Raw genomic sequence first — 72089 nt, 5'->3', positions numbered from 1 at the left:
ATTATAGTAGTTATATTCTTATATATAGGAGGCAGTATTATAGTAGTTATATTATTGTATATAGGGGCAGTATTATAGTAGTTATATTCTTGTATATAGGAGGCAGTATTATAGTAGTTATATTCTTGTACATAGGAGCAGTATTATAATATTTATATTCTTGTATATAGGGGGCAGTATTATAGTAGTTATATTCTTGTACATAGGACAAGTATTATAGTAGTTATATTCTTTCATATAGGGGGCAGTATTATAGTAGTTATATTCTTGTATATAGAAGCAGTATTATGGTAGATATATTCTTGTATATAGGAGCAGTATTATAGTAGTTATATTCTTGTATATAGGGTCAGTATTATAGTAGTTATATTCTTGTATCTAGGGCCAGTATTATAGTAGTTATATACTTGTATATAGGGGGCAGTATTATAGTAGTTATATTCTTGTATATAGGAGGCAGTATTATAGTAGCTATATTCTTGTATATAGGGGGAAGTATTATAGTAGTTATATTCTTGCATATAGGGGGAAGTATTATAGTGGTTATATTCTTGTATATAGGGGGAAGTATTATAGTGGTTATATTCTTGTACATAGGGGCAATGTTATAGTAGTTATATTCTTGTACACAGGGAGAAGTATTATAGTAGTTATATTCTTGTATTTAGGGGCAGTATTATAGTAGTTATATTCTTGTATATAGGGGGCAGTATAATAGTAGCTATATTCTTGTATATAAGAGCAGTATTATAGTAGTTATATTCTTGTATATAGGGGCAGTATTATAGTAGTTATATTCTTGTATATAGGAGGCAGTATTATAGTAGTTATATTCTTGTATATAGGAGGCAGTATTATAGTAGTTATATTCTTGTACATAGGGGGCAGTATTATAGTAGTTATATTCTTGTATATAGGAGGCAGTATTATAGTAGTTATATTCTTGTACATAGGAGCAGTATTATAGTAGTTATATTATTGTATATAGGGTATAGTATTATAGTAGTTATATACTTGTATATAGGGGGCAGTATTATAGTAGTTATATTCTTGTATATAGGAGGCAATATTATAGTAGTTATATTCTTGTACATAGGGGCAGTATTATAGTAGTTATATTCTTGTATATAGGAGGCAGTATTATAGTAGTTATATTCATGTATATAGGAGGCAATATTATAGTAGTTATATTCTTGTACATAGGGGCAGTATTATAGTAGTTATATTCTTGTATATAGGAGGCAGTATTATAGTAGTTATATTCTTGTATATAGGAGGCAGTATTATACTAGTTATATTCTTGTATATAGGAGGCAGTATTATAGTAGTTATATTATTGTATATAGGAGCAGTATTAAAGTAGTTATATTCTTGTACATGGGGACAGTATTATAGTAGTTATATTCTTGTATATAGGGGGCAGTATTATAGTAGTTATAATCTTGTATATATGGGCAGTATTATAGTAGTTAAATTCTTGTACATAGGAGCAGTATTATATTAGTTATATTCTTGTATATAGGGGAAGTATTATAGTAGTTATATTCTTGTTTATAGGGAGCAGTATTATAGTAGTTATATTCTTGTATATAGGAGGCAGTATTATAGCAGTTATATTCTTGTATATAGGAGCAGTATTATAGTAGTTATATTCTTGTATATAGGGGGCAGTATTATAGTAGTTATATTCTTGTATATAGGGGCAGTATTATAGTAGTTATATTCTTGTATATAGGGGGCAGTATTATAGTAGTTATATTCTTGTACATAGGGGGCAGTATTATAGTAGTTATATTCTTGTACATAGGGAGCAGTATTATAGTAGTTATATTCTTGTACATAGGGGGCAGTATTATAGTAGTTATAGTCTTGTATATAGGTGCAGTATTATAGTAGTTATATTCTTGTATATAGGAGCAGTATTATAGTAGTTATATTCTTGTATATAGGGAGCAGTATTATAGTAGTTATATTCTTGTATACAGGGGGCAGTATTATAGTAGTTATATTCTTGTATATAGGGGCAGTATTATAGTAGTTATATTCTTGTACATAGGAGCAGTATTATAGTAGTTATATTCTTGTATATAGGGGGCAGTATTATAGTAGTTATATTCTTGTATATAGGGGCAGTATTATAGTAGTTTTATTCTTGTACATAGGGGGCAGTATTATAGTAGTTGTGTTCTTGTATATATGGGCAGTATTATAGTAGTTATATTATTGTAGGGTACATAGGGTCAGTATTATATTAGTTATATTTTTGAACATAGGGGGCAGTATTAATATGTGGAGAAACAATATGTAATCTGGGCTGCAATTTGAGAGATTTTAATGGCATATACTTTATAAAATGTCTGTATGGTGTCACTTAGGTTTCAGGGTCGGACTGGCCCACCAGGGTACTAGATTATACTCAGGTGGGCCCTGAATTAGAAAAAATAATTTGCAGCCAATCCATTGTCACCGGGGTATGTTTTTTATCGGATGATTTAATAATAACCTATTAGACCTTATTGATGACATATCCTGTAAGTGAAATTAGAGCAACAAAGCTTACCATGCACTTAAAAGTGGACATGTACATTTTCTGTATAGATGGAGAGGGACGAACAGGATCATTTCCTCTTCTGGTCCCGAGGATCCCCAGCCGACACTGTCAGGATTGATTATTGCACCAGTAATGTAAATATCATGAGTAATCGGAGTTGCCCTTATATAAAGATTGTAGTCTTGCATTCTCTTGCCTATAGAGATATATTACCTGTCTCCTCGCATCACATTTACCGCACACTCAGATACATAATGCGATCTGTGAAAATCCTATTGTATAAAATGAAGAACACAAATTCGTGAATATCCGAGCCTGGGGGTTTCGCTTTCCATGGTGCGGAGTTTCCCCCGGGCTGAGTCCCAGTTTGGAGTCCGTTTAAGTTCTCATAAAGTGATATCACTCACCATCAATTACTGGTTTACTGAACCTGGGGGGGGGGGGTCTGTGAAGTGCCGACTATTTACTCACATTTACTGAAGGAGCCGGTGGGGACGGCTGCGTCCCAGCAGCAATTTATAACAGCAATATCCAGCTGGCGCGGTCTGCGCTCCCCGAACGCTCTTTCTATTCAGGAAAAAAATGTTGTTTCCATAATGCAATAAATCTCCTGCCGTCAAAAGAAAGAACAAAAGTTACCAGCCGTCGGTGATCGCATCCCACCCAGAGACAAACGACTCAGCATCGTCCTTTATGTACTGGAGATTGAGCGCGGCACGGTGACTTCAGTACAAGGGACGATGGTAAATGACTTCTTCGCCCGTCCTTTTCTCACCGTTGGAAGGTTCCCTGTGTGTAGGGGCATTCTACATTAATATATCTGCAGATCCTGAAATACAGCACAGCAAATCATAGACAGACATTCAAATTCTGAGAGCTAACCGGCAAGCAGCAGAATTCTGATTGCAGCTCTGAAGGTGACTGGAGTATGAGGCATGATGAAACTTAAAACCAGTACAAGATAATATTGCATTGCATTGTGGGAGATTTTGTTTTTTAGAAAAGGCTATTGCACAGTGCTTGGTGTAACCTCTGCATCTGCCCCTGTTAGAACATACTCTGTACAGACACTGAACCAGCAGCGAGCCGCAGGTCCTGCGATTATGAACAGTACTTTGAATGTGACTGGAGCAGAAAACGTGTAAAGAATTATATATTATTGCATTGCATTGTGGATGATGCCGTTTTTGTACACTGCACTAACTGTGTCTGGAAACTTCCACAGCAAATCTTGTTTTATGCAGACACTGAATCAGCAAGGGATGACAGTGACATGGAACAACCACAGGGAAAGCAGGAAACAAGCAGAATTGAGAACGTAAGTTTGGCAGTGACTGGATTGAAAACTTGTGATGTTACTCAAGATCATTACAAGATAATGTTCAGATGAAGTGCATTGTGGGAGAGGATTTTTCCAAACAGTGCTTAATTTAAATACTTCATGTCCCACAATGCACTGCAGCAGAGCATACTCTGTATAGACACTGAACCAGCAAGGGGCAGCAGGGAGAAGAAAGCAGAAAAATTGTGAATGCAGCCTTGTATGTGATTGGAGTATAAGACATATGATCAGTACACGATATTACATTTTATAGCTCCTGTTGTTACTCCCACAATGCAGTACATCAGAGCGTGCTCTGTGAAGACACTAAACCAGTAGAGCTGCAGTGCGCTATGAGAAGAAACCAGCAAAATTGTGAATGCAGCCTTGCATGTGATTGGAGTATTAGACTCATGATCAATACAAGATATTACATTTCATAGCTCTTGGTGTATCACCCACAACAAAATACAGCTGAGCATGCTCGGTGCAGAAATTAAACCAGCAGAGGGCAGCAGTGAGATATGAGGAGAAACCAGCAAAATTGTGAATACAGCCCTGGATGCGATTGGAGTATAAGGGCATGGCCAGACGTGGCGGAATTGCTCTGGAATTTCGCTGCGGACATTCCGCAGCGAAAATCCGCAACGCACCCGTTTCTCCATTGCCTTCCACAGCTTTTTAGTTGGGTTCGTTTACACGTTGCGGGCAATTCCGCTGCGGAGCATAGGCTGCGGTGCACAATTTGGTGTCCGCAGCATACAATGGTTGTTGCGGACGTGTGGCGGACTGGTTGCGGACTCATTGCGGAATTTCTCCATTGACTTCAATGGATATTCTAAGTTCCGCAATGAAGTCCGCAGATGTTATGTAGATGATATGTGTGCTGCGGATGCGTATTGGTTTTACTACCATGACATTTCTTCATTCTGGCTGGACCTATGTATTTCTAGGTCTACAGCCAGACTGAGGAAGTCAATGGGGCTCCCGTAATTACGGGTGACTACGTGTGTGCACCTATAATTACGGGAGCGTTGCTAGGAGACGTCTGTAAATAGTCACTGTCCAGGGTGCTGAAAGAGTTAAGTGATCGGCAGTAACTGTTTCAGCACCCTGGACAGTGACTTCCGATCACAATATACATCAACCTGTAAAAAAAAAGTTCATACTTACCGAGAACTCCCTGCTTCTTTCTCCAGTCCGGCCTCCCAGGATGACGTTTCAGGGTATGTGCACACACACTAATTACGTCCGTAATTGACGGACGTATTTCGGCCGCAAGTCCCGAACCGAACACAGTGCAGGGAGCCGGGCTCCTAGCATCATAGTTATGTACGATGCTAGGAGTCCCTGCCTCGCTGCAGGACAACTGTCCCGTACTGTAATCATGTTTTCATTACGGGACAGTTGTCCTGCAGCGAGGCAGGGACTCCTAGCATCGTACATAAGTATGATGCTAGGAGCCCGGCTCCCTGCACTGTGTTCGGTCCACTACTTGCGGCCGAAATACGTCCGTCAATTACGAACGTAATTAGTGTGTGTGCACATACCCTCAGTCTAAGTGACAACTGCAGCCAATCACAGGCCAATCACAGGCTGCAGTGGTCACATGGACTGCCGCGTCATCCAGGGAGGTCGGGCTGGATATCAAGAGAGGGACGCGTCACCAAGACAACGGCAGGTAAGTGTGAATTTCTTTTACTTTTACTAGGGAAAGGGCTGTCCCTTCTCTCTATCCTGCACTGATAGAGAGAAGGGAAGCACTTTCACCTCAATACGCAACGGCCAGTCCGCATCAATTTACTCCACATTTTGGGCAGATCCGCATTGATGCGGACAGTTGCGGAAGAAATACGCCACGTCTGGGCATGCCCTAAGACTCACGATCAATACAAGGTGATATTACATTGCATTACACAACTCCTGTTGCATCTCTTACGATGCAATACAGTAGAGAATACTCTGTGCTGACACTGAACCAGCAGGAGGCAGCAGGGAGCTGTGAGGTCCTGCATCCTGAGAGTTAATAGAAAAAAAGCATATATATTTGGGACTCCCATTCACACGTTCCTTTTGTGGCGGTCATATGATTGAGAATCCGTTTAGACGCTTTTACATATATAACGTGTTTTTTCGCTACAGTGTACGGTATCATCATCCTGGACCATTATATGGTAATAACTGTCTTCAGTATAAATCCTCTTTATCGTATTAATCATTCTCCCTCCAGTGCGGAGCACGTGACAATGTGTCATGTAATGACCTTAATAAAACTCATCCCCATGATGACAGGCGGTTGGACGGCGCTCGCTGTAGTCTCTCTGAACAGATGCCGCGCAGCATTAGCTTGTTATAATAAAATGGTTGTACATAGACGCGCGCTCTTCTTATCGTCAGACATCGCTGCCATCTGCTAAGACTTCACTTTACACTAATGCCGCTCCCATTACCCAGTCATCCGACCTTAATAAGACAGGAGAACACGCAAAATGGCGAATAGTCGGGAGTGTGCGCTGATCTAATGTCGCTGCAATTACGTCCAGAGAACGATGAAGGTGACAAAAAACTTAAATGTGGTTCATTGCAAAAAAATAAAAAATCCTGCAACTTTCTAATAAACTTTGCGTTTCAATTCATTGGACTTTTCAAGATCTCTGCTTGCTGTCCGTGAATAAAACCATATCCTGTCCTAATAGTACTCATTTTTTAGGGATTGTTACAATGTTTCATTAGAGACAATCTTCTGTGAGCTAGACACATCAGCAGAACAAATCTCTTTTATGTCCTTTGTTACAATGTATCAGTGCAGGTAAAAAGACCCTCCCCCTTCTTGGACAGCTGGGTAATCAAAGCAATATCGTATTAATTCCTGCAGAAACCGTGAAATCAGGTCATATATTTTCTCTCTTCCCTGGAATGTTTCTAAATCTGGAGAAATCCAACCCTACTCACACCAGGAAATGTCAGTTTTAGGAGTTCATCTTGGGCTCGGTGAATAGGATTCTCAGCTTGACGCCAGAAACGATAGCTTCTCCGACTTCACAAGTTCAAAGTCTATTGGAACACAGTTCCATCTCGATCCATCAAGCTATGCGGGTCCTCAGCCTCATGTCTGCAGCCATAGATATGGTCCCAAGGGCAAGATGGCATCTTAGAACTCTCCAGCTAGAAGTCCTCAGTAGATGAAATAGATAGAGAGAGAGACTCGCTGGACCAGAGGTGGATATTGTCTCAACAGACCGGAGACTCCAAACACTGGTGGATACACTTTACAGGAGCTCGATCTCTCCTCAATGAGTACTCTCTGACTACCGACTCATCCAATACAGGATGTGGCGCTCATGTCCTAGGTACGACGATCCAAGGTCGTTGGACTCCAGAGGAGAGTATCTGGTCCGTCACCGCCAGGGAACTTCTGGCAATATCCAAGGTTCTCCTCCATTTTCACCAGCTGATGTTAATCAGAGCTATGGGAGTCTAGTCGGACAATGCCACTACTGTGATCTACATCTTTTGGAAAGGTAGAACAGGGTACTCGGCCATTCTAAGACAAGTGGCGAGGGTTCTTACCTGGGTGAAGGAATGTGCAGAAGAAATATGGGGGAGAACTAAATGTAATGGAAGACCATATCAGTTTCAAAAGATTCCAGACGAATAGTTTCTTCATCAGGAGATGTTTGCTCACATAGTAGATTAATCTTACAGGTGATCGACCTAATGGCGAACGAAACCCAACACCAAAGTCAAGAGGTTCTGTCCTCTGTACTGTCACGACAGACTGTATGCTCTAGAATTCTTGCCTTTCCTCATGTTTCGTTAGTTTCCAGGGTTCTAACAAGGTCAGACGACACAAAGCCTCTCTCATAGCCGCCAATCCATTCCGGCTGAGAAGAGAGTGGTTTCCCCTAGTCCTGAGGATGAGTAAGGGAACCTATTGAAATCTTCCGCTCAGGCCAGATCTGGTGTCTCAGAACAGCCTGTTGTCCAAGAGCCTGAGAATTTCGACCTGACGGCATGGAGATCACGTGTCCTTATCGATATCTATGGGTCTATCAACGTGATCAGTGGCAGATCCCCATAGGTCCGTTAAGGCCTTCTTTTATGCAGGCTGCATGATGACGTCGGTGCGATGTTGTCATCGTACCGATTGTGTCGTTCCCAAGCCTGCATCGTCGGAGAAGAGGACGGTGCTGGAATGGGGACAGGTAAGTGTGGCACTAAATACAGGGGTACAAATATAATGATGGTTTCTCTTGGCATGCCCCAGAGGAAGCCGGAAGGGTGAAACCCAGGGTCGGGCGAGAGTGTTTGGCGTACCGCCTAGAAATTTTAAAGATTTTTACTTACCTTAATGCTTTTATTTCTTGTTACTTCTGTGAGTATGGATTAAACTTGGTGTGGAGCAATCTTTTTTCAGAGGTTGTTGCACTATGTGTCTTCCTTTTTCCATCTATTAGAGACATAAGATCATTTTCATACCAGGAGTTCTTTGAATGTGGAGAGAGACGATAAGGAGCTTGGTGGAACTACAAGGATAAGAATTTCCATCCACACCCTCATTGGATTGTGGATTGTCCACTGCATTTTTCTGGGAGAGAGTGTCCATACTGAATGATATTGGACTGTTACCAGTGCCGTCTGAGCGGTAAACTTAACTGTACTTTATAACTACAGGGGGGCTGTGTGGCGATTTCTACAGGGGGCTGTGTGGAAATTGCTGCAGGGGGGCTGTGTGGCGCTTTCTACAAATGGGGTGGTGCTATCTGCAGGGGTGGGATGTTTGGGGCTATATACAAGGGCGTGTATGTCGCACTATCTACCTAGGGGCTGTGTGGCGCTATCAATAGTGGGGGATGTGGCGCTATCTACGGGGTGGTGTGTGGTGCTTTCTATAGGGGGGTGTGGCACTATGTCCAGGCGTTACCTAGAGGGGGCTGCATGTGATGCTATCTACAGGGGGTGATTGGGGCACAATCTACAGAGGGCTGTGTAGCACTATATACAGGGGGTCTGTGTGGCGCTATCTATAGGGTGGCTATATGGCATTATCTATAGGGGCTGTGTGTGTTGCTGTCTACAGCGCTGTGTGTGTGGCACTTTCGACAGGGGGGTGTGTGGCTCTATAAACAGGGGTGGGGGTGTGATGCTATCTACAGGGGGCTGCATGGCACTGTCTATAGGGGGGCTACGTGTGTTGCTATCTACAAGGGGGTGTGTGGCGCTATTTACAGGCGGTTGTGTGCAGTGAAATCTACAGGGGGTGTAACGCTATCTATAGGGGGGTGTGATGCTATCTACAGGGGCTGTGTCTGGCGCTATCTACAGGGGGCACTGTGTATGTGGTGCTTTACTTTACAGTGTTTGTGTAACGAATCGGGGTAGGGAGACGGACAGGTGAGCCCTAATCTACCCGCAACTCAGTCCCTGCCTACTTGCACGGCCCGTCCTAAGTGACGGTGTACAACTGGGCGACGGTCCCTACGCTCAATAAGTGAAAGACAGACAACAGAAGACAAGGGCACACAGAAGCAAAGGGGGAAGTAGGGGCAGTTACTCATGGAACACCGTGAGCAACAGGAGTGGTGAACGAACCGAGTCAAACCAGGAGAGTACGTAGTAACAAAATCAGAGCAGGAGAAGAGTCAGTCAAGCCAGGGTCAAAAAGTAACAGCGGTCAATATGTAAATAGCAGGAATCGCATAGCCAGGAAACAAGACAATAACAGGCAAGGAACAACTGCAAGTGAGGGTATAAATAGACCAAGGGCGGGAGCAGAACCGTCAAGCCAGGCTGTGATAGGTTCTCCCTCTCCTCAGCATGCGAGCCTGAGTGGTAACAGATCGCGTCACTCTAGCAGACCTTGGAGCTGATGAAGTCTGATTAACCCCGGGCGTCGACACAGAACCTGTGTCTGGCAAATCCATTACAGTTTGACACAATTATATTCAGGGACACAGTGCATGGTGCTATTATATTTAGAGACACAGTGTATGGTTCTATTATATTTAGGGGCACAGTGTGTGGCACCATGAGAATTTTATCTTCGTTTATAGGTGTGGAAATGTTGGAAAAGTGAGGAGCCGAAGACATCTTAATGGCAAATTCGTCAGAAATGGGTCATGGCCAGGAATAGTCTTCATGAGGTCTGGACCGGATGGAGAAGAAAAAAGGAGAAAACGTTTCCTGTGAGTCACTGGATTTAAAGAGAATCTGTCACCTCTCCTGACATGTTTATTATAGGAAATTCTTGTATTTCGCAAAAAGTCTTTGTGCAGTCCAGGACAGATAGACAAATGGGTGTTACCTTTCCCCTTGTCAGGAGGATGTGTCCCTGCACAGTGCGATACTGTCAGCCATGGTTGGAGACTATCAGTACGTAGGGACACAGCCGTTTGACAGGGGGAATCGTAACAGCCATTTTTAATGCTTGCTCAAAAAGTTAGTGTTAAAAATAGTTATGACGTGGCAGGGCACGGCGGAGAAGGGCGGGCCAAGTTTGGGTAACAGCCCAGGGCCTATGGTCTACTTAATCCACCACTGAGCGTGATAGCCAACTTTGACATGGTGTGTTCCCAGGGGAACAAATTCAAGGGAACCATCTCTGTAGGACATACTCCCATTCATGACAGATAGATTTAAGGGGAGGAGCTTACAGACACCAGACGTGGGACGCTGTCTCAGGATGTATCTCGCATGAATAGTGGAGTTATGTTAGACAGACTAAATAGATTCCATAGCAAGATGGGTTAGAGAAACAGAAGGACGATCAATCTCCTTGTGGTGGGGGAAGAACTAAGGGCCTATTTCTAAGAGCCTATTTAATTTATTTAACCCTCCATGTCACCCGCCCAAGCACGTAAAATCCTGATATTTTTGCGCTGCTAATTGGACTAAAGAAAAGAGAACTTACTAAACTAAATTTAAACTTTCACTGACAAGCAAAGGCGAAAATGGTGGAAATTTGAAACACAAAGTTTAAGGACTTTTTATTCTACATTATTTAAAGGCATACATACTAGATAAGTCACTGTATGTCAGTATTGAAGCATTATATGGTGGTATTTATTAAGAGTTGCGTGAAACTGCTACTTAGGCACTGAACAATATAATGTATTTGCAGTGTATGCTGGTGGTGGCATCGTAATTGAAGCTATATGGAAGTGTTATTTGGCCGATGTATAGCGCTGTTATTATTACGCACTGTATACTATAGTTATTTGTAGACCGGATGAGAGTACACCATATAAACGGTGTTCCAACAAAAGCTACCACACAGGGAATGGATCCAGCGTCACTGTGACCTGCAGAGACCACAGTGGAGAATAAAAAAAGAATGTTTACAGAATAAATATTACAGGTTCTGGTGGTGGATTAAAACTTCCTAAAGCCATTAACCCTTATCTTGTACAGATCCTGAGTTATATCCTATATTATACTCCAGAGCTGCACTCACTATTCTGTTGGTGGAGTCACTGTGTACATACATTACATTACTTATCCTGTACTGATCCTGAGTTACAGCCTGTGTTATGCTCCAGAGCTGCACTCACTATTCTGCTTGTGGAGTCACTGTGTACATACATTACATTACTTATCCTGTACTGATCCTGAGTTACAGCCTGTATTATGCTCCGGAGCTGCACTCATTATTCTGCTGGTGGAGTCACTGTGTACATACATGACATTACTTATCCTGTACTGATCCTGAGTTACATCCTGTATTATACTCCAGAGCTGCACTCACTATTCTGCTGGTGGTGTCACTGTGTACATACATTACATTACTTATCCTGTACTGATCCTGAGTTACATCCTGTATCTCTTTATTTTATAGAAAAGTACAAAACATAAACTGAAAACAAATACATAACTAATTCCATATAACCAAAAAGTCACAACCAAATTCTTATAAACAAATTTTCTTATATACATCTCTGTATATGAGAAGAGAAAACTATACCAGACCCGGCCACATACACCCCACTCTTATATACTTACATCTACACTTCATCCGAAACGAAACAATAACTAGAATATATACAAACATCATATGAACGTAATCAAAAGTACTAACAGAAAATCCCCCGACCCGCGTCAACCAAGGGCCTAAAGAAACAACATAATAATGATGATAATAATCAAACAACATAATAATAGCAAATAAAAGAATAATAATAAACAAAACAATCCAATCCAAAATATAATAATACTAATCCACACATTTTTTTATTTTTTTTTCTATATAATAATAATAATACAAATCCAAATATTTTATTTTTTAATTTTTTTTAAATCACACTATACACATCCTGACTTTCCTTAACCTTACCCTTCTTACCTAATCTCCATCACCCCAGCCAGCATCTCGCCTCATGTCCTCTCACGTCCGCATAGTCCAGATGCTGGCCCCCACCACCACACCCAACACCCCAGCCCAGCCCCCCGCCCCATGTCCGCATAGTCCAAGGCTGGGTCAGGCACACCCCCCCCCCCGACCCCCCTCCCAACCTATCTATTAACCCCCTTAAGTCTATCCCTATTCTAACAACATTTTTACAATATAATACAATACACATCACCAACTTGTCCAAATACCAAACCATATACAAAATACACCGTACCCGAAAGCACCAAGTTCGGTCGCTTGTAAACCTTTTTCCTGCCATTTCAATCCTAAACAAAACAAAAATCTTCCTGTGCTTACCTAGCCCATCACCAGATAGAGAGAAGGGAAAGCCCCCCCCCAGAGGCCAAGGTACCACGTCCACCGCTGCACCCTCCCTATCGCTTGCCCTATCTCCTTACCCTATTACTTGCCCTTTTCTTGACCCTATTGAAAGCTGACCCTATGCTGACCCTCACCTTTCCCTTATTCCGAGCCCTATCGCTATATTTTTTTATTGGTGCCTCAGCGGAACGCAGACCCCCACCTCCAGTTGAGCACCGGTGACTACCCCCCCTCCCTCATGAAAGCAGACACATTAAGGCACCCAAAAGGAAAAGCCCCTCCAAAGACGAGAGGCTTTGGATGCTCCCAATCTGCCGACCTCCAAAGAATGCACCTTCACCAGGTCACCCATGATATTGCTAACGACTTCATCCACTAGGAGGATTTTCTTCTGGGTAGAAACTAGAGATCGTGCATTCCACATAAAGTGCCTGACCACTATACTGACTAGAAACAAGGTGCAATGGTCCCTACCACCGAGGTCTCCGAACACTCCATAGGCCCACCCAGCATAGGAGAGGCTGGATAGGCCTGGCCAACCAATGGAGGCTCCCACCCTTTTGTATACCTCTGTATTGAAAGGGCAATGAAGCAGGAAATGCTCCATGCTTTCCAGCACTCCGCCGCACTCCTCCCGGGGGCAATCCCGATCATCAGAGCTTCTGCACTTTAGATTGCCCCTCACATACAGTCTCCCATGGAAGCAACGCCAAGCCAGATCCCAAAACTTCTGGGGAATCCTCGCTGAATTTAAAAGTTTTAATCCCACCCCGAGGTCACTACTTGGGCAGTCTTTGAGCGCCAGGGGCTTCTGGAAGTGGGTCATCAGGACCCTCCTGTCAAGAAATTTTCTCGACATGGTCCTGATCTCCCACACCTCCAGACCCCACCGGCGAACAATCTTCAGCGCCAGGGTGGCATAAGCCGGGAGATGTCCGTGAGGTGTACGCAGGTCTTTCACTTGCCCTCCTCTCTCCCATTCCTGGAAGAAAGGCCGAAACCACCCCCTGCAGGAGGATATCCACCAAGGAGCCCTCTCTTGCCAGAGGTTTGCCAGGTTGATCTTAACAAAGGTGTTCACTAGGAACACCACCGGGTTAACCATACCTAACCCGCCTAGTGTCCTTGGTAGGTAAGTAACCTCCCTCTTGATTAGGTTAAGCCTGTTCCCCCATAACAGCTGGAAGAACAGGCTATAGACCCGGGTCCAGAGAGGTTCTGGCAAGATGCACACACTGCCCAGGTAAAGCAACATGGGCACCAGGTAGGCCTTGGCCAAGTGAACCCTTTCCCTCAGGGTTAAGGACCAACCCTTCCATTGGTCGACCTTCTGGGCAACTAAATTCAGCCTATCCTCCCAGTTCTTCTTGGGGTAATCACCCGGGCCAAATTCGACTCCTAAAATCTTAGCAGACCCCTGAGGCTCTGGAAGGGTGTCCGGGAGATCAAAACCAGGATCTCCTCCTCCCAGCCAGAGACTTTTGCACTTATCCCTGTTGATCTTGGACCCAGATGCCAATGAGTAACGCTCCACTTCCGACATCACCCACTCTGCCTCCCCTCTCGAGGAGACAAAAATGGAGACGTCGTCTGCGTACGCAACCACCCTCTGAGTGGCCTCCGGCCCCTCCAGGCCGGCCCCGACTCCCGCCAATGGCCCACGATCGATCCTTTTAAGAAAAGGATCAATTGCGAATGCATATAGCAAAGGGTTCAAGGGACAACCCTGGCGGACACCAGACCCAACCTCAAAGGGGGTTCCAACCCAACCGTTCACCAGCGCAAAAGTCTCAGCCCCAGTGTATAAGGTCTGTAGCCAATTGACAAACCCCCCCGGTAGGCCGTACCTCAGAAGGACCGACCAGAGGTACTCGTGGTCCACCCGGTCAAAAGCCTTGGCCTGGTCCAAGGACAGGATGTACCCCTCCCACCGACCAGAATTTCCCTGCTCCACTGCCTCTCTGACAGCACTAAATGTGCTGCGGCCTGGAACAGAGCAATGCTGGACCGGCGAAAGGAGCCGGGATGCAAACTTCACCAGCCGATTAAACAGCACCTTTGCGAGAACCTTTCTGTCCGTATTGAGCAGCGCTATGGGACGCCAATTCTCAATACGGGTCGAGTCTTTACCCTTCGATAAAACGATCAAGGCCGACCTCCTCATTGACATTGGCAAAGTACCCGAGGAAAGGCACTCATTAAACACCTCAGTCAAGAGGGGAACTAGGGTTCCTTTAAAAGTCTTATAAAACTCGGATGTTAAGCCATCCGGCCCTGGCGATTTTTTTGAGGGCAAGCCCATCAATCGCCAATCCCACTTCCTCTTCCTTGATCGAGTCTATCAAAACACCGAGAGAGGGGTCTACCCCTGGCTCAGGGATGGTTTCAGCCAGGAAAGCCGACATCTCGTCTCGGTTTGGATCTTGCTTCCCCAAGAGGTGCGAGTAGAAGGATCTGACGACCTCCAAGATCCCTGATTTGGATCTCTTCAGAGATCCTGAACTATCAATCAGTCCTGTCACAACCTTACGACTCACTGACATCTTACAGTTCCTGAAGGGGTCGGGCGAGCGGTACCTCCCGAAATCCCTCTCAAGAACTAAAGATGCGTGCCTATCATACTGACACCTCCTGAGCAAAGCTTTCACCACGGAGATCTCCTCCCCACTACCCCCGGTTGAGACCAGATGTTCGAGATTCCTCCTCAGTTCCTGATATAGGTGGTACCTACTCATGGACCTGAGGCTCGAGAGCCTGCGGAAAAATCCTGCCACCCGGCCTTTAAACAACTCCCACCACTCAGACTTGGTACCACTGAGATCCAACAAAGGTACCTGGCTCTGAAGAAAATCCTCAAAGGCCTGTCTTATCTCCGCTTCTTCCAAGAGAGTAGAATTCAGCCTCCATATACCTCTTCCCATCTGGAGGGACTCTGCAATGTTCAAAGAGAAAATAATCATACAGTGATCGGAGAACTCCACCTCAACAACGGACACTGGTGAAGAGATGGCTTCCTCCTTCAAAAAAAACCTGTCTATCCTAGACCTACAACTACCTCTACGATAGGTGAAACCCAAGTGGTCTGAGGTATGCCTGATGTAGATATCCACCAGGCGAGCATCGCTAACTATATTTTTTAATGCTACACTATCATAGGTCAATTTTTTATCTCCGGAACCTCCTCTATCTCGGGGCCTCACGACAGTATTGAAGTCCCCTCCAAAGATAACTTGTCGACCTGAAAAAAGGAAAGGCTTAATCCTCATGAAGAGACTTTTACGGTCCCATTTGCTCTGGGGTCCGTATATATTGATTAATCTTAATTCCTGTCCCCTCATGAGGACATCTAAGATCAAGCACCTCCCCATATCTAACTCAATCATCCGTTGGCATGTTACCGGTGCGGTGAAAAGGACCGCCACTCCGCTATAGGGCTCAGCCGCAAGAGACCAGTAGGAGGGCCCGCGTCGCCACTCCCTCCTAGATTTAACGACGTCTGCCAAAAGTGACAGCCTGGTCTCCTGCACAAACAAAATGTCGGATTCAACTCGGCCAAGAAAATCAAAGGCTGCAAATCTCGCCCTATCTGACTTAATGCTGGCAACGTTAATTGATGCCAGCGTCAACGGAGTGGGTGCCGCCATCATGGATGTTTGAGTTAGACGGCTTTCTTCTTCCCACCCCCCCTCTATCTGATGAGGACCCCCCCTTCTTTGCTTCGCTTCTTGCAAACTGAGGAGTCCATACTCACCACCCTATTCCAATCTTCATCCCCAAGTTCCGGGTCAACCTCCCCCTCTGGGGGCAACGGCCACTGCAGCAGGGGAGGCTCAACGACTCTAGGGTGCCCTACCATGCCCTCCCTCTTAGTATGAGAGGCTGCAATGTCCACGAGAGCATGGTATCGATCAGTAGAGTGCACCAGGGGGTACAGCATTTACCTTCCTGGGCCAGGGCGGGGCCAGATGTATTTGGCCCTTGGGTTTTGCCCGGTGTCCCTTTTGCTGTAGGCTGAGTCCTCTCTTCCTCTCCCACACTTTCATAGTGGGAGGACTGAGAGTCCTCAGCCCTCTGCTCCCTTTGGATCCTCCTCATCTCCTCATTCAATTCGGCCTTCCCAGGGGCATCAGCTTCAGGGGGGGCATCCAGATCCGAATTAGAGGTCGTCCCACTTTCCTGGAGCGCCCTCCGAATCCTCTCCTTCCTTCGCTTCTCCGCCCTTCTCTGGTGAGAAGGGGGACCCTTCTTTGCATTCTTCCCTTGCCCCTGTGCCCCATCGTCCCTGCCCGCACCCTCACACACGGAGGCCTCCCTCCTCTCATCCTCTGCAGGTTTGGAACAAGCATTGACAACAGAGCGAGGACACTGACTGAACGGGTGACCTAAGTCACCACACAGGTTGCAGCGAATACGGTCACACGATGCGGCTAGATGACCAATCCCCCCACAATGAGCACACTTCTGCACCTTGCACTCAAATGTGAGGGGTCGCCACACCGGTGACACAACTTCGGCTGCCCCTGGTAGAAGACAAGGATCTGATCTCTTCCCAGGAAAGCAGACGATGGTATGTGGGACACCGTCTGTCCCAGACGCTTTAATTTAACCATCAACGTCCAGGCCCCTGACCAGATGCCAAACTCATCCATGTTCTTCCGTGGCATCTCTACTACCTCTCCGTACCTTCCCAACCAGGTCATGATATCAATACAAGAGAGTGACTCGTTACGGGTAAGAACGGTCACTCTCTTGGGACCACTTTGGCGAGAAGTTGCTTGTGCAGCAAAGTCTCGCCAGCCAGGCTCGTCCTTCACCAGCTCGTAGTTCCCCCAGAAGACCTCAAGGCCCCCTAGGTGAAAAAAGCTGATGTCAAACTCCACCGAGCCATGAGGATGTATCAAGGCAAAGATGTCACTCGCCTTGAAGCCCATCCCCAGCAGCAGCTCCACCACCCTCTTTCTAGGAGGGCACGCATCATTGCCACGCCACCGGAGACGGACCACATTCCTCCTGGCTACAGCCTGCCCGGCTGTTGGGAGCGACCACTGATCTCCTCGTTGCTCTCGGAAGGCATTTAGACCATATCTGTCTATCCAGAAAGACAGGTCCTTCTGCACTCCCCCCTATGGTTAGGGTTTGCTTTCCCTCTCTTAAAGCGTTCAAGAGACGTTGTTGCAAGTTACCGTCCCCGGACCTTGAGGATGAAGATGGGTGGGCCCGCTGTCCCCCCGCTGCCACACCAGCATAAGACCTGCCGGATGTCACAGCAAGAGGAGCGCCAGGCCCATTGCCCCTGGTTGATACCCCATCCCCACCACCCACCACCTCACCACCTACAGACACAGCACTCAACACCCCATTACCAGCAGACACTCCAGCAACTTTATTTACAGGCACCTGCATACCCCCAGCAGTTTCCACATCCACAGCCGCAACTTTTTCATTTAACCCACCAGGTCCCCCTGCAGTCATCCTTCTGGCCAGGCCTGGTTCTATGTTATGTATTTTTTCTGTACTTTTTGTGTGGGTAGACACTGCTTCAGTCTCCGCATCATCAGGCACCTTTGCAGGGACGCCACCAGATGTTATAAGCGATGTCCCCGCTGTGCCCTCCGCCTCATTAACCTCCATCTATTCTATGCGCGGAACATTTTTGGGAAAGGGGCCCCTTCTCGCCTACACCACTTTTCAGCGATGCGGACGAATGAGCCACTGACGTCACTGGAGCCGCCTCCGGCGCCGGACCACTCCCCCCTCCCACAGAGGAGTGGCAACAGAGCCGGAGCCCCCTCTGTGACCGCCCTTGTCCGGAACGTCTGACGGCTTTACTGCGACACCGACAGACTTCCGGTTTTCAGACACCACATCAGGTTTCTGGTTTACCCGTTCTCCCGACCCCTGACTCGCATCAAAGACCACTTTCCCGGGCTCGCCATTCACCGGACATGGGGACACACCCCCTGGCGTCACCAGGCCACCAGTACCGCCCCCTTTGCAGGGGTTGGCGTCCGGCGCCATTTTGACCACCACGTGTTCTAATGCCGGACCCGTAACACTCTCCCCGCATTCCCGCTCCAGCCCCACTGCAGAGGCTTGAGCTGGGGGTCTTGCGGGACCTGTGCCCTGATCCTGACTTGCATCTGGCTCAGAGCACAGGAAGGATCTTGCTGTATACACCATTTTAAATGAACCTTTAGCAGATTTTTTTTCCTTTTCCTTTTTTTTCTTCTTACATTTTTTTTTCTTTTCCTTTTCCTCCTCTGCGGGTAACTCTGCACCGAAACAAATCCCTGGAAGGATACCGGCGACTCCACATTACGGATCTGTGTAAGTATACCTGGAGGCCGCTCACTGTCAGTTTCAAAACACTCCTGATTATTCCCACCCTCCTCCTCCTCACTGCTCCTGGGTGCCTCAGAATCTGAGCCTTCTCTGGACTTTACATTCTCATGCTCCATTTTCTCCCCCACATTTTCCTTTGCTGTGTCTTCCTCCATGCTTTCTATTTTTATAGGTGCTGCCATCTCGGCAAACCTCTCTTCGTTTTTTAACTTTTCTCCAAACACCCCTCCGCCTGCCACAATCTCATCACGTCTTTCTTCCACTTCTTTTATTTCCTCCAACAAGGATTTCACATTTAAATGGTATCGGGACCTCTTACCTCCTGTGGCTTTTGCAGCCCTTCCTCTGGCGACCGCCAAGTCCGCACGGAGCCGTTGCAGCGACTTCCTGAGGTCCCGATACTCCTCCAACCGCATAGCCAGACGGGAGCTGAAGTTCTCCACCGTCTCTCCGGTCCTCAGCTGTCCCCATTCCTCCACACGACCGTCATCCAAATGTCCGGACAGTGCTGGTCCTTCTCCAGACGACAACACCTCTATCACCATGCCGGACCGCGTCTCCATACCCTTATCCAGGGTTCCAGCCACGGGGTGAGCCAGGACAGCCTTGCCCCGAGATGATCTCCTCACCCCCGCGACCGTTTGCATATTCCCAGCCAGCTGGGATGACCCTCTACCCCCCGCTGGCATGCTCCGGGAGGTAGAGGTCTGAGGCTCCATCCTAGGATGGAACCCCCCTCAGGGTACTTTCCAAGCCCAGGCAGATGGTATGAGGCCTGGGCAGATAGGATAAGGAAAGTCCCTGGATCCAAGGCCTGCACGGAAGTCTCAGCAGCTCTCTCCACACGTCCTACTCCACCCACTCCAGAGCTGCACTGACTATTCTGCTGGTGGAGTCACTGTGTACATACATTACATTACTTATCCTGTACTGATCCTGAGTTATATCCTGTATTATACTCCAGATCTGCACTCACTATTCTGCTGGTGCAGTCACTGTGTACATACATTACATTACTTATCCTGTACTGATCCTGAGTTACATCCTGTATTATACTCCAGAGCTGCACTCACTATTCTGCTGGTGGAGTCACTGTGTACATACATACATTACATTACTTATCCTGTACTGATCCTGAGTGACATCCTATAATATACGTAAAAGCCATTAGTGATTGTCGCCTGTGTAGGAACAATGTAGAAGGTAGTTTTCTGATTCTATTATGAAGTCCGATTTAAAGGAAAATTCCTATATAAGACATTTGTGGCATCTTCACAGGAGGACCCCTCATGCCCATGCTCCTAGTTGAGGCGATTTGCAGCAGCTGTGCACAGCTAATGGCTGAATGAAGATGTGCGCGCCTCTCTTTATTGATGTCCACAGAAAGAGCCGAGCCCCTCTCTGTTCAATCTGCGCCTGCCTGGTGGGACCCCCATCTATCAGATACTCATGGTGTCTCCTGTGAATCTCTGAGTCGGGAGCACCCCTGCCTTCACTTGTGTTTCTTCAGGACCATGGACAGAGACGACGCAAAGCTGCAATCACAAAAGTCTTTATGTAGTTATTAGCTAAATCCCAGGAAATAGGAGCGAGTTGCCTTTAACAACCGGAATCTTGTTGGTTGCTATTAGTAACAACATTGGTAATTGTCATAAATATAATACAAGTAAAATGACCAGAAAATCTGTATATCACATGTAAATATCTTATCTGTGTCCCTATGAAAACACTTCTTGTCCCTGTGCTCTTGCCGCCCTGTGTTATCATGGGGACACAATTTTGTTTGCAGCAGTGGAGCAGTTTTTTCAATGCTACGTGTGATATTTACTGAGCGGTGCTTTCTTAATTAAATCGGATTTCCGTATTTGCTTAGACAAGGTTCTATTCTTAATTACATTGTATCAGTTTTATGATTCTGCTCCAAGAACACAGAATCTTCTCCATAAAACTGAGAAATAACAAGGTTATTGTCAATATATCCGGCGATTCCGGTGCCGGCGCCTGTTTTTTATTGTGCTCGTACAGAACACGGCAACTCTTCAGCCATTTAATTAAAAGCGGAGGGATTGGGGAAAAAAAAATGTGAACTTAAAAAGAGCGAGATTCACCGCTGAAGGAATGCGCTCGACTCCATCAGCCGCCGTGTATCAGAAGGCAGTGACAAAGTCATTACAAGGCGGCGGCGGAGGAGGGGGAAACACAATACATCTTACAGGGGACGGAATAAGAACAGCAAAATCCACATCAACATCATATAATAAAGAGTAAAATCTCCTCACCTGGTGCGGCCGATCGTCCTGCCATAATATCGGAGAACGGGGCGAAACAAGGGGCATAAGCAGATTTATATTCCTCAAGAGGCGAAAATCTCAGACTGTCAGCCAGATTTATTAACCATTACACCATGGCTCAGCAGTCGCTATATTGTTATGGGAGTACTATGGCTGGTGAGGGTACAATATGGCTGTCATTGTTATGGGGACACTGTGGCTTTCATAGTTATGGGTACAATATGACTGTCATTGTTATGGGGACACTGTGGCTTTCATAGTTATGGGTACAATATGACTGTCATTGTTATTGGGAAACTGTGGCTGTCATGGTTACTGGAGCAGTATTGCTCTCACTGTTATGGGGAAGTGTGGCTTTCACTGTTATTGGGATACAATATGGCTATCATTACTATGGGGACACTGTGGTTGTCACTCTTTTTGGGATACTGTGTCTGTCACTGTTATGGGGAAAATGTGTGTGGCATTGTTATGGGATAAAATAAGGCTGTCACTATTTTGGGGCACTGTGGATGTCAATGTTATGGTGGCACTGGATATCACGTATGGAGGTACTGTAGCTGTCCCTATTGGGAGGGTACTGTGGCAATTCCCATTATGGGGACTGTCACTGTTATGGAAGCGCCACGGATGTCACTCTTATGGGGCACTGTGGCTGTCACTTTTATAGGGGCTTCTACTGTGAATGTCATTGTTATGAAAGCAATGTGGCTGTCACTATTAGGGTATGTGCACACACACTAATTACGTCCGTAATTGACGGACGTATTTCGGCCGCAAGTACCGGACCGAACACAGTGCAGGGAGCCGGGCTCCTAGCATCATACTTATGTACGATGCTAGGAGTCCCTGCCTCGCTGCAGGACAACTGTCCCGTAATGAAAACATGATTACAGTACGGGACAGTTGTCCTGCAGCGAGGCAGACTCCTAGCATCGTACATAACTATGATGCTAGGAGCCCGGCTCCCTGCACTGTGTTCGGTCCGGTACTTGCGGCCGAAATACGTCCGTCAATTACGGACGTAATTAGTGTGTGTGCACATACCCTTAGAAGGGCACTGTGTCTGTTACTGTTATAGAGGCACTGTGGTTGTCACTATTGGGAGGGCACTCTGTTACTGTGTGGGCCACTGTGGCTGTTCCTGTTATAGATCACTGTAGCTAACACTGTTATGGGTGCACTGTGGCTTTCACTGTTATGGAGGTATTGTGGCTGTCAGTGTTATGGAAGCAAGTTCACAGTCACTGATATAAAGACACTGTAGCTCTCACTATTCGGAGGATACAGTAGCTGAGGTAGTGTGGCTGTTACTATTATGGGGGCACTTTAGCCTGAACAATAAAATGATCACAACTTCATGGTGGACGCTGTAAAAAATCTAACTAAAGAACTTGCCAAACTTGCTGTTTTTGTTTATTCCGCTTCACCATAAACCCAATGAAAACATTTGCATGTACCTCAAAATTATATTAATGAGAACGTCAAGATGTCCTGGCAAAAAAACAACAAACCCTCACACAGCTCAGTTAAAGGGGTTCTCCCACAAACACATGTATCCCCTATCCACAGGATAGGGGATTAATGTGATCGCTGACGGTCCGACCACTGCTCCGAAATAATGCCCTATCAGCGCTCCAAAAAAAAAAAAAGTTAATAAAAGTTATACAATACATTATATGTATCCCAAAGTGGCACCATTAAAAAATACAACTCGTCTCACAAAAAACAAGCCCTGATATAGCCATGTCGACGGAAAAATAAAAGTTAGGATTCTAAGACTGCAATAGTGGAAAGATTAAAAAAATTGACGCATCCCGAAAGACGAAATAGGCCGCATTTTTAAGGGGTTAATTACGGAGATATTTACTTCAACTATCCTTCCTGTTCCTGTTATCAGCACTTTTAACCCTCAGGCTGTGATTCTGTGGATTTTGGGTTTGTGTTCTTCGTCTCCAGGTCGGTGACATCAGAGGTACGAGGCGCTTTGTTTTTCCTCCAACGTCTCGGTGAAATGTTCTCCTCTGAAGAAAGTGGCCAATTACATGGATCTATCCCGAAGTCTGGAGACAAGAGATGAGGAGCCACCGAGACGTCAGGAGGACTTGGAGATATTCCCCGGAGACATTCTCAGCTCTGCTCAATCCTCTCATCTGTGACCCGATCCCTCCAATTATCCACTGTCTTATTAATGTGAACATTGTGCAAGAGCAAATGGATCAAGAACCTGAGATGTTATCATTAACTTCAAGGAGCTGAGAATCTGTTCTGCCGTTCATGGTATTGTCCTACCAGGAGGTCACATCTAGTAAAGTCTTGAGAAAAAGTAAGTGCACCCCATATAAAGTTTTTATTTCTTACAATTTGTGGACATATTAATATCTGATCTTCAGTCACACAGACTATAGGAGACAACAAAAACAAGAACAAATTGGCACAGAATTATTGGATCTGCCATTTCCTTCTGAGGAAAAAGTAAGTACATTTGTTTTTTGCATCATTTGACCGCAATGTGTGAATACACCCCGATGCACAGAGCAGCCTCTCAAAGCTTTGGTGACTGGGAGAGGGGTAGTGTTCCTTTTTATTATGATGCCCCTGAACCCCAGTGTAGCCAATCTGTAAAATGTGTACAGACTCTAGATCATACTATCCCCTATAAAGACCCCAGACCAGACTATTCCCTATACGGACCCTAGACCAGACTATCCCATATATAGACCATAGATCAGATTATCCCTTTATACAGAGCCCAGACCAGAATTTTCCCTATACAGGCGAAGGCTATCCCTTATATTCAGGACCTAGACAAGACTGTCCCCAATACAGACCCCAGACCAGACTATACTCTATACATACCCCAGACCAGACTTTCCTCTTTATAGACCCCAAACCAAACTATCCCCTTATTTAGATCACAGACCAGACTATCCCTTATACAGACCCCACACACCAGACTATCCTCTATACAGAGTCCAGATCAGACTACTATCCCTTATGCAAACCCCATATTACCTTCATACAGACCCCATACCTGACAAACCCCTAGACAGAACCCAGACCTGACTTTCTCCTATAGAGACCCCACACTAGCCTATATAAGACTATCGCTATACAGACACCAAACTAGACTATCCACTATACAGACCCCAGGCTACCTCTTTATACAGACCCCAGACCAAACTATCCCCTATACAGACCCCAGACCAGACTATGCCCTACACATGCCCCAGACCAGACTATCCCCTACAAAGACCCCAGACCAGACTATCCCCTATACAGACCCCAGACCAGACTATCCCCTATAGCGACCCCAGACCAGACTATCCCCTATACGACCCCAGACCAGACTATCCCCTATACAGATCCCAGACCAGACGATCCCCTATACAGACCCCAGAGTAGTCTATCCCTATACAAACCCCAGACTACTTCTTTATACAGATCCCAGACCAGACTATCCCCTATACAGATCCCTGATATGACTATCCCCTATACAGACCCCAAACTAGACTATCCCCTATACAGACCCCAGACTACACCTTTATACAGATCCCAGACTATCCCCTATACAGATCCCTGATATTACTATCCCATATACAGACCCCAGACAAAACTATCCCCCTAAACAGACCCCAGACTATACTATCCACTATACAGACCCCTGACTAGACTATCCACTATCCAGACACCAGACTACCTCCTTATACAGATCCCAGACCAGACTATCCCCTATACAGAAGCCAGACCAGACTATCCCCTGTACAGACCCCAGACCAGACTATCCCCTGTACAGACCCCAGACTAGACTTTCCACTATAAAGACACCAGACTACCTCTTTACACAGATCCCAGACCAGAATATCCCCTATACAGATCCCTGATATGACTATCCACTATACAGACCCCAGACTAGGCTATCCCCTAAACAGACCCCAGACTAGACTATCCATTATAGAGACACCAGACTACCTCTATATACAGATCCCAGACCAGACTATCCCCTATACAGAAGCCAGACAAGACTATCTACTATACAGACCCCAGACTAGACTATCTACTATACAGACCCCAGACTAGACTATTCACTATACAGACACCAGACTACTGCTTTATACAGATGACAAAACAAGAGAACACAAGGAGTCATAGACTATCGGTAATATGAAAATAGAAAAACTCAATCTTTATTAGTACACAAAAGTACACAATACAAAATTACACACTTAAAAATTTTAGAGGATCCAACATGATATTGGACTGTATAGGAGCAACCACGGACTAGTGTGGTTAATAGGGTATTACGAGACTAGTGCATACAGAATTGGTGCATACAGTAAGTATCTTTATACAGATCCCTGACATGACTATCTCTTGTACAGACCCCAGACAAGACTATCCCCTATACGGGCCCCCGACAAGACTATCCCCTATATAGACCCCGGACCAGACTATTCCCTATACAGAAACACCGAAAAAGGCCATACTTACAAATGGACACTTCCCTCAAGACTAGTGGGAGTGGCTATTATTATTTAAAGCACCTGCTCGCCCTTTCATCAGCATTTCTGACCTGGCTGTGTCCATTTGTAAGTATGGCCTTTTTCGGTGTTTTTGTATATGTCCCTGTGTTTTTATCGGTTCTGTATTCCCTATACAGACCCTAGACCAGACCAGACTATCCCATATACAGACCCTAGATCAGACTATCCCCTTATACAGAGCCCAGACCAGAATTTCCCCTATACAGACCCAGACTATCCCTTTATTCAGAACCTAGACCAGACTATCATTTTATACAGACCCCAGATGGAACTATCCCCTATACAGACCCCAGACCAAACTATCTTCTAAACATACCCCAGACCAAACTATCCTCTTTACAGAGCCCAAACCAAACTATCCCCTTATTCAGATCACAGACCAGACTATCCCCTATACACACACACACTAGACTATCCCCTATACAGAGCCACACAGACTATCCCCTATACAGAGCCCAGACCAGACTATCCCCTTTACAGACCCCAGACTACCTCTTTATACAGATCCCAGACCAGACTATCCCCTAAACAGACCCCAGACAAGACTATTCCCTATACAGAACCCAGACCCGACTATCTCCTATACAGACCCCACATTGGACTATCCTCTATAGAGAGTTCAGACCAGACTACTATCCCCTATACAGACCCCAGACTATCTCCTTATACAGTCCCCAGACTAGACTATCCCCTATACAGGCCCGCCAACAAGACTATCCCCTATACAGGCCCCCATCCAGACTATCCCCTATACAGGCCCCGACTAGATTATCCACTATACAGACCCCAGACCAGACTATCCCCTATACAGGCCCCCAACAAGACTATCCCTTATACAGACCCCAGACCAGACAATGCCCTATACAGACCCCAAACCAGACTATCCCCTATGCAGATCCCATACTACCTCTTTATACAGACCACCAGACCTGACTATCCCATGGACTGACCCACACAGACTATCCCCTATACAGAGCCCAGACCAGACTATACCCTATACAGAGCCTGCACTAGACTATATACTCCTCTATACAGTCCAGATCAGACTACTATACCCTATGCAAACCCCATACTACTTCTTTATACAGACCCCAGACCTGACTATCCCCTAGACAGAACCCAGACCTGACTTTCTCTTATACAGACCCTACACCAGACTATCCACTATACAGACCCACAAAGATATCCCCTATTCAGAGTCCAGTACAGACTATCCTCAATACAGAGTCCAGATCAGACTACTATCCCCTATGCAGACCCCACACCAGACTATCCCCTATACAGACCCACACAGATTGTCCCCTATACGGAGCCCAGAACAGACTATCCCCTTAACAGACCCCAGATTAGACTGTCTCCTATACAGACCCCAAACTACATCTTTATACAGACCCCAGACCAGACTAGCTCCTATACAGACCCCACTCTGGACTATCCTCTATACAGAGTTCAGACCAGACTACTATCCCCTATACAGACCCCAGACTATCTCCTTATACTGACCACAGATCAGACTATCCCCTATACAGACCCCAGACCAGACTATCCTCTATACAGACCCCAAACTACCTCTTTATACAGACCCCAGACTAAACTATCCACTATACAGGCCCCAGACTAGACTTTCCACTATACAGACACCAGATTAGACTTTCCACTATACAGACACCAGACTAGACTTTCCACTATACAGACCCCAGACCCCAAATGAGGAGACTATTATCCCCATACAGACTGAAGACTATTCCCTTATTCATATCCTAGACCAGACAATTTTCTATACAGTTTATACATATACAGATACTCACCTATCTATGTTCCTGCACTTTTTTGCACTCCCGAGGGCCACCGCAGACAACACTGACACTATAGTCAAGACAACGTGGTGGCGCCTGGGAGAGCAGATGAGTTCAGTAACGGGGAGAGGTGAGTATTTGTGGCACCTGGGAGATTTGCCTTCTCTTCCAGGAGACCTACCCCTCTTTCCGGGAGTCTCTCAGACATTTCGGGAGAGTTGGCATGTCTGCTCTCACTCCTCTTGACACTCCTGGACTAGCCACTGTTTTTTACACTAAGCTCCATTCCCAGCATGATGCCGACGCACGCTTGTGCGTCCACCATCACTTTGTTACAGAGTGACTAAACACAGCCATAAAATGGCATCCAGTCCGTATATTCTGGTGCCCTCCATCTAGATAGCCAGCAAGTCAAGCCCCGCTCCTTACCTGATATTAATAAATTAGACAACGTAACAAGAAAAGTCAATACGATGTCTTTGTTGGCCGGCTCAACCAACCATTCCCTCTCTGGAAGCATATCTCTTCCTTTAGTTGTCATTCAGAGGCCGGATCTTACCACCTGGTGGCGGAAAAAAAAACAGCAGACAACAGCGACCATAGCATTGCTTAAAGGGGCTTCCCATAATCAATATGTATCACCTATCCACGGGATAGGCTATAAGTATCTTATCTTTGGGAGTAGACCGAGAAATGTCTTTCCTGGCTATTCCTTAATGGACTGGCAGCCCCATGGAAAGTGAATGGAGTTGTTGCCAAGCATGCGCAGTACCGTTCCATTCATATGAGGTGCACAGGGACGGCCAGCGTAACAAATTTTTGGGATCGGTGGCTATCCCGGTGATCGGATCCCCACCAATCAGATATTTATCACCTATGCTGTGGATAGGTGACAAATATTGATTATGGAAAAACCCTTTTATAGACTCAGGCCACACATTACTGTAAGATATGTACAATGCAACACAGGGTCAAAGATACAATAGTGCATGTAAAGTAGATATTTTTCCCTTTAAATTGGGGATGAATTCCCCACACTTTACACATACTCACGATCAGTGGTGCAGCCAGCCTTCCAGCCTATCCTCGGGATCAGTGATGGACCAGCCAATCCTCGGTATCAGTTCTAGACTAGTCCATCCTCAAGATCAGTGGTGGACCAGCCAATCCTCGGGGTCAGTGGGGGACCAGCCAATCCTCGGGGTCAGTGGTGGACCAGCCAATCCTCGGGGTCAGTGGTGGACCAGCCAATCCTCGGGATCAGTGGTGGTGCCAGCCCACACTTGGGATAAGTGGTGGATCAGCCCATCCTCAGGATAAGTGGTGGACCAGCCCATCCTCGGGATAAGTGGTGGACCAGCCCATCCTCGGGATAAGTGGTGGACCAGCCCATCCTCGGGATAAGTGGTGGACCAGCCCATCCTCGGGATAAGTGGTAGACCAGCCCATCCTCGGGATAAGTGGTGGACCAGCCCATCCTCGGGATAAGTGGTGGACCAGCCCATCCTCGGGATAAGTGGTGGACCAGCCCATCCTCGGGATAAGTGGTGGACCAGCCCATCCTCGGGATAAGTGGTGGACCAGCCCATCCTAGGGATAAGTGGTGAACCAGCCCAACCTCGGGATAAGTGGTGGACCAGCCCATCCTCAAAATAAGTGATGGACCAGCCCATCCTCGAGATCAGTGGTGGACCAGCCCATCCTCGGGATCAGTGGTGGATCAGACCATCCTCGGCATCAGTGGTGGATCAGCCCATCCTCGGGATTAGTGGTGGAGCCAGTCCATCCTCGGGATCAGTGGTGGAGTCAGTCCATCCTCAGGATCAGTGGTGAAGCCAGCCCATCCCCAGGATCAGTGGTGGAGCCTGCCCATCCTCGGGATCAGTTGTGGACCAGCCCATCCTCAGGATCAGTGGTCGATCAGTCCACCCTCGGGATCAGTGGTGAACTAGTAGTCACACCTTATTGACTAATGTCCTATTGATGTATCATAAAGCACTATTTTAGGAACCTCGTTAAAAGTTATGGTCCCAGATGTTCAGCATGCTCTGCCTGTGTTCAGGCTGCATCGTCTATGAGGTAAGGGGGTTCAATTACCCAGCGGTCAGTAATAGAGGTCTTCTGCCCAACAAGAAGCTTAAGCTAAGGTGCCTCCTGCATGTATGTTTTCTGCAGCTTCTTATGGTTAAACCTCAAATCTGCAGATTTTATAGATGAACTCCAACATAAACACTGACACTTGTGGCCAAGATCCCGAAAATCCCTGCGAAAATTGTCTAAAACTTTTATCTTTCCACACGTTGACAACTGGCATCCAATGTGGCAATTAGAGCTTCCACATAGCTTTTAAAGCTTTACTGGCAAAAAAAAAGTCTGACTCATCCTGGACAGCACCCAAGGACATGAAAAAGGGAAAATCAGCGGGTTTTCCTGAGCATGAGGTCAACGTGTCAGGTGTGGGGGAGAGAAGAAAAAAAGCAGTGCGAGCAGGGGCGTAGCTGTAGGCGGCACAGAAGTAGTAGTTACACCCGGGCCTTGGTGTCTGAGGGGGCCCAACAGCCCCTCTGCCACATACCAAGACATCAGTATTATAAATAGAACATGGTAAGTGAGGGCCAGTTCAGAGGCGTAACATGAAGCTCCCGGGTCCCAATACAAAATCTATAACCGGGGCACCACGTATCATGTGCCATTTATTATACTGGTGTCTTGTAATGTGGTAGAAATGCCTTTGGACCCCCTTAGGCACCAGGACCCATTGTGACTGCTACCTTTACACTCTCTATAGCTACATCCCTGGCCCTGTTGTAGATTTAGAATTTTTGCCCAGGAGTTTCAAGTCCTCTAAATGCGAGGAGCCGTACAGCCGATCAATTTACAATGTATTCCAGAAGTGGACCCTCATTACCTTTACCTGATGAAGGAACTAGTACAGACCCAAATGTGTACAAAATGTAGCTGGTTCATTGCATTTCATTCCTTCTACCACCATCTTAACCAGGCATCATTGCCAACTTGAGCCACGTGACCCCTGCTCTGTTCTTCAAGATTGTCTCTTGTATTTACTGGGGCTTTTGGGAAATGCCCTTTCTAGACCAACACTTGCAGAGGGTCAGTTCATGGTTGCTAAGTCTGCCGTTAAGTTACTTGTGGTCTTCTTATTTGATTAGAGGTCTCTTTATGGTTGCTTTGGGTTGGTTGAAGGTTCCACAGGGTTGGTTGAGGGACCCTTATAGGTCAATATGGTTAATTGAGATATCTTTAATGGTCAATAGGGTAGGTTGAGGGATCCTTAGGATGGGTTTGATGTCTCCTTATGGTTGTCTGAAGGTGTCTTATAGGTCAATAGGGTTGGCAGAGCGATGCTAATGGTTCCTTAGGGTTGGTTGAGGGTTCCTTAGGGTTGGTTGAGGGCACCTTACAGGGCAATAGAATTGATTAGGGATCCTTAAGGCCTCATTTACACGAACGTGATATACGTCCGTGAGACTCGCGTGCTTTTCACGCGGGTCGCACGGACCTATACAAGTCTATGGGGGCATGCAGACAGTCCATGAGTTTTGCTCAGCGTGAGTGCGCTGAAAAAAACTCACGACATGTTCTAAAAATCTGCGTTTTTCGCGCATCACGCACCCATTGAAGTCAATGGGTGCGTGAAAACCACAAAGGTCGCACGGAAGCACTTCCGTGCGAACTGCGTGATTCGCGCAAGAGCTGTCAAACTGAATGTAAACAGAAAAGCACCACGTGCTTTTCTGTTTACAAACATCCGAACGGAGTGTCTTAGACATGAGCGAACCGAACTTTACCGGGTTCGGCCGAACTCGTTTTGACCGAACCCGGCAGGAGACAGTCACTGTGCAGGGTGCTGAAAGAGTTAAACTGGTTCAGCACCCTGGACAGTGACTTCCGATTCCAATATACGTGAACGTGTAAAAAAAAAAAAAAAATCTGACTTACCGATAACACCCGGCTTCTTCCTCCAGTCTGACCTCCCGGGATGACAATTCAGTCCAAGTGACAGCTGCAGCCAATCACAAGCCAAGCACAGGCTGCAGCGGTCACATGGACTGCCGCGTCATCCAGGGAGGTGGGGCCAGATGTCAAGAGAGGCGCGTCACCAAGGACGCGTCACCAAGGACGCGTCACCAAGGCAACGGCCGGGAAGTACTCGGTAAGTACGAACCTCTTTTTTTTTAAACAGGTTACTCGATATGGTGATCGGAATGCACTGTCGAGGGTGCTGAAAGAGTTACTGCCGATCAATTAACTCTTTCAGCACCATGGACAGTGACTGACGTCGACTAGCCTCATCTCTATGATGGCGGCTGCGCGAAAATCACGCAGCCGCACATCATACACGGGTGACACACGGAGCTGTCAAGTGCCTTTTGCGCACGCAAAACGCTGCGTTTTTTGCGCGCGCAAAACGCACACGCTCGTGTAAATGAGGCCTAAGGTTGATTGAGGGATAAATAGGGTTGATTTGAGGTCTCCTTATGGTTGCTTTGGGTTGTATGAGAGTGCTTTAGAGGTCAATAGGGCTGGTTGAGAGATGCTTATGCTTCCTTATGGTTGATTGAGGGCTTCTTATAGGTCATTAAGGTTTGTTGAGGGATCCTTAGTGGTCAGGTGGGTTTGTTCATAGTGGTTGTTCCAGATGTCGTGAGAATATTGCATATTGCACTGTGTCCTTCTACCCATAAATTCTGGAGATTTGTCTATTACTTCAGTAGGCTCAGCCATGTTTTGGAGTGAATCCAGATACCAGCAGGAGCAGGGTCGAGGACGTGACATTCTCTTTTTAGTTGGGAGCAAGGGGACAGCTGAGTCACTCACCCAAGTCAATGAGGTGAAGCTGCCCTGATCAATGACCACAGGAACTAACACACAGAGATGTTTCCACATCACATCAAATAGCAGCTGCGAGTCATAAAGTGGATCCAGATGAGCGGCCTGATGTGCAGCAGCCATGAGAAACGCGGCTTACGGGAAACATGGTTTTGGAACTGAGCTTCTCACTTTCTGGTGATGGACATTGTGTTGTGCTGAGAAAATTACCCACAAAAAATACGACTTGTTCTGTCAGAAAATAAAACGTCTTTCTTCTCGGGTGCGTGTAATGTGGTGGTCCATCTTCCTGCCGTAACATCTAAGGACATTGATTTGCTGTGAAATTTTATTTTTGTGCTTAATGGGGAACTCACCGAAATTTCCCATGGTAATTATTCATTGGCCACTAGGGGTTCTAGCGATCACGTGACTGATGAGCTTGTTACAATGTATGAGTGTAGGCAATCCTCTGTGAACAACAATTTGTTACAATGTACCAATTTCCAAACACAGCGCTAAAATGTCTGGCCTTTCCAGTGAACTGAGAGTAGAGTTTGATTCTACTTTTCTGTGACTTGTTACAATGTGTCAGAGCAGACAATCCTCGGTAAGCTAAACACAGCAGCAGCACCATTTTTTTTATTATCCTAGACTCCAGGCTGATAGCTCTTACCTACACTGACACACAGTAACAAATGTATCGGCAATGTGAGCAGCACTAGAAAAATAGCACCCAACAGGTCCAGCGGCTGTTGGGGCAGATTGTCGCTGCAGAGTCACAGGTTACCAACCGATGCTTTAAAAATGGCCATGTTGCTATACACTTCGGGGTTGTCACTCATGGCATTGTGGGTCTCTGGAAAGCTGGCTGGGTCATGGCAGCTCATGAATCAGTCTCTTAATATTCTGTTCAGATGTTTTTGAGTTATCTTGGTCTCTTACATGGGTGACAACCGGTAATGGCCACTATTACTATACATTTTCGGGTAATCACCCAACTTTCCACAGAACCTAGGTGTCACATAAATTTATATTCTTAACAATGCAGGTCTACTCACAGGGTTGGAGGAAAGTTGGGTGACAACCTCTATAGATACTATCATGACATTGGTGGTTGTCATCCAGCTCTAGTGACCCATGTAGGAGAGGCGGGGGGGGGGGGGGGGGTAAAACATGAATATTATCTGCCAGTCAATTATTTATTTCTGTTACTTATATAGCGCCAACGTATTCCGCAGCGCTGTACAGAATTTGTCCCCATTTACTGTACCCATTGGGACGCACAATCTAAATTCCCTATGTATGTTTTTGGCCTGCCATCTACAGGGAATCAGTATAAGAAGCAGGAGGACATCTTTCTCACATTTACCATGGACGTTCACACACACAGCATGGGCTGCGGACAGCTTTGGGGTACAGTTTCAGCTCCCACAGCTGGATTCACGAAAACTTCAATGGACGGTATAAGGCTTTAATAGGATACACTCTTCTCTGGGGGGGGGGCACATCCATTGTTCATTAGTTTCGGAAGACAAGAGAATCCGCCGACCGGGAGGTGAACACGTGTGATTACCTTCAATATCAGAGACTGTAAAACAGCGAGACGTTGCACCGGGGACGGCACTGACATCTAAAGGACATGTCCCCAGAAATAACGTTGTATTCTGAATCTGGGAAAGCTGGGTGACAAACTATATGACTGCCATTATAGCTCCCATAGATTGTCGTAAAGGGAGAAAAATTGTATCAAAGAAAACTTCTGGTCACCCAGCTTTCCCAGATTATAGATAGATTTTTGCCGTTTCCTTTTGTTTGGCGCTGTTTCGACATGCCGCGACTCCGCCCCTCATCACGTCCAGACCTCACATGTTCCTTCTGCAGATATTAAACCATTTTGTCTTATTTTACAATGACAAGGTAATTACTTTCTTATTTTCCATCCTCCTGGCGATCTTGGCAGCAGCCGCCGCATTTCTAGTTCCTCCAGGGGCCGCATTTTTTTGTAAATTCCTCCCGTCATTTCCATATATAATAAGACCAAACGGCGTCTGCCCCATATATGCAGTGAGTCAGCCGCGCTAATAGGGGGATAAGGACTGTGCAATTGAATGTAATCACATAAAAAGCCCCCTTCCCTCCCCCATGACTCTAATTCTAACCAGCTGCTCTTACCATAGGACTCCGTGAGATTTCTGGATTTAATTATTCCTCGTCCGTCTCTGCAGATTATTTCGGACACATGTAACGCGTCGCATACATTCCGGAGCCGCGCGGTAACTGGTGGGAGCCAGGGACGTGCGCCGAACATGCCACAATCACCTGGAACAATCAACTGCTGCCAAACCCTTCATGTAGCGACAAAGAAAACTACCCAGAAATACAAAAAAGCGGAAGGGTGGCACCAGGGTAACACTTGACTTGTCACAATGTGAACAGACGGCACTGGAAGTTCAAACCCATTCCAAAACAAGGGCTGGACCAACCGTAAACTGAATGGTGCCCAATGCAGAACCTTCTACTGATGCTCCCACCACATAATACAATGATACAGAGCCCGAATAACATTGTCAGAAGATGCTCAGTAATAAACGAGAGAATGTTGCTGCATTAGTGGGAACACAAAGTGTGGGATTGGTGGTGCAAGCTTCAGGTGCGTACATCTTGGCCAATAGTGCTCACCTTCAGTAGTGACCCAGTTTGTACACCCCTACCGCAAGCCCTGACTAAGGATCAAATGAAATCCCTCCTAACCGTCCTATATTTTGTGGGATTGACCTGTGAAATGGACCTTAAAAGGGGGCAACTTTATGAAAATGTATCCCAAATTGAGCATTTCTGAGTATTTTTTGTGGGCAGGGCTTAAAATCTTTGACCAAATTGGGAATCGTATGTTGGGCGGTATGACATGGAAGTAACTGGTTAACAAGGCGGAAACTTAATATTTATCCCTCATCCAGAGCTAGTTAAAGCCGCACTTGCTGACTCTCCCAGAAGGTCCGGGAGACTCCCAGAAAAGTGGGAGACCTAGAACTGTTATTCCCACGCGATTCTTAAAGGAGCAGTACACTATTTGAGCACATAATGTCCCTCCACCATTGCCCATCACACTCACCACACTAAGGACTGCTTTGTACTTGTACACCAGTTATCACCGATTGTCAGAACTGGCCATGAAAGATAGCCGTTTTCTGCCACTAAGACCCAGGAGGTGCTGTGGGTAAAGAGGGTGCCTTCTGCAGGCAGTGGAGGATCATCATTAGGGTGGTTCGGGGGCCGCCTGGGGCCCAAGGCTCCAAGGGGTCCCATGACCACACGGGCCCCCTCATGCCTGGTGGCATCGCTAGCACCGGAGGGGGCCCCGGCGCTAGCGACAGCCCCATTCGCTTGTATTTGCATCCAAATACACAGATACAAATGAATACTGTAGGCTGCAGGCTGCACTAGGACTGCAGCCTATAAGGCGCTGGGAAGACTCCCTGCTCCGGCCGGTGTGATGAGGTCACTGCATCACATTGGTCCGCGCAGTGTCCCTCCCGGAGGATGTGCATCGCTCCGTCCGTTGCGAGAACGGGACAAGGTAAGTAAAATATATTTTAAAAAAATTTTGGGGGGTGCTATGTAGCACTATATACAAGAAGGGGGAGCGCTGGGTAGCACTATATACAAGAAGGAGGGGGCGCTGTGTAGTGAAGAATCCCTGCATAGCACTATATACAAGAAGGGGGTGTGCTGTGTAGCACTATATACAAGAAGGGGGAGTGCTGTGTAGCACTATATACAAAAAGAGGGCGCTGTGTAGTACTATATACAAGGAAGGGGGTGCTGTGTAGCACTATATACAAGAAGGAGGGGGGAAGCACTGTGTGGTACTATATACAAGAAGGGGGAAAGTTGTGTAGAACTATATACAAGAAGGGAGGGAAAGCACTGTGTAGCACTATATACAAGAAGGGGGGAAGCGCTGTGTAGCACTATATACAAGAAGGGGGAGCACTGTGTAGCACTATATACAAGAAGGGGGGAGTGCTGTGTGGTACTATATACAAGGGGTGGAAGCACTGTGGCACTATATACAAAGGGGGGAAGCGCTGTGTGACACTATATACAAGGGGGAAGCGCTGTGTGACACTATATACAAGGGGGGGTAGCGCTGTGTGGCACTATATACAAAGGGGGGAAGCGCTGTGTGACACTATATACATGGGGGAAGCGCTGTGTAGCACTATATACAAGGGGGGAAGCTCTGTGTGACACTATATACAAGGGGGAAGCGCTGTGTAGCACTATATACAAGGGGAGGAAGCGCTGTGTGACACTTTATACAAGGGGTGGGAGTGCTGTGTAGCACTATATACAAGGGGGTAGCACTGTGTATCACTATATACAAGGGGGAAGCGCTGTGTGACATTATATACAAGGGGGAGTGCTGTGTAGCTCTATATACAAGGGGGGAAGCGCTGTGTAGCACTATATAAAAGGGGGTAAGCGCTGTGTGACACTATATACAAGGGGCTAAGCACTGTGTGGCACGATATACAAGGGGGGAAGCGCTGTGTGACACTATATACAAGGGGCTAAGCATTGTGTGGCACGATATACAAGGGGGGAAGCGATGTATGACACTATATACAAGGGGGGAAGCACTGTGTGTCACTAAATACAAAGGGGGGAAGCGCTGTGTGACACTTTATACAAGGGGTGGGAGTGCTGTGTAGCACTATATACAAGGGGGGAAGCACTGTGTAGCACTATATACAAGGGGGAAGCGCTGTGTAGCACTATATACAAGGGGGTAGCACTGTGTAGCACTATATACAAGGGGGGAAGCGCTGTGTGACATTATATACAAGGGGAAGTGCTGTTTGGCACTATATAAAAGAGGGGGAAGCGCTGTGTGACACTATATACAAGGTGGGGAAGCTCTGTGTGGCACTATATACAAGGGGAGAAAGCTGCGTGACACTATATACAAGGGGAAGTACTGTGTGACACTATATACAAGGGGGTAGTGCTGTGTGACACTATATACAAGAGGAAGCTCTGTGTGACACTATATACAAGGGGGTAGCGCTGTGTGACACTATATACAAGGGGGAAGCTCTGTGTGACACTATATACAAGGGGGAGCACTTTGTGACACTATATACAAGCGGGGAAGCGCTGTATGATACTATATACAAGGGGGACGCGCTATGTGAAACTATATAAAAGGGGTGCGCTGCTTGACACACTATACAAGGGGTGGGAGTTCTGTGTAGCACTATATACATGGGGGAAGCGCTGTGTGACACTATATACAAGGTGGGCAAGCGCTGTGTGACACTACATACAAAGGGGGAGTGCTGTTTAGCACTATATACAATGGGGGGAGCGCTGTGTAGCACTATATACAAGGGGGTAAATGCTGTGTGACACTATATACGAGGGGGGAAGCGCTGTGTAGCACTATATACAAGGGGGGAACGTGATGTGACACTATATACGAGGGGTGGAAGCACTGTGTAGCATTATAAACAAGGGGGGTGCTGTGTGGCACTATATAAAAGGGGGAAGCACGGTGTGACCCTATATACATGGGCGCAAGCGCTGTGAGTCACTATATACAAGGGGTAGCGCTGTGTAGCACTATATACAAGGGGGCGCTTTGTGACTCTATATACAAGGGGGAGCACTGTGTAGCACTATATAAAAGGGGGAAGCACTGTGTAGCACTGTATAAAAGAGGGGAAGCACTGTGTGACACTATATACAAGGGGGGAAGCACTGTGGCACGATATAAAAGGGGGGAAGCGCTGTATGACACTATATACAAGGGGTTGAAGCACCGTGTGACACTATATACAAGAAGGAGGGGGCGCTGTGTAGTGGAGAATCCCTGCATAGCACTATATACAAGAAGGGGGTGCGCTGTGTAGCACTATATACAAGAAGGGGGAGTGCTGTGTAGCACTATATACAAGAAGGGGGCGCTGTGCAGTACTATATACAAGGAAGGGGGTGCTGTGTAGCACTATGTACAAGAGGAGGAGGGAAGCGCTGTGTAGCACTATATACAAGAAGGGAGGGAAAGCGCTGTGTAGCACTATATACAAGAAGGGGGGAAGCACTGTGTAGCACTATATACAAGAAGGGGGAGCACTGTGTAGCACTACATACAAGAAGGGGGGAGTGCTGGGTAGCACTATATAGAAGGGGGAGGAAAGGGCTGTGTGGTACTATATACAAGAAGGGGGGAAGCGCTGTGTGACACTATATACAAGAAGGGGGGAAGCGCTGTGTGACACTATATACAAGAAGGGGGAAGCGCTGTGTGACACTATATACAAGGGGGGAAGCACTTTGTGGCACGATATACAAGGGGGGGAAGGGCTGTTTGAAACTATATACAAGGGGTGGAAGCACTGTGGCACTATATACAAAGGGGGGAAGCGCTGTGTGACACTATATACAAGGGGGAAGCGCTGTGTGACACTATATACAAGGGGGGTAGCGCTGCGTGACACTATATACAAAGGGGGGAAGCGCTGTGTGACACTATATACAAGGGGGAAGCGCTGTGTAGCACTATATGCAAGGGGGGAAGCTCTGTGTGACACTATATACAAGGGGGAAGCGCTGTGTAGCACTATATACAAGGGGGGAAGCGCTGTGTGACACTTTATACAAGGGGTGGGAGTGCTGTGTAGCACTATATACAAGGGGGTAGCACTGTGTAGCACTGTATACAAGGGGGGAAGCGCTGTGTGACATTATATACAAGGGGGAAGTGCTGTTTGGAACTATATACAAGAGGGGGAAGCGCTGTGTGACACTATATACAAGATGGGGAAGCTCTGTGTGGCACTATATACAAGGGGAGAAAGAGCTGTGTGACACTATATACAAGGGGAAGCACTGTGTGACACTATATACAAGCGGGGTAGCGCTGTGTGACAGTATATTCAAGGGGGAGTGCTGTGTAGCTCTATATACAAGGGGGAAGCGCTGTGTAGCACTATATAAAAGGGGGGAAGCGCTGTGTGACACTATATACAAGGGGGGAAGCACTGTGTGGCACGATATACAAGGGGGGGAAGTGATGTATGACACTATATACAAGGGGTGGAAGCACTGTGTGGCACTATATACAAAGGGTGGAAGCGCAGTGTGACACTTTATACAAGGGGTGGGAGTGCTGTGTAGCACTATATACAAGGGGGGAAGCGCTGTGTAGCACTATATACAAGGGGTAACACTGTGTAGCACTATATACACGGGGGAAGCACTGTGTGACATTATATACAAGGGGGAAGTGCTGTTTGGCACTATATACAATAGGGGGAAGCGCTGTGTGACACTATATACAAGGTGGGGAAGCTCTGTGTGGCACTATATACAAGGGGAGAAAGAGCTGTGTGCCACTATATACAAGCGGAAGTACTGTGTGACACTATATACAAGGGGGTAGCGCTGTGTGACACTATATACAAGGGAGGAAGCGCTGTGAGACACTATATACAGGGGGAGCGCTGTGTCACACTATATACAAGGGGGAGCACTGTGTGACACTATATTCAAGGGGGGAAGCGCTGTATGATACTGTATACAAGGGGGACGCGCTATGTGAAACTATATAAAAGGGGTGCGCTGTTTGACACAATATACAAGGGGTGGGAGTGCTGTGTAGCACTATATACATGGGGGAAGCGCTGTGTGACACTATATACAAGGTGGGAAAGCGCTTTGTGACACTACATACAAAGGGGGAGTGCTGTGTAGCACTATATACAATGGGGGGGAGCGCTGTGTAGCACTATATACAAGGGGGTAAACGCTGTGTGACACTATATACGAGGGGGGAAGCGCTGTGTAGCACTATATACAAGGGGGGAATGCGATGTGACACTATATATGAGGGGTGGAAGCACTGTGTAGCGTTATAAACAAGGGGGGAGCACTGTGTGACACTATATACAAGGGGGGTGCTGTGTGGCACTATATAAAAGGGGGAAGCACGGTGTGACCCTATATACATGGGCGCAAGCGCTGTGAGTCACTATATACAAGGGGTAGTGCTGTGTAGCACTATATACAAGGGGGGGGCTTTGTGACTCTATATACAAGGGGGAGCACTGTGTAGCATTATATAAAAGGTGGGAAGCGCTGTGTAGCACTGTATAAAAGAGGGGAAGCACTGTGTGACACTATATACAAGGGGGGAAGCACTGTGTGGCACGATATAAAAGGGGGAAGCGCTGTATGACACTATATACAAGGGGTGGAAGCACTATATACAAAGGGAGGAAGTGCTTCGTGACACTTTAAACAAGGGGGGAAGCACTGTGTGACACTATATACAAGGGGTATAGCACTGTGTAGTCCTATATACAAGGGGGGAAGCGCTGTGTGACACTATATACAAGAGGGGGAAGCGCTGTGTGACACTATATACAAGGTGGGGAAGCTCTGTGTGGCACTATATACAAGGGGGGAAAGCGCTGTGTGACACTATATAAAAGGGGAAGCACTGTGTGATACTATATAGAAGGGGGAAGCGCTGTGTGACACTATATACAAGGGGGGAAGCGCTGTGAGACACTATATACAAGGGAGGGTAGCGCAGTGTAGCACTATATACAAAGGTGGGTAGCGATGTGTAGCACTATATACAAGAGGGGGAGCGCAGTGTGACACTATATACAAGGGGGGAAGCGCTGTTTGATACTATATACAAGGGGTGGAAGCACTGTGTAGCACTATATACAAGGGGGAAGCACTGTATGATACTATATACAAGGAGGGAAGCGCTGTGTGAAACAATATATACAAGGGGGAGCGCTGTTTGACATTATATACAAGGGGTGGGAGCGCTGTGTAGCACTACATACATGGGAAAGCGCTGTGGGACACTATATACAATGTGGGGAAGCACTGTGTGACACTACATACAAAGGGGGAGTGCTGTGTAGCACTTTATACAATGGGGGAGCGCTGTGTATCACTATATACAAGGGGGTAAACACTGTGTGACACTATATACGAGGGGGGAAGGCTGTGTAGCACTATATACAAGGGGGGAATGCTGTGTGACACTATATACGAGGGGTGGAAGCACTTTGTGGCACTATATACAAGGGGGGCGCTGTGTTGCACTATAAACAAGGGGGAAGCGCTATGTGACACTATATACAAGGGGGAGGCGCTGTGTGATACTATATACAAGGGGAGCGCTGTTTGACGCTATATACAAAGGTGGTGCTTTGTGACACTATATACAAAGAGGAGTGCTGTGTAGCACTATATACAAGGGGGAGCACTGTGTGACACTATATACAAGGGGGAGCGCTGTGTGGCACTATATACAATGGGGAACGCTATGTGGCGCTATCTATAGGGGGCTGTGTGTGGTGCTGTCTACAGGGGATGTGTGATGCTATCCACAGGGGGTCTGTGCCATCTACAGAGGGATGTGTGTGATGCTATCTGCAGGGGGGGTGGCGCTATCTACATGGGGGGTGGCACAATCTACAGCGGGGCACTGTGTATGTGGTGCTTTACTTTAGTGTTTGACACAATTATATTCAGGGGCACAGTGTATGGTGCTATTATAATTAGAGGTGCAGTGTTTGGTGCTATTATATTCAGGGGTACAGTGTATGTTGCTATTATACACCGTGTTCCAAATTATTATGCACATTGGATTTAAGTGTCATAAACATTTAATTATTAGTTTTTCAATTAAACTCATGGGTGGTATTGTGTCTTAGGGCTCTTTGGATCATTGTAATCAATCTCAGACACCTGTGATAATTAGTTTGCCAGGTGTGCCCAATCAAAGGAAAACTACTTAAAAAGGACGTTCCACATTATTAAGCAGGCCACAGGTTTCAAGCAATATGGGAAAGAAAAAGGACCTCTCTGCTGCCGAAAAGCGTGAAATAGTGCAATACCTTGGACAAGATATTAAAAAAAGCATTGGATATTTCAAGAAAACTTAAGCGTGATCATCGTACTGTGAAAAGATTTGTGGCTGATTCAGAGCACAGATGGGTTCATTCAGATAAAGGCATAATGAGGAAGGTTTCTGGCAGACAAATTAATAGGATTAGGAGAGCAGCTGCTAAAATGCCATTGCAAAGCAGCAAACAGGTATTTGAAGCCGCCGGTGCCTCTGGAGTCCCGCGAACCTCAAGGTGTAGGATCCTCCAGAGGTTTGCAAGTGTGCATAAAGCTATAATTCGGCCACCCCTAAACAATGCTCACAAGCAGAAACGGTTGCAGTGGGCTCAGAAATACATGAAGACTAATTTTCAAACCGTGTTGTTTACTGATGAGTGCCGTGCAACCATGGATGGTCCAGATGGATGGAGTAGTGGATGGTTGGTGAATGGCCACCATGTCCCAACAGGGCTGCAACGTCATGTTTTGGGCTGGAATCATGGTGAGAGAGCTGGTAGGCCCTTTTAGGGTCCCTGACGGTGTGAAAATGACCTCTGCAAAGTACGTAAAGTTTATGACTGACCACTTTCTTCTGTGGTACAAAAAGAAGAACCCTGCCTTCCGTAGCAAAATTATCTTCATGCATGACAATGCACCATCTCATGCTGCAAAGAATACCTCTGTGTCATTGGCTGCTATGGGCATAAAAGGAGAGAAACTCATGGTGTGGCCCCCATGTTCGCCTGACCTCAAACCTATTGAGAACCTTTGGTGCATCCTCAAGCAAAATATCTATGAGGGTGGGAGGCAGTTCACATCAAAACAGAAGCTCTGGGAGGCTATTCTGACATCCTGCAAAGATATTCAAGCAGGAACTGTCCAAATACTCACAAATTCAATGAATGCAAGAATTGTGAAGGTGATGTCAAAGAAGGGGTCCTATGTTAAAGGGGTTGACCGAGATTTTTTTTTTAAGTACAGTTAGAAATACATTACACATATTAAAAATTGCATAATATACTTACCTGTGCAATCTTGCTTCTGTTCTCCGCTCTGGCTGCTTCTTCCTTCTGGTCACTTGAGCTCTGACGTCACCTTTTCAGCCGCCTCCACTGTCGTGTCGTATCCCGATCACATGGTCTCGCACCAGCGAGACCTCGGATGGTACACGACACGTCACTTGTCACGTGGTGTAGATCGGCTTCTTCTGCTTCACATGCAGTAACGCGCATGCGCTGTCACTGCTGTTCTCGCAGTCCCTGCTGTTCTCGAGATAACAGCAGGGGCCGCGCATGCGCATTACAACAGAACAAGCCGATACACACCACGTCACAAGTGACGTGTCGTGTACCCGGCAAGAATTCAAGATCAACAAAGCAGCAGAGCCGAAGCAGAGAGAGATGTCAACAATCAAGTTCCCGACGGCAGGATCTGGAAACGGGGCCACTTTGGAAAACGTAAGTATATTACAAATGTATTTATTTTTTTAACTTAAATGATTTAATGGTGTTATTAAAAATATTCTGTTATCTCGGACAACCCCTTTAACATGTAACTTGGCCTGTTACGTTTTTTTTTATTGAAAGAGCTTTAGATTTCTGTTAAAGGGGGTGGAGTAATAGCGGGATTCACTGGTTAGTGACACCCACTATTACTACCGCCTTTATAAACAGGGTCACAAGGGTTATGCCTAGTTCCCCTATCTTTTCCTTATACGAACGTCGATCTAATTGCTTTAGCGGCTACTCAAGGGAATAAGACCGTATAGTAAATAAAGGTAATATTTATTAACATACAGTAATCACTCTCATATATATATAATACAGTAACTAATCACAGTACAGTATAAACACGGTATCACAATATTATACCGCCACCCACTTACCTAAACATACATATGAATACAATTACGTTACAACACAATACACATAAGTTACTTGTGATTCTCACACGCTCACTATCTCTATCCCACTCCCTCCTAATATAACTTTCCCTATACACTAAGGGTTAATACGGGATAATGAGGAACAAGGGGAATGGGTTACTGTGTAAAACAGACAGCAAGGGTTAACTCAGGGACTCTGGGACAGCAAGGGTTAACTCATGGACTCTTGGACAGCAAGGGTTAACTCAGGGACTCTGGGACAGCAAGGGTTAACTCAGGGACTCTGGGACAGCAAGGGTTAACTCAGGGACTCTGGGACAGCAAGGGTTAACTCAGGGACTCTGGGACAGCAAGGGTTAACTCTGGGACAGTAGGGACTCAGGGAGAGCAAGGGGTTAACTCAGGGAAGCAAGGGTTAACTCAGGGACAGTAGGGACAGTACTCAGGGAGATCAAGGGGTTAACTCATGGAAGCAAGGGTTACAGCAGGAGGAGACAGGGAGAGACAGGGTTAAGTGTAGCTGCTGCTACACTTGATACTTAGGCATCATGCACACTTCAGTTTTATCCTTCAGGGTGCTATCCGTTTTTGTCATTGATAGCACCCTGAACCCATTAATTTCAATGGGGCCATGCACACTTCAGTTTTTTTGACGGTCCCGTTGCTCCGTTCCGTTCCAAAGTAGAGCATGTCCTACTTTGGTCCGAGAATCCGTGACCGTGAGGCCCATGCAAGTCAATGGGACCGTCAAAAAAACTGAAGGCACACGGAAGGCATCCGTGTGCCGTCCGTGTGTGACGGAGCCGTTGCCTAGCAACCACCGGGCGGGCAGAAAAACATTAGAAAAATATTACACTAATCGGCAGCCACTTGTCTCTATCAATCACTGATAGAGAAAAGAGGCTGCTGATTAAAAATAAAATAAAAAGCAGTTCATACGTACCCGGTCGTTGTCTTGGTGACGAGTCCCTCTTCTTCCTCCAGTCCGACCTTCTTTTGTGACGCGGCAGCCTGTGATTGGCTGCCGAGGCCGCGGCAGCCTGTGATTGGCTGCCGAGGCCGCGGCAGCCAGTGATTGGCTGCCGAGGCCGCGGCAGCCAGTGATTGGCTGCAGCGGCGACATGGATTGAACGTCATCGCTGGAGGCCGGACAGGAGGAATGTAAGTATGAACTTATTTTTTTTATTACATTAAAAATTGTATTTTCCGCGCGCCGAGCATGGTACTGTCACCCTGGACATGCTCGGCGCATGGAAACGGAAATGCACACGGGAGTGCACACGGACACCACACGGCCGCTAAAACGGGTTCACGGCCCCTTCAAAAGCGGCCGTGAAAATGGTGACGTAAGTGTGCACGAGGCCTTAGCGTGACTTTGTGAAGCAGCAGAGGCAGGAGCAGGAGCCCAGGTCTTTGGAGGAGAGAGAGGTGAGCCGTTCGTGGTGGTGAGGCAGGCAGGCAGCTCTCAGCTGGTAGGGAGGTCGTCTTCTTCTAGCTCCAACTAGCTTCGGCTCCTGAGCGTACCGACGCAGGGATATTTATCCCTGTCGGTACGCTAGCAGCGGGGGATGTGGTGCTTGCCCCTGGCTAGCATGGGTCGGCATGGTGATAATGTATCACCAGCCGACTCATGAGCGCCCGAACGAGACAGTCCGTGCGCGCGGGAGACTTGAAATGGAGACAGGGGATAACTATCTCCTGTCTCCATGGTTACCAAACAAAGCAGGGCAATGCTAATTGTCCTGCTCTGCTTACAACCGCATTCATGACCAGGGCTGTTGTTGTAACAGCCCTGGCTCATGATACATTATATGTATTATACATACACATATATATTATATATATGTGTATATATATATATATATATATATATATATACACACACTGTATTTATACACACACATATATATATATATATATATATATATATATATATATATATATGGACACTTCCCTTTACAATTTCTGTAAATATGACCTCCTGATGCTGCAAATTCAACAAATGACCATTTTAGTCTCTTTACAACCTTTAAAATGTTTTGATCTCTGTTGTGCATAATAATGTGAAACAGTGCATTTTGAGTTTTTTACTTCTAAAAAAAAATGGCCTACGTAATCTGCCACTGTCTGCAGGGTATGTGGTGATAAACCAATCAATTTTCGTTTTTCTGGGTAGGTCTTGTGGAAGACATGTGGCGAATAACTCCCTGGGACAAGAATTTCATTGTGGGACTTCGCACACAGTTTTAACATGAATTTGCCATGCAGTTTCAGCTGTGAGGAAAGGACCGCACCTCAATTGCTATGTCTGAATATAACCTAAGGGTATGTGCACACACACTAATTACGTCCGTAATTGACGGACGTATTTCGGCCGCAAGTAGTGGACCGAACACAGTGCAGGGAGCCGGGCTCCTAGCATCATACTTATGTACGATGCTAGGAGTCCCTGCCTCTCCGCGGAACTACTGTCCCGTACTGAAAACATGATTACAGTACGGGACAATTGTCCTGCAGAGAGGCAGGGACTCCTAGCATCGTACATAAGTATGATGCTAGGAGCCCGGCTCCCTGCACTGTGTTCGGTCCGGTACTTGCGGCCGAAATACGTCCGTCTAATTACGGACGTAATTAGTGTGTGTGCACATACCCTAAGGCGGGATTCACACGACCGGGTCGCGTCCGAGCCCGAGTGCCGGCCGGTAAAATCGGCCATTCTGCCCGGCCGGTTTGCATAAAGTTATGCATCCGTGCCGGGCCGGGCAGATCCGGACAGTGACATCATCGGCAACTCCTCAAGGGGAATCCCCATGTGTTCGGGGATTCCGCTTCTGGAGTTTCCCCTGATGTCACTGCCCAGATATGGACAGAGACATCAAGCGCTCTGTCCAGGAGCGGAATCCCCGAACACACGGGGATTCCGCTCCTTCAAGGAGCTAAGTGCGGCTAGCACATAGCAGAGCGGGGAGATACCTCCCCGCTCTGCTATAGTGGCGTCGCTACAGTAGTAGCAGCCGCAGCAGCTGCTGCAGCTGCTAGCGGCGCCATCAAAGGTGTCGCCGGGCCAGGGCGCTTTTAACAAGCAGGAGAAGGGAGCCAGCGCAGCGCTCCCTTCCACTTGCTGTACACCCCGGCCCTGCCACACCGTGTACAGCGATGCCATTCGTCAGAATGGCATCAACTCCTCCTCCTCACATGCACTCTGCGCTGTGAGGAGGAGGAGATAGAGCGCAAGAGCCGGAAAACCCGGCCGTCACTCGGGACACATCCCGGTGATGGCCGGGTATTACCCGGCCCCATAGACTTCTATGGGAGCCGGGCGGCCGGGTACCCGGGCGAAAATAGAGCATGTCCTATTTTTTGACGGGCGGTTTTCCCGGCCGTCAAAAAATCGGCCGTGTGAATAGCCCCATTAGGAGTCTATTATTCCTAATGCAGCCGGGTGCCGGCCGATTTATGAACGGCCGGCACCCGGCCGGGAAACCCTGCCGTGTGAATGAGGCCTAAGGCTGTTGTACAAACCGCTTCAAATAAAAGTTGTTACTCAGCTGCAGGTCTGTGTCCACTGTATCTCCTTCTTTACAGGTCTCATGTGGCTGAGGTGCTATTGGGCACCAGCCCTGGGTGCGACTATGTAAGGTGTGCCCAGGGAACCAAATGTGAATGTGACTATACTTTTATTTATTTCATTTCTTGGCAGGTTGAAGACCAGGCAAGTGTCTGTAAGGGTATGTGCACACGATGAGAGGCTTTTACGGCTGAAATGACAGACTGTTTTCAGGAGAAAACAGCTGCCTCGTTTCAGACGTAAATGCTCCTCCTCGCATTATGTGAGGCTTCTCTGACAGCCGTAAATTTTGAGCTGCTCTTCATTGAGTTCAATGAAGAACGGCTCAAATTACGTCAGAAAGAAGTGCCCTGCACTTCTTTGACGAGGCTGTATTTTTACGCGTCATCGTTTGACAGCTGTCAAACGACAACGCGTAAATGACAGGTCGTCGGCACAGTACGTCGGCAAACCCATTCAAATGAATGGGCAGATGTTTGCCGACGTATTGTAGCCCTATTTTCAGACGTAAAACGAGGCATAATACGCCTCGTTTACGCCTGAAAATAGGTCGTGTGAACCCAGCCTAAATGTTGGTCTTAGAAGCAGTTCTATGAACTTAAATGTGGCCAAACTATATTAATATTGTGCTGTTGTGCGTGATTATAAATAGGACCTGTGGTCACATGACCAGGATGTGCAGGTCCTTGAGTTAGTGTTATACTGAAGATACTGTTGTTAGCAGCCTGCGGTGATCCTCCCTTGGTGGTGGGAAGTCATGCCCCAGATTCAATTACTAAAGTGGCAGGTCCCTTGAAGTTAAACTTTGTAGTTTTTGGAGGCATGGATATGTCAAGTGTGCAAGTTCAGGAGCGAGGAACAGCCGCAGTTTATAAAAGTTAGTGCCCGTGGTGCCAAATGCTTTTGGATGCATGACTATGGTGAGAGAAGGAGATAACGGGTCGCAAGTTGGGATGGAGCGGAGTAAGCTATGGCTGATTGGCTGGAGAGGTCCACAACAAGTAAGAGAGTGACAGACCCGAGGAGGTATTGTGCAGCATGAGGGAACTATCTTATGCCTATCTAGCCTGTCCTTGCACATTACGCTGACGAGCCAAGGCCACAGAATGAGATAAAGTATTTAAAGGGGAAGTCACCGCCGTCATCCATTGTAAAAAGTTGGTTGCAAGAGACTGATTTGTGCCCATTGTGTATCCAGCAACTTGTGCCTTCGTGAGTAGCAACCACTAATTCGCCCCCATCAATACATAACAAGTATACTTTCTGCGCCACTATTCTTATGACCCGTTTACAAGTAAATTTGATAGACTTTTCTTTTATGACCATCCAATAATCCAGACTATCTGATAATCCAGTAACCATCATGATTCTGAATTAATGGAATTATACAGTATATTTGTGCGCTTGGTAATTAGACATCTCTGCATCATTAACCCCCTATCAATGTGATAGATCTTAGTGTTGTAGTGTTAATGACCATAACATCTCATAAAGCAGGAGAATAATACCACTGGCACATTCCCTATAAAACATGACTCGCTAGCTTTAAAAAAAAAAAAAATACATAGTCATTTCAAAATCTGCCACCGGGTGGCACTGCAAAGCATTTCTGTTTCAGCATTGACCCTCTTGAGAAGATCATTTAATTGGTTAAAGCTGCATATGCGAGGAACTTTGCCATACTTTTCTTTCACTGATCCTAAGGCATATCCGATCTTGTACTCCAGTCACATCCAGAGCTGCAGCACCATTTCTGCTGGCTGTCATTTGGAGCCCATCAGCACTGTGGTAACAGATACACTCCTAATAGCAGTCTCAGCAGCATACAAATGTAATTTTTCAGCAGAATCAGTGTTTTACCACTCCCGTCCTCAGATCATGGTTTGAGGATCTCCTACATGACACTATTTGTTAGCGGCTCTCCGTTTTGGCTCATAGATGGGGCTCCGGAGTGGAGGATCCCTCTATGACATCCATATGCCCTAATAGGATATTTAAAAAGGGGTTGTTCTGATGGGACAATTCTATCTGCCTGCAGCCACCACTAGGGGGAGCTACTTCATGCACATGTATATAGCTAGTATACAGCAGAGGCAGCTGCATTCAAACGTTATGACTGTGTGACAGGAGACATTAAGATTTTTCAGCAGAGAATGACCCCCAACTCAGAAGCGAGGGCCATAATATGACCTCTGCCCCATCCAAATATCCAAACTGATTCATCTTACCTGCACTGATACATTGTAACAGGACTGGAGAAAGAATTGTGCTGTTAATGTGTTGACCTTCCAGAGGAATTTCTAGACTAGATACATTGTAAGAAACCCTAGTTCTATACAGGTTCTCAGTCTTTGAAGGTAAACAAGAATATTTACATTCACCAAAGGCAAGCAGAGATCTTGGAAATGGTCAGGAATTGATACAAAAAGACGACATGGGTGACACTGTCTCATAATAAACCATGAAAAATCACCCAAACTGTATCAACCCAACTGGAAAGAATTCTGTGAGTCACTGCGGCTGTTACACAATAGCGAATTATTCTAATATTCATTGATTTACAGCCCCTCGTGATTAGCCCCCTCCACCCATCCCCCGCACCCACTCAGATGCCATGTTGTGGCCTCGCTGGCAGGATATTTCTGCTGTTTTTTTAAATGACAGAAAAGTTTATGTGTAATCTGCTGCCAATAGTGCCCCTCTCGGAGTAAGATTGGGTGGGGGCAGGGAGGGGGAGCGTGGTCCTAATTGAGGAATATAAATGCCTCATTACAGCTCTTCACAGTTCAGCATCGCACGGCCTTCTGTCGGGTCTTCGCCTGCCACTTTGTTGCGTGTTCCGTGCTGCCAGGATCCCATTAAAATATATTTTTTTAATCTCTGCCTCAATGTTCACCAGTTCTCAATCATTCAAAGATGTTGGGAGGGACTAATCCGAGTGGGCGGCCGGCCAAACCCTCCATCACTCCAGCATGGTCCATCAATGGTCATGGTCATGACGCCAACTCCTGGAGACTGGATCCACTAAGAAATGATCCCCCCAGCTGGCAGGCGAGACTGGGATCGCTTCATGAAGGATTTCTTATTTTATCGATATGTTACAATAATACAACATTTAGTCTTAATACGTTTCATGTGAGTCATTTATAGCGAGTCTTTCCAGGTCTGAGAGGCATCGCGTTCTGTGCCCAGCGCCATAAAGACGATTTAACAGGAGATTTATGGGGGGAATGAAGTGGTAAAGTGTCTAAACCTATTAAATTACAAGAGAGAAAACAGTTCTATTAATGGAGGAGAAGGAGGAGGAGGGGAGAGCGGCAACAATGTCTTAAAGCGTATGTTCACTATTTTACAGCTTCTATACAGATATAATCTCCACACAGATCCTGAGTTATATCCTGTATCTCTTTATTTTATATAAATGTACAAAACATATCATACTCAATAATCAAACCAGCTTCTTATACCATACACATTACTATACACATTACTATACACATTACTATATACGTTACCATAGAGAAATAAGCCAGTCCTGGCCACACACAACCCACGTGTCAGACACTCATTCTCTCACCAACATACCATATTATAACAAGAAATAAAACATATACCGACCTTATCAACCAGGGGCCAATCACTGATACACAAGAAAGAAATAATAATAATAATAACAACAACAAGAACATTACTAATAATAATAATAATAACAACTGAAACCATCTCTAATATAGACTATTTATATATATATATATATATATATTTTATTATTATTTTTAATATACTTTTTTTTTTTTTTTTTCCACACAACTACTACCTAACTCTCCCTAACCATCCTTATCTACCCCTCACCACCCTAGCCAGCATCCCGCCTCATGTCCTCCCATGTCCGCATAGTCCAGATATTGGCCCATCCACCACACCCGAGACCCCAGCCCAACCTCCCGCCCCATGTCTTCTTCATGTCCGCATAGTCTAGGGTTGGGCCAGGCACACAGCACAACCCCCTCCCAACCTCTCTCCCAACCTATTTTTTCCCCCATCTAACCCTAATCTAACAGTTTTTATTATATACAAATCTACAATCACCACAAATATATACAATTTACCACAGCAATCCTATCCAATCCATACCAGAAAGCACCAAGTTCGGCCGCTTGTAAACCTTTCTTCCTGTCAACTCAAAACAAAACAAAAATTCTACTGTTTCATGCCAGCCCACCACCAGAGAGAGAGAGAAGGGGAGAGCCCCCCCCAGCACCCCCCCAGAGGCCGAGGTCCACGCCCACCGATGCACCATCCCTATCGCTTGCCCTATCGCCTTGCCCTACTGCTAGCCCTCCATCTTGCCTTGCAGAAAAAAAACTAACCCTATGCTGACCCTCCCTTTCCCTATCCTGACCCTATTGCTTACTTTAAGATGCCCCGGAGGAACGCAGACCCCAACCACCAGTGTAGCACCGGCGACGACCCCCCCCTCCCCCTCATGGAAACCGACACATTAGGGCACCCTAAAGGAGAAGCCCCTCCACAGGCGAGAGGCTCTAGATGCACCAAATCTGCCGAGCTCCAAAGATTTAACCTTCACCAGGTCACCCAGGATGTTGCCTCTTCCTTGAGAAGGATTTTCTTCTGCGTTGACACTAAACACTGTGCGTTCCATATAAAGTGCCTAACTACTATGCTAACTAAAAACATAGTGCACCGGTCCCTTCCACCAAGGTCTCTGAACACCCCATAGGCCCAACCAGCATAAGAGAGGCTGGTTAGGCCAGGCCAACCTATGGAGGCCCCTACCCTTTTGTGTACCTCTGTATTAAAGGGGCAATGAAGCAGAAAATCTCCATGCTTTCCAGCATTCCGCCTCACTCCTCCCGGGGGCAACCCCTATCATCAGACTTCCTGCACTTTAGATTGCCCCTCGCATACAGTCTCCCATGGAAGCAACGCCAAGCCAGATCCCAAAACTTCTGGGGAATCCTCTTCGAATTCAAAAGTCTTAATCCCACCCCGAGGTCACTACTTGGGCAGTCTTTGAGCGCCAGGGGCTTCTGGAAGTGGGTCATCAGGACCCTCCTGTCAAGAAATTATCTCGACATGGTCCTGATCACACTCCCAGACCCCACCGACAAACAACCTTCAGAACCAAGGTGGCATAAGCCAGGAGATGTCCATGGGGTGTACGCAGGTCTTTCACATGCCCTCCTGTCTCCCATTCCTGAAAGTAGGGCCGAAACCACCCCCTGCAGGAGGATATCCACCAAGGAGGCCTCTCTTGCCAGAGGTTTGCCAGGTCGATCTTAATAAAGGTGTTCGCTAGGAACACCACCTGGTTAACCATACCTAACCCGCCTTGTGTCCTTGGTAGGTAAGTAACCTCCCTCTTGATTAGGTTAAGCCTGCTCCCCCATAACAGCTGGAAGAACAGGCTGTAGACCCGAGTCCAGAGAGGTTCTGGCAGAACGCACACACTGCCCAGTTAAAGCAACATGGGCACCAGGTAGGCCTTGGCCAAGTGAACCCTTTCCCTCAGGGTTAAGGACCAACCCTTCCATTGGTCGACCTTCTGGGCAACTAGAGTCAGCCTACTCTCCCAGTTATTCTTGGGGTAATCACCTGGGCCAAATTCCACTCCTAAAATGGATGCAACACTGTCTGAGTGGTGGTGGACCGATTCTCTAAGATGGCACATTTTATCCCGCTGACCGGCCTACCTGCTGCTCCTCGACTGGCGAGTCTCTTCATTCTACATATCTTTTGCTTGCATGGCTTTCCTCTACACATTGTGTCCGACCGGGGGGGTTCAGTTTACTTCAAAGTTCCAGTCCAATGGGCAAGTTGAGAGGATCAACCAGATCATGGAGAATTATCTCCGCCACTTCATCTCTTCACAGCACGATAACTGGGTACAGCTTCTTCCATGGGCCGAGTTCTCATACAACAACCACACAAGTGAATCCACCACTTCCATTCCATTTCACATTGTGTACAGTCAACATCCTAGAGTCCCTCTCCCAGTGTCGACCACATCTCAAGTACCCGCTGCTGACTCTGCTTATGGGGACTTTTTGCAAATCTGGCAACAGACCTGGTCCTCTATTTTACTGGCAGTCGATCGCATGAAGCGAAAAACAGATACTAGGAGAAGAGAGCCGGGGACTAAAGTCTGGCTGTCCTCTCGGAACATTCGCTTGAAGGTACCCTCATACAAGTTTGCTCCCAGGTTCCTTGGTCTTTTCGAGATTCTGCAACAGATAAACCCTGTCTCCTATAAGCTGCGGCTGCCTCCTACCCTCAGAATCCCCAACTCCTTTCATGTGTCCCTCCTGAAGCCAGTGGTCCTGAACCGCTACAGTAAGACTTCTAGTTCCACAGTTGCTCCCAGCGGTTCTTCTGATATATTCGAGGTGAGGGAGATTCTGCACTGCAAGAGGGTAGGAGGAAGGACTTTCTATTTGGTGGACTGAGAGGGATTGGTCCTGAGGAGAGGTCTTGGGAGCCAGAAGAGTACCTCATTGCCCCTGCACTTATTAAGTAAATTCCTCTCTTGCTCTGGCCCCAAGAAGAGGGGGCGTAAAAGGAGGGATACTGTAGCATCCAGGCCATCGGGTTTACTCACCTTCCGACACCCGCAGCCATGGATCCGTGAGCGCTGGTCCCGTAGGGTGCGCGCCCACGCTCATGCCTGGCCTTAAAGGGAAAGAAAATCGTCATCATCATCAACTGCCACGATTTCCTGGTCTATAAGAAGGCCCCAGGCCTTCTGATCCTTGCGTGAGCGTTGTTCATTTTCCCAGTCTGTCTTGCAAATGATCCTTTAGTGTTTCCCATTCCAGTTGTTACCCATGCCTTGTTACCTGTTCCTGTTTCCCGTGCTGTGCCTTTAGTATTGAGTCGTGCCATGTCCTGTGTCATCTGCCACGTCCTGTGTCATCTGCCACGTCCAGAGGAATCCGCCACGTCCTGTGTCATCTGTCATGTCCGGAGGAATCCGCCACGTCTCTCGCAACCTGCGGCACCTGTGTCATCCGACACGTTTGGCGTTATCTGCTGCACCCATCTCCATCAGTGCCAGAGCTGCGGCCACTGTCTGGACTATCCAGGTACCCTTGTGCGGGACATTGTATTGCTGGGGTTTCCTGTTGTTTGGCCAGCTGCCTCCCCGCTACGGCGGTACGGCCTAGTGGGTCCACTAACCCGCAATGTGACACCGCTGAATGATTTAATTATATGGGTGGCATGATTGTAGTGTATGGGCACTTTATGACTGTATTATTTGGGCACTATATGGTATACCATAAGGGATGGACATTAATACAAGGTACTGTATAGGGCACCAACCAACCTAAGGCTGGCCCGGGGCACAATAAGGGCCAGAAAATAACGACAGGATGGGCCCAAGAAACACTGTCTCACCTTCTAGGTAATGTATACATAGACGTTGGTTATGGAATCGCCCTTTAAATAAAAATAATTCCATCCGCAGAATCCCAGTTTCATCGAGTTCCATAACTTTTTCTAAGAGCAATATGTTCATGTGGCAGAATCCCCTGCAGTGCCAGCAGCATATATTATGAGCCATACCTGCATAGATTATACGATATAGAGTAACTCCTGGTGTATGACACAAATATCTCATCACCGCGAATTGGAAGAACATTGATCCCGCCGTGACTCCTACTCCCATTATTTATCTGGAAACTTTTCGAGTCTTGCTCTTGATTGTCGCCCACCTCAGGGCTTTATTCACAGCTCAACCTTCGAGGACTGTTGGAAATAATTGACTTCAGTTACCAGTGGGAATTCTCACATGTGGAAACCTAAGTCTTCGGGATGGGCCGTCGCCCTGATTAGCAGAACTGATCACAGCGCAATGACGTGTCGATAAGAATCAGGGAAGGGGGCTTACAACTGAGAGAACGAATAAATCAGCCGTGTGTGATATCAGATGTGTTACCCAGGGGCACAGGGTGTGGACAGCAGCACAGAGCATTTCTAAGAAGCTGTTATTATGTAAAGCTAATAACTTCCAGAAGGCTCCATGTCGTAAACTTCAATGATCAAACCCAACATTTAAAGGGGAAGCACACGGATTCATTTATCGATACATGCCAGTCACATGGACGTACCACAGGGTACCCCAGTGTTACTAGGTTGGTCTACGTGACTGGGGCAGATCGTCTCCTAGTGGAAGTAGAAGCATAGTATAGGAGGAATAAAATCCAGATTGGGTGCAGATTTGTTCATGAGAATTGGGCCAAGAAACGGTGTGCCAATCCCATTGGTATACAAAAAAAGTGGCTTTAACATCAACAGCACGAATCTTTCTTCTGTCCTGATAGTTTGCTACAATGTAATAGTGCAGGTAAAATGTATCGGTCTGGAGTCCAGGCTGTTCATACCAGTGAGGAAACAAATTCTACAAATATGTATTAAGTATAAACACACTATAAGAAGGACATGGCTGAACTAGAACGGGTGCAGAGAAGAGCGACCAAGGTAATTAAGGGAACAGGCTTATTGCAATATTAAGAAAGGTCATCAAACCTGGGGCTATTCAGTTTAGAAAAAGACGGCTTTGGGCGATCTAATTACAATGTACAAGTATATAACTGGACAGTACAGAGATCTTTCTAATGATCTCTTTACACGTAGGCCTGCAACAAGGGCAAGGGGCATCCTCTACGTCTGGCGGAAAGCAGTGGCGTAACTACCGTGGTAGCAGCCGTAGCGGCTGCTACGGGGCCCGGGGATTGAGGGGGCTCGTGCCGCCAGCCGACACGCCCCCACATATGCCCAGTGGTGCCACTAGCAGCTGTAATGGCTGCTATAGCGGTAGCGCCGCTACTATCGGGCCCGCACCGTCAAGCCTCCAACAAGTATGGTCTGGGCGACACAGGCCCTCTCATGCTTGTAGGTGGGGCCCCGGTGCTAGCGACAGCCAAATACATGCATTAGTGCCTTACAATGACGCTGATTGGCTAGCGGCGCAAGGCGCACATTGACGGGGCAAGTCATTCTGCCCCGCCAATCAGCGTCATTGGACGACGCTCGTTCAGCTCCAGCAGACATGCTCAGAAGAGAGCATGTCTGCATCGCCACTGAACAGCGTAGGAACGGGATCATGTGGGTATGTCAAGTTTTTTCTCATAAATCTGTCGGCGGCATTATCTATAGTGGGGGCTCTATCTACAAGGGGGTTGTCTATATGTAGCCCACTATATACAGGGGGGTCTATATGTGGGCCACTATATACAGGGGGGTCTTTATGTGGGCCACTAGCTACAGGGGCAGTCTGTATGTGGGGATGTGGGACACAATCTACAGGGTGGGTCTATATGTGGGGCACTATCTACAGGGGGGTCTATATGTAGGGCACTATATGTGAGACGCTATACAGGGGTGGGCTATATGTAGAGCACTATCTATAGGGGTGCTATTTTTTTGGCCACTTTCTATAGGGGGGACTATATGTGGGACACTATATACAGGGGTGGGTTACCTGTGGGGCACTAGCAACAGGGTGGCTATATGTAGTGCACAGTCTACAGGGGTGGGCTATATGTGGGACACTATATACAGGGGAGCTATATGTGAGACACTATCTACAGAGGTGGGCTATACGTGGAGTACTATCTATAGGGGAAACTATATGTAGGGCAGCACGGTGGCTCAGTGGTTAGCACTATTGTCTTGCAGCTCTGGAGTCCACATGTGGGCACTATCTACAGGGGCTTCCATTTAGGATACTAAGTACAGGGGCTTCTATGTAGGTCACTATCTACAGAGGCTCTATGGGGGTCACTATCTACTGGGGGCTATGGGGGCACTATCTACAGGTGGCACGGTGTGTGTGTGTGTGTGTGTGTGTGTGTGTGTGTGTGTGTGTGTGAGACAGTGTATGGTACTATTATAATCAGGGACATAGTCTATGGCGCTATTATAGTTAGAGGTGCAGTGTATAGCGCTTTATTATATTTAGAGGTGTTGAGAATTTTAACTTTGTTTATAGGTGCAGAAATGTTTTAAAAGTGAGAAGCTGAAGACATCTGAGCGGAAAACTGCAGAAATGGGTCATGGCCGGTAGAAATCCATCAAAGATGTCTGGACCGGAGGGAGAAGAAAAGAACTAGAATCTGAGACGTCACCGGTGAGTCACTTAATGTAAATGTTTATTCTGCCTCTAATCAGTATTGTAGTCACTGTGTGATCTGCAGCGAGATGATGGTGGTATGACTTTTTTTTCTATGAAACAGCATCTCCCAGCATATCCTTACCATTGTTCGGGCCATGCTGGGAGCTGTAGTTTTACGCTGTACAAACCTATACAGCAGGGGTTGCACTAAATTGAGCTGTATTTGTTCTGGGGCTGTATATATGTACTGATCTTGGTTCTGATGCTGTATGTAAGAACTGAGCTTGGTTCTGGTGCTGTATATACATATGAGATTGGTTTTGGTGCTGTGTATATATACTGAGCTTTGTTGTAGTGCTGTATATATGTATGGGCTTGGTTCTAGTGCTGTATATATATACTGAGCTTTGTTCTGGTGCTGTATATATGTCAGAGCTTGGTTCTAGTGCTGTATTTATGTACTGAGCTTGGTTCTAGCGCTGTATTTATGTACTGAGCTTGGTTCTGGTACTGTATATATGTCAGAGCTTTGTTCTGGTGCTGTATATATGTACTGAGCTTTGTTCTGGTGCTGTATATATGTACTGAGCTTTGTTCTGGTGCTGTATTTATGTACTGAGCTTTGTTCTGGTACTGTATACATGTCAGAGCTTGGTCCTGCTGCTGTAATTATATAGGATATATTTATAATAACAAAATTGCAGGGCAGATGATATTGTTCTCAATTCATTGTATATTTAATGGGAATCTGTCAGGTAGTTTTAAGTCCTTGAACTGCCACCATGCAGTAATACATGACCTGACAATATTTCCAAACATTCCCTTGTAGGTTTTTTTCAGATGCACCAAAATCCTTAAAATCCACTTTTAAAACGGTGCACACTATATGCTAATTACTCATTAGAGGGTCATGGGGCGGTGTCGCTATCCTGAAGAGTCACATAGTCCTGCCTCCAAACCCAACTTTCCATGTTTGAGTGACATCTCCCTGGCTGATACAACTTTATCGGATGCGCCATTGCCTTGTACACAAGGGGGGGGCTGTGTGGCACTATGTACAAAGGGGGAGCTGTGTGGCATTATACACAAGGGGGAGCTGTGTGGCACTATACACAAGGGGGAGCTGTGTGGCACTATTTACAAGGGGGTTGTGGCTCTATCTACAGGGGACAGAGTGTGGCGCAATCTACAGGGGTCTCTGTGCTGCACTTTCTACTAAGGAGGGGCTGTGTGGCACTATATACAAGGGAGGCGGGCTGTGTGGCACTATAAATAGTGGGAGCTGTATAGCGCTATGTACAGTGGTGGCTTTATGGCAATATCTACAGGGGGCTGTATGGCACTATCTACAAGGGGGAGGTGGGGGTGCTATCTACAAATGGGGTGTGCCACTGTCTATAGGCGGGGCTATATAGCACTGTCTACAGTGGGACTGTATGGCACATTCTTTCCTAGTTACGCCCCTGGCGGAGAGGTTTCATCATCATCAACATCATCATCATTATAGACGGGGATTCTTTACTGTGAGAGCAGTGAGACTATGGGAGTCTCAGCCACAGGATGTTGTAATGGCTGATTCTTTGAACAAGTTCAGGAAGGGCCTTGATGCCTCTTTTGAAAAATATAATCAGGGCCGGCCTTAGGTTGGATGGTGCCCTGTGCGGGATTCTCTAATGCTGCCCCCAAACAAAACCAAAAAATTAACCACACACACACATTTAGACATACACCATATGGGTCATATACAAATACATATAGGTAAATATATGGACATACAAGCCCAAATATACCCACACAGCCACATATATACACAGAACAGATAGTTACACTGCAGTCCTATGTAACACCACAGATAACAGTGATAACTCTCTGAGTACAGATAATGTAGTAGATGTTACCTGCAGTCCTATGTAACACCACAGATTACACAGTGATAACTCTCTGATTACAGATAATGTAGTAGTGTTACCTGCAGTCCTATGTAACACCACAGATAACACAGTGACAACTCTGATTACATATAATGTAGAAGATGTTACCTGCAGTCCTATGTAACACCACAGATAACACAGTGATAACCCTCTGATTACAGATAATGTAGTAGTGTTACCTGCAGTCCTACGTAACACCACAAATAACACACAGTGGCACATGCACATCCGCCATACATACACAGATAGTGTTAAGAGATTAAAGGGATTGTCCGGGTTTAAACTTTTTATGTTGCAGCAGGAGAGGAGGGCTTCAAATAAAAAAGCAGCCCATACTTACCAAGGCCGGCGTCAGCACCCGGCGAACCCAGGCGAGTGCCAGGGCCCACTACCCTTGGGGGGCCCACTCGGCCGCCGGGTGCTGATGCTGCCGTCGTCACGCCATCACTGTCCATATATGGACAGTGATGTCAGGAGCAGAGCAGGAGTCCCGGGGCAGAGTGCTAGTAGTGCTCTGCCCGGGACTATGGCTCTGGGGCTGCCTCGGAAAACACTGTCCATATATGGACAGTGACGTGAGGGGCTGCTCCTGAAGCGGAATCCCCACCCAGAGTGTCAGCAATGCTCTGGCTGGGGATTCCACTCCTAGAGGGAACCCCAAAGATGCAACTACCAGGGAGGGGGTCTGTGTGGAACTACCAGGGAGGGGGGCTTTGTGAAACTACCTGGGTGGGGTCTGGGTGACACTACCAGGGAGGGGGGCTGTGTGACACTACCGGGGAGGAGGAGGCTGTGTGGCACTACCTGGGAGGTGGGGGCTATGTGGCACTACCTTGGAGGGGGCGCTGTGTGGCACTACCAGGAAGGGGGGCTGTGTAACACTACCTGGGAGGAGGGGGCTGTGTGGCACTACCTGGGAGGTGGGGGCTGTGTGGCACTACCTGGGAGGTGGGGGCTGTGTGGCACTACCTGGGAGGTGGGGGCTGTGCGGCACTACCTGGGAGGTGGGGGCTGTGTGGCACTGCCAGGGAAAGGGGGCTGTGTGGCAGTACCTGGGAGGGGGGCTGTGTGGCACTATCTACGGAGGGTGCTAAACTTGTGGGGGTAGAAACTGGGGCCCTAACTTCTATATAGGGCATAAACAGGGCCTAATGTCTCTATGGGGGCACAAAGTGACATTTTCTGCCATTTTACTGCCGCCGTGAGTTCCCCCACAAAGGGGCCTACTAAGTCTTGTGTCGCCCAAGGGCCCACATAAACCTGGAACCGGCCCTGATACTTACCACTCTCCTCCCAGACGTTCCTGCGCTGGGGGCTTCTGTCATCTCTGTTCTGTGTGTACACAGAGTGACTGCAGCGGTGACATCACGTCGACAGTACATCACCACCGCAGCTAATTACTGGTCTCAGCTGAACACTGCTGAGGGTATTAATAGGCTGCAGTGATGGTGTACGGTCAACATGATGTCACCGCTATATACAAACAGAGAACAGATCCGACGGGAGCCCCCAGTGCAGGAACGTCTGGGAGGAGAGAGGCAAGTACAAGTAATTTTTTTTTTTTAACTCCTCCTGCTGCTTCCACAAAATGTTTAATTTGTATTCCGGACAACCACTTTAAAGGCTATGCCCACCTTTGAAATCATTTTGTTTTTTAAAATAATCAGTGTGTTTTGTGCAACTTTCTAAATAAATACTTTTTATTAAAAACTATTTTTACTTTTTGAGATACAGCTGCTTTGTATTCTGTATACAGAGCAGCCTTATCTAGCGCTGAGACCTGAATCTATCAGGCCAGAGGGACTGATGGGTTCAGTGTCAGCAGGTCCTGTGTCTCTGACACGCAGGATCCACCTGTTATCGATCACATCTAAGTTATGAACCGTCGACACGCAGGACCCGCTGACACTGAACCCGTCAGTCCCACTGACTTAACAGACTCAGGTTTCAGCGATAGAAACGGCTGCTCTGTATACAGAATACAAAATAGCTGTATCTCAAAAAGTAAAAATCATTTAAAAAGGCTCTGTTCACATGTGTGTCAGGGCTCTTTTCAGGCGTTCCATCTGAGCTTTCCGTCAGAACGGAACCCCGACTGAATCAATACTGTAGTCGACTGCGCTTTTGATTGCGTCAAAACGACGGAACCCTTGCACAACGGAGACAAACGCAAACCATTTGCACCAGATCCGACACCATTGAAATCAATGGTGATGCAAACGGAAACCTATGATTTCCATTTGTTTCAGTCTTGGCTCCGATCTGACGGAAAGCTCAGATGGAACGCCTGAACGGAGCCCTGACGTAGATGTGAACGAAGCCTTAAATGTAATTACAAAGTTGCACCAAACAAGCTGATTTTAATAGAAAAAATATAAAAAAAAATTCAAAGGTGTACATAGCTTTTCACGTAATCTGAACATGGTTTAAAAGGGCAACAAAGGGTAAATGTGCACTATGAAGGCACTGAATTCTGTGCCCATTTGACATTTATTAACACTTTAGTGCCTTTCATTGCCACCAAGGAGCCCATTTGCCACCTATTGCCCCTTTAGCATCCTTCTGTTTGGTGGCCCCTTGATGCCCATTTGCTGCCCCTGCAGCCTTTAGCCTCTTTTGTCACAGAACAATAAAGGGGCAACAAAATGGCAAATGGGCATCAAGGGGGCACTGAATAGAAGGACACTAAAGGGGCAATAAGTGGAAAATGGGCACCAAGGTGGCACTGAATCCTCTGTCCATTTGCCATTATTGCCCTTTTTAGAACCCCATCAGTTCCCACATTCAAACAAAGTCCAGTCAGTGATTTACCTGCTGGGCAACCGGCAAACGCTTCCTGCTGGAGCTGGAGCCGCCCTGGAGAAAACGTTCCCTCGGTGTCTCCACCAGCCCTGGAAGCGCACAGGAAGCGCGGTGTCTCCTCCCTGTCTTGCGTCCTGAATGATGTCATCACGCCTGTCTTGTCATTCAGGACGCAGGACAGGGTGAGCGGACGAGCGTGGGCCGGGGCGCGGGGCAGCCAGTATGAGGTCGGTGCAGTAAGTGAGTGCCACCTGACCCGCTGGCGTCCCGAGTAGTGGCCATGGCACGGGGCATGTACTCCCGGTGGCGCCCCCCTTACACTGCGGCGGGTGGCGCCCTGTGCGACCGCACTGGTCGCACGTACCTAAGGCCGGCCATGAATATAATATTACAGGTTATGAGTACTAGAATCTGTAAATGGGACATTGATCCAGGGATTTATTCTGATTTCCATATTTGGAGTCCTGAGGAATTTTTCCCCTATTGCATCAATCGGCATCAACCTCATGGGGGCTTTGCCTTCCTCTGGATTAACACAGTAGGATTATAGGTTGGACTTGATGGACCTTTGTATTTTTTAATCTCATCAACTATGTAACTATTCAGAGGTGCACGCCTCTTAATAAAATTGTCACTTCTTCGCCTGTCTTTGCGCCAGAAACGGAAATCTAGTTTCTGACATAAATTATAGTACATGTGTGAGGCTGTGGGTTTTTGTGCAAGAAAAACAAGTTTTTGCGTAAATTATAACTTGCTTAATAAATTCCCCTAAACTCAATTAGAAAGTTGCAGAACTTTCCATTATGCAGAGATTACGCATTATTTACAGAAGACTGGACACTGGCCCTTTAATCAGATGTGTCCATTTAGACTTTAGATGTGACCTTAGATTAGCAGATTTTTTCAGGAAAAAAAAGTAAAATAAATAAGATTTGAAGTGAAGATTTTTCACGAACACCGAGACTCGTTGGTTAATGTGCAGCACTGTCTGGACAAGTCCCTCTGATATTTCCCCCCCCCCCCCTTCATGTTATTATAGTGGCCCAGATTGCTCTGCAAACTTCCGCCTCCGATTCATTTCGATGGAAGTCGGGCGCTTCTTTTTCTCGCTACCTGATTTTTTCAACTAGCAGGAATAAGTGTCCTGCTCGATCTATGAGCGAATTCCGCCTGAACCTCCCATAGAAGTCAATGGGAGGGAGGAATAATTCCACGGTCTATTTTGCAATGCCATGACCCTAAGCATATCTATCTTCTGGCTGGCTAAGGTGTTCATTCTAGGAGTCAAGCTCTGCCTGGGACAAATTTTAGGAGACGGTACGGGTCCTGGACTGTGAACCTTTATTCAACTGGGACTGTTTTGCTGTATAACTTGTGTCCATCCTTCCTGATTGCGAGTGCGAGGGAGAAGGTGTACCTAATGATCAGGTTCACCTGCTGAGGGGGGGGGGGTACAACTTTCTGCGAAAGAGGGCAGTGAGCCACCACCAGGACCCTGCAGAAGTAGGAGTGAACACAACAAAGACAACCGTCCCACCCAAGGGATTGAGGGGCATAGCTTCTGCTTTTTAATAAGGTGTGCGGAACAGTTGGCTACCACGGTGACCCACAGAGTCGCCCATAGGTTAATTGTTCGCCCAACCAATAAAGCATGTCCTTGAAACGACTGATCTCAGGGAAACTTCTGCGGGGTCAAGGTCTCAACTTCAGTAGTTTCCTCAAATAAACCGCCCTTGTGTCTGTCCTATCTTCGCCTACAAATAGGATCCAGTAAATTAGCACTCCAGTCCTTGTCCTGTGGGGTAGTCAAGCCAAGACCATGACGTACAGAAGTTATGTTCCACAGACCGTTCTGGATGTTCTGTGGTTTGTTCTCCAAGTGGTCACTTACGTACTACTTGCTGACACTCTCCTCTTTGCACTGACAAGTAGTTGTTTTGGAGGTTACATAGTTAGTACGGCTGAAAAAAGACACATGTCCATCAAGTTCAACCAAGGTGGCCTGAACCTGAAGCAGCTGAGCCCTTTCCTGTGAATTATCACAGATGTACAGAGATAACCTGTTCACATTCTGTGTCTTATGTGTTATTGGCTTGGAGTCACTGATTTGTCTGCTCGGTTGACATACAGACCAGCCGGACCGAGACGCAGGCCATGGGGGAGGCCCCATGACGAGGGGAAGAGAAAAGGGATGAGCCGTGGTACACGAGGGTCGGTTAGACTGCGCTCTGTGCTGAGCGCCAGTCTAACCCGGAAGCAGTGACGGAGCAGTTATCCCGCCCGCCCTCCCTTTTTTCTTTTTGGGGTTGTTTTTTCATGTTGTTGTCTGTTAGGTAAAGGAGGGTTGGGGGTTGTTTGTAAAAAAAAAATTTTCATTTTATTGTACTATTAGTACGGTGTCACGGCAGTGTGGCGGGGTTGGGGGTCCTTGGAGTTGGTCCAATTTGGTGGGGGAGGGAGTAATAGTAGGGATGGTCCCTCTCAAAATTATGTTAAGGGGGATCTGGTTGATTTGGGCTACTGCTGGGTGGTGTCCCGAGGAGTAAATACATGTGACGTTTTAGCTATCTGCGCGGTTGGTCACGGTGCCCCTGAGCCTGTGTTTTGGACGGCTGGGGGTAAAATTACAGTTGTATGGGCAGAGTGGTGCCAGATCCTCCTTTCTGAGCTTCAAGGACCTCCCTCCTCCATTTTATGTCAGTTGTGGTTATTTATTTCCTGTGTTTTGATTTGTGGAATTGTTTCGTTGTTTGTTAATAAAATGGCTGCTGTGGCCAATTCATTCCAAGCAAAGTCTCTGTGTTTTATTGGACTAGGTAGCTTTATGGTAAGTAGGAGATGCAAGGGGTGTGAATTGGTACAGTAGCAGGAGGTAAGGTAAGACAGGACCGCACTCTATTATTCCTTGTCATGCTGGTGTCCAGCCACTGTCCTTGCGTTTCGAGTCATATTTCTGGTCTCCTGAGCATTGCTCCCATGATTCTGGGTTCCTGCTCCATGTCCAAGACCCATACCTGCCCTTTTGGTCCTATGTCTTATTCTGTGTTCCTACCTTCTTCTCCTACCTCCTAGTCTTTTACCTCCTACCATGTTGCCAACCAGGACTGTTCATGTATTCACCTCATTGCTACCAGTAATGACCAACCTTAACAACCGAAGGTTCCCACATGAGATCATCTATTTACTCCAGGAAAACATCTCTGGCATGAACTCTCAACAGGTGACACTAGGTTGACCCGCAGATTACTCCAGAGACTGTAAAAAGGTTATCTAATAAACATACACAACCCAGAAGTCAGGCTGGTGATCAGCTTATCGCCAGGGGAAGCGACAGTCATAAAAAACATTATTATATGTAGCATTACATGTCGGGCATTCAAATGTGCTGGATCCATCACAGAGGGAGCTGCTCTTAGAGAGCAGAAACAGTCATCACATGTAGGAAAACCTATCTGCCCCACAAGCTTTATGAGCATTTCCAATGACAGGATCAGAATAGTGAGTGCAGCTCTGGAGTATAATACAGGATGTAACTCAGGATCAGTACAGGATAAGTAATGTAATGTATGTACACAGTGACTCATCCAGCAGAATAGTGAGTGCAGCTCTGGAGTATAATACAGGATGTAACTCAGGATCAGTATATGATAAGTAATGTAATGTATGTACACAGTGACTCCACCAGCAGAATAGTGAGTGCAGCTCTGGAGTATAATACAGGATGTAACTCAGGATCAGTACAGGATAAGTAATGTAATGTATGTACACAGTGACTCCACCAGCAGAATAGTGAGTACAGCTCTGGGGTATAACACAGGATGTAACTCAGGATCAGTACAGGATAAGTAATGTAATGTATGTACACAGTGACTCCTCCAGCAGAATAGTGAGTGCAGCTCTGGAGTATAATACAGGATGTAACTCAGGATCAGTACAGGATAAGTAATGTAATGTATGTACACAGTGACTCCACCAGCAGAATAGTGAGTACAGCTCTGGGGTATAACACAGGATGTAACTCAGGATCAGTACAGGATAAGTAATGTAATGTATATACACAGTGACTCCACCAGCAGAATAGTGAGTGCAGCTCTGGAGTATAATACAGGATGTAACTCAGGATCAGTACAGGATAAGTAATGTCATGTATGTACACAGTGACTCCACCAGCAGAATAGTGAGTGCAGCTCTGAAGTATAATACAGGATAGAACTCAGGATCAGTACAGGATAAGTAATGTATGTACACAGTGACTCCACCAGCAGAATAGTGACTGCAGATCTGGAGTATAATACAGGCTGTTACTCAGGATCAGTACAGAATAAGTAATGTAATGTATGTACACAGTGACTCCACCAGCAGAATAGTGAGTGCAGCTCTGGAGTATAATACAGGATGTAACTCAGGATCAGTACAGGATAAGTAATGTATGTGCACAGTGACTCCGCTGTTATGGAGATTCCTTCTATATGTACACTCTATCTCTGGCTGTAACACTGTGACTGATGCCGTGCACCATGGATATGGGGAATCTCTTCTGAAGTGTTAGAATTGGGTGGAAATCCCCAGTCCGCAGCCATCTCTAAATCCTGTACACTTGCAAGGATATAAAATGCTGCAGACAGATGACTGGAATCCTAAGTGTTTATGTGGAGGATTAGCACATGATCAAGATTTCCATAGAAGTAATTAGCGTTGATTTGTCTGATGTCTGCTCTCGGATAACTGCCACGTTCTGGAGTCTGGAAATGGGTTTTTCCTGATATTTAGGATGGAGATGTTCCCCGGGGGCTGAAGCAGAAGGTGACCTACACAAAAGCCTAATAGCTGTCAAACCAGGACAGATGGTGCTACACCCACAGTGCGAGTAGCAAACACATGCAGGTCATTGACAGCAGCTTCCTCAGGTAAGAGACCTCTCGCACACTGAAGTGCATCCAAGAAGTCTTATACAACTGACTAAAACCCCATCTCTGGATGCACCAAGCACACTGCCGAGCTCAGAGCTTCAGTAACTGGTCTATTCTTAATAATGTGCACCCCCTGCTGGCTCAATCTGACAGATATTGACCAGTCCCCTCTGGATTAGTGTGTAATGGGGACCCAAGCCACACACGGAGTTTGGTGGAGAGACTCAGCGGCTACCGTAGTTTACTTCAGAAGGAACTCACCGGTCTCTTTTACCAGTGTAAAAGTGTCGCAGACACGGATGACAGAATAAATCGTATCGTTATTGGAAATTGACTTCTCTTGGAGATGCAGCATTCTTATAATGTCATGCATTTAACACAGTCTTTGTCAATGGAAACTTTTTACACTGGTTGGCGTTGATGACTTCCCCCAGTCACAATTCCTGCGTACACAATAGAACTGTTCAGCAGCTTCTGGCCCTCTAGTCAACTGAGATTTTAGCACCTTTTTCAGTGGCTTCTGGCCTGCTAGGCAACTTGGCACTGTACGTAGCAGAGAATTGGCCCACCGTGCTGCATTTTTTCAGCGGCAGAGAGTCATTGGCATCCTGCCCCGCCGCTTACTCTTGTATTCCACAGGTTATTTAAGACCTTTGGCCTTCTCATCAACTCGCCGGGCCTCGGACAGCAGAAGCAGGCAGAGGACCAATCCGCTCGTTGTAGGGGAGGGGTTGGGGGAGTTTTATTTTTTTTTTGTATTCGCGCAAACTGAGACTTAAACTACGATATGGAGGATACAATGGGATCTAACTGCTATATGGGCGGCACACAGAAGGCCTAACTACCATATGGGTGGCACAAAGGGGGCCTAACCACTCTAAAGGGTCCTTTACTACTATATAGGGACAGAAAGGGGGCCTAACTGCTATATAGGAGCAGAAAGGGTGCCTAACTACTATATAGGGGCAGACAGGGGGCCCAACTAGCACAAAAGGTGGGCCTGACTAGTATATAAGGGCATTAGGTGGGCCTAACTACTATATAGGGGCACAAGGTGGGCCTAACTACTATAAAGGAGCACTAGGTAGGCCTAACTACTATATAAGAGCACTAGGTGGGCCTAACTACTAAAAAGGGTCAGAAAGGGGGCCTTCGTGTTTACGCTTGTGCATCTTGGAGGCTCATGCACTGCAGTACCTGGAAGCTCCCACAACATGGGCCCGAAAATGACACTGCCTGGAGCCGATAATAGTCAATACACGTAGAGGTTACTTTGCAATTAAAGATTTTTGCCCCAGAAAAATCATTGCCTCCTGTTCACACAAACACATATAACTTCATCAACATAATTAAATGAAAGTGTTTATCCCTCTAGAACGTGTGTCATGTATTTACATCAGTCCTCAGTGACCCAATATCCCATACAGCGCTGCCATTTTAACACATTGGTGGGCCCGTTGCAGAGGTTTTCATGAGTGCCTGCCATCTACATTGTCTTCCGAAGTACACACTCATTAAAGTACATAAAAACAATTCTATTTAGATGCAATTCGGTTGCGCTGCCGCGGATTCACAACTAGTCTGGTCCTTAAAACCAGAAAACCGTGGTTGTCGGTGGCCCGGTGACAAACGAAGCACAACTGTGCAATCTGAATATACCCTAACGGGTAGGTAGCAACTCGCAGATGACCTTTTTTATGATTTTAGCTATTTTCTTATTTTATCTTTGTCCCAAACAGACAGTCATGAAAAATTCTTCCATCAACGACTCGTCTCTGCACAGTTTGCAGCACAGACATCTTTGGAGCCTCACTTTTCCAGCACATTCCCACCCTCTACACAAAATCTGCATCCTGTAGTTATATTAGAGGCAGTCGTCTAGTAGTTAAATTCTTGTACATAGGGGGCAGTATTATAGTATTTATATTCTTGTACATAGGGGCAATGTTATAGTAGTTATATTCTTGTATATGGGGACAGTATTATAGTAGTTATATTCTTGTATATAGGGGCAGTATTATAGTAGTTATATTCTTGTATATAGGGGGGCTGTATTATAGTCGTTATATTCTTGTATATAGTGGGCAGTATTATAGTAGTTATATTCTTGTATATAGGGAGCAGTATTATAGTAGTTATATTCTTGTATATAGGAGCAGTTTATAGTAGTTATATTCTTGCACATAGGGGGCAGTATTATAGTAGTTATATTCTTGTATATGGGGACAGTATTATAGTAGTTATATTCTTGTATATAGGGGCAGTATTATAGTAGTTATATTCTTGTATATAGGGGGCTGTATTATAGTAGTTATATTCTTGTATATAGGAGCAGTATTATAGTAGTTATATTCTTGTATATAGGAGCAGTATTATAGTCGTTATATTCTTGTATATAGTGGGCAGTATTATAGTAGTTATATTCTTGTATATAGGGAGCAGTATTATAGTAGTTATATTCTTGTATATAGGGGCAGTATTATAGTAGTTATATTCTTGTATATAAGAGCAGTATTACAGTAGTTATATTCTTGTATATAGGAGGCAGTATTATAGTAGTTATATACTTGTATATAGGGGCAGTATTATAGTAGTTATATTCTTGTATATAGGGGGCAGTATTATGGTAGTTATATTCTTGTATATAGGGGCAGTATTATAGTAGTTATATTATTGTACATAGGGGGAAGTATTATAGCAGTTATATTCTTGTACATAGGGGGCAGTATTATAGTAGTTATATTCTAGTATATAGGAGGCAGTACTATAGTAGTTATATTGTTGTGTATATAGGAGCAGTATTACAGTAGTTATATTCTTGTATATAGGGGGAAGTATTATAGCAGTTATATTCTTGTACATAGGGAGCAGTATTATAGTATTTATATTCTTGTATATAGGGGCAGTATTATAGTAGTTATATTCTTGTATATAGGGGGCATTATTATAGTAGTTATATTCTTGTATATAGGAGCAGTATTATAGTAGTTATATTCTTGTACATAGGGGGCAGTATTATAGTATTTATATTCTTGTACATAGGGGGCTGTATTATAGTAGTTATATTCTTGTATATAGAGGGCACTATTATAGTAGTTATATTATTGTATATAGGGGCAGTATTATAGTAGTCATATTCTTGTACATAGAGGGCAGTATTATAGTATTTATATTCTTGTACATAGGGGGCAGCATTATAGTAGTTATATTCTTGTACATAGGGGGCAGTATTATAGTAGTTATATTATTCTATATAGGGGCAGTATTATAGTACTTATATTCTTTTATAGAGGGGGCAGTATTACAGTAGTTATATTCTTGTATATAGAGGGCAGTTATAATGAATTGGGGTAGGGAGACGGACAGGTGAGCCCTAATATACCCGCAACTCGGTCCCTGCCTACTTGCACGGCCCTCAATAAGTGTAAGACAGAAAACACAAGACAAGGGCACACAGAAGCACAAAGGGGGCAGAAGGGGCAGTTGCCCACGGAACACCGTGAGCAACAGGCAGTGGTGAACGAGCCGAGTCAAACCAGGAGAGTACGTAGTAACAAAATCAGAGCAAGGGAAGAGTCAGTCAAGCCGGGGTCAAAAAGTAACAGCGGTCAATAATGTAAATAGCAGGAATCGCAGAGACAGGAAACAAGACAATCACAGGCAATTAACAACTGCAAGTGAGGGTAAAAATAGACCAAGGGCGGGAGCAGAACCGTCAGGCCAGGCTGTGATAGGTTCTCCCTCTCCTCAGCCTGCGAGCCTGAGTGGTAACAGATCGCGTCACTCTAGCAGACCTTGGAGCTGATGAAGGCTGATTAACCCCGGGCGTCGACACAGAACCTGTGTCTGGCAAATCCACTACAGTAGTATTATAGTAGTTATATTCTTGTACATAGGAGCAGTATTATAGTAGTTATATTCTTGCATATAGAAGAAGTATTATAGTAGTTATATTCTTGTATATAGGGGGCAGTATTATAGTAGTTATATTCTTGTATGTAGGGGGGCAGTATTATAGTAGTTATATTCTTGTATATAGGGACAGTATTATAGTAGTTATATTCTTGTACATAGGGGGCAGTATTGTAGTAGTTATATTCTTGTAGATAGGGGGCAGTATCATAGTAGTTATATTCTTGTATATAGGGAGCAGTATTATAGTCGTTATATTCTTGTATATGGGGTCGTATTATAGTAGTTATATTCTTGTACATAGGGGGCAGTATTATAGTAGTTATATTCTTGTATATAGGGGGCAGTATTATAGTAGTTATATTCTTGTATATAGAGGGCAGTATGATAGTAGTTATATTCTTGAATATAGGGGGCAGTATTATAGTAGTAATAGTCTTGTATATAGGAGCAGTATGATAGTAGTTATATTCTTGAATATAGGGGGCAGTGTTATAGTAGTTATATCCATATACATGGGGTGGTAATGTTACAGTAGTTATTGTGTATCATACTAGAAGTCTAGAAAGCATTGTGGAAGGTGTAGTGTTTGCAGCAGACATTGTCCTGAAAACTTACAAAG

Source organism: Rhinoderma darwinii, chromosome 1, assembly GCF_050947455.1.
Source record: "Rhinoderma darwinii isolate aRhiDar2 chromosome 1, aRhiDar2.hap1, whole genome shotgun sequence".
Lineage (NCBI taxonomy): Eukaryota > Metazoa > Chordata > Amphibia > Anura > Rhinodermatidae > Rhinoderma > Rhinoderma darwinii.
Note: the sequence above shows the minus strand (reverse complement) of the source record.